Below are 71,841 nucleotides of genomic sequence, written 5' to 3'. Positions count from 1 at the left end.
GGGTGCTTTGCCATGCAAGCATGAGGACCTGAGTTCAAATCCTAAGCACCCACATAAAAGCCATGTGTGCTGGGGTGCTCCTGGCACCGAGGGAGTGGTCATGGGAGATCCCTGGATCTCACTGGCCAAGTTGTCAAGCCAGGTCAGTGAGCTCCAGGTCCCATTGGATACTTCATGTGAAAGCCATGACTGGTGACTGAGGAAGGTACCAGCCCTGACCTCTGGCTTCCAACATGTGTGCACACACGGACATGTACCAGGCATGTACCGTGCCACATTTTTTTATTTTTTATTTTTTGCCAGTGTTCTTTAATCATAGAGTCTAGCAACTGAAGACACATCATTCCCACAGACCACTATAGCAGCAGCCACTAGCCTGGCCCTAGAGCCTTTCTCTTCAGGGGTTTTCAGGAAGAGGTGGCTTGCCTACCCCCCGGGTGCTCACTGCAGGGCCAGGTCACAGCAGGGTGAGTCAGCTTGTGAAATGGTATTCCTCATAATAGGATGGGCTAGACACTTTCCCCTCTCCTGGTCTATGCACTGCTGTGCACATTCAGGCTTACACACACCACAGCACTGTGTGGAGCTCAGGACAACGTTCAGGAACTGTCTCCTTCAGCTGTAGGTTCCAGGGATCAAACTCAGGCCATCAGGCTTACATGACAAGCACTTTTTAATCCACCCAGCTGTCACAGATTAACCACGTGGGTTCTTGGATGAAGACACGGGGAACATATGTATCCAATCCATGTATGTCGAAGAACCCGGGAACAGACACTACTTGTGCCCAGCAGACACAGGTGCTCAGGGCTCCTCGCAGGCTCGTGCAATCCTGCTTTGGGTTCAGCTTCACTCTCAGGTTCACCTGTAGAGCACCGGGCCACACAAAGATCTAACCTTCCATTTCGGCCACCTTCCTGGGGTAGTGAGGCCTTTTCGTACTGGGACTCTTCCGGCTGGGCCGTGAGGTGCCAGGTTAGAGTGACAGCTGTGTGATGTTCTTTCCTAGTATCCAGAGCAGGAGACTGTGAATCTCTTCATCCCAACCCAGGCTGTGGGTGCTATCATCGGGAAAAAGGGGGCGCACATCAAGCAGCTGGCTCGTTTTGCTGGTGCCTCTATCAAGGTAAGATTATTGCTACCAGCTGCCTGCCCCATGGCCGCCCTCCTGTCAGTGCCAGACAATTCTTACTGTAACACTAATGAAAATTACACACTGCAACAGGTCTGACACAGAGAGGTTTATTCGAGACAGAGCTGTGGGAGAGCATAGGAAAAGAGAAAGGGGGGATGAGTGGAACACCCCAGGAGAGAGAGGGTAGGGCAGGGGGGGGTTATGGCCCACACACCTGACCTAGGACACGGGATGGCATAGGGCACAAGTGATGACGTAGGACATTGTCAGGACCTAAAGGCCCGAGTCATCTGAGTCATGGTTCCAATGTTACAAATATCACACATTGTGCAACAGGTGTGGTACAGGAAGTTTATCGGGGGAATGGCAAGACAGAGACAGTGTGGGAGAGAGGCAGGTAGAGGGACAGACAGAGGGACAGGCAGAGAATGCAAGAGAAGTGGAAGAGAGAGAGAAGGGAGTGGTCTTTTCTCCAGGCCCCAGCAGCAACAGGTGATGACATCAGAGGTTGCTAAGCAACCTAGAGGCAGGCCAGCTAGCTGATGGCATCTCCCGTTAAGAGGCCAGGACTGAGCCGAAGTCTGGCAGAGGGAAGTCCCCTTGGTTTGTAACATTGATGTATGCAGTTAGCCCGCGTTCTTCCTCCCTCAGCGGTCAGGGATTGTTTGCCTCAACCCCGGCTGTTAGCTCTGACTCAGCAGAAGTACTTCTGAAATGCTTTCCATTGTTATGGAAAAGAATTTGCTACCATGAGGCAACCCAGAATTATGAAACCAAGGCTCATGACTTGGAGAGAGAGAGAATGCTTACACTTTCTCCCTAAGAGCTGGAGTCTCTCCCACAGCAAGTGTGACCGGGGAAAACACACACACACACACACACACACAAAAGCATTCTAAGTTGAGCAGAATAAGGACTGCGGTGCTGCTGGGAAAGAAGTGTGTCTTGCCAAACTCTCAGGTTGTCTGTCCGTGCAGTTACAGGCTCTCATTCAGACTGGGGGAGCCTACAGTGGGGCTGCGATGAGGGCATGGGGTCCCCTGTGCCCGATGGCTTGGCATAGGTAATACCCTGGCCTGGGTACTGGAAAAAGCAAGGATGAGCACAGTCAGAGGGCAGCCAGGAGATCTTTTTTAGTGCCCAGTGCTATAGTCTGAGATGCTAAAACAAAGCAACACACACACACACACACAGACACACACACACACACACACACAGTGAGACAATTTGGACCAAAGGGCTCTGAAGGCTTCTTTACTGGAGAAGGTGAGACTCCGAGAGGACAGGGACTCACTGAGGCACCTGAGTGGTCCGCCTGGCTCCTAGGTGTAAACTCCATTGACCTCCAGGACCCTGAGCATCTACTGTGGCTGACCACGGTGATAATTTCCCCATTTGCTAATGCTTTGAGAAATGGAGCCCAGGAGATCCGACTGGCTTATCCACAGCCATGAACTACCCAGTGTGACAGGCAAGATTTTCCCCGGCTGTCCTGTGTCTGCTCCATTGCTTCCCCCTTCCATACTGACTGATCTTCAGAACTGTCCCCAGTTAGCACCTTTAGGGAAAGGAAGAGGGAGGGAGGGAAGGTCCCAGGTGTGATCGGGCCCTTAGGCCCCACTCCACAGCGATCTCAGACAGGGCTTCCTGCCGCCTGTCTCAGGGCCAGGCTGTGTGCAGCCTGCCTCAGTCTCCATCCCCAGGACAATGTGTGGCTACTGCCCACAGTGGCGGGGCCCTCGGCACCTTACTGGCCACCTGTGTCTCCCATTTAGCCTGGTGCCACAGAGTAAGGAATGAAGGCCTTAGAGTTCTTGAAAGGTCTGGATTGCTCCTTCAGAGCAATGAAGTCACAACATGCTGTGGGTGGGTAGCCACAGGAAGTGGGACACAGCACTGGACCCTCAAGTCCCAGGGTAGACCCTGTCTTCGAGCCTAGGTGGGGTGAGGGCACGCCTGAGCGGAGCTCTCCCTGAAATCTGGAGACAGTATACTCACGAGACAGTAGGAATGCCACCGCCCTGAGCCCTGGGCTTTGCTCTGAGTGACCCTGTAATGAGCTGTGTTTTTTGTTTGTTTGCTTGCTTGCTTGCTTGCTTGGGACATGGCCTCATAAAGCCTAGGCTAACTACAAACTGACCTGTGTAGCCATGATTTGATGAATTTTAATTTTTTTTTTTGAGATGGAGTCCTGTGTGTGTGTCTGTGTGTGTCTGTGTGTGTGTGTGTGTGTGTGTGTGTCTGTGTGTTGTCAAGCTGACCTCTAACATCTATCCGCAATGAGTCTCCTGTCTTGGCCTCCTCAGTAGATGGGGCTACTTTCATGAACTACCAGGTCCAATTCAATTTGTTGTCAATTACTCCTTTCCCTTTTACCACTTCCCCCTCCTTTTCCTTCCCCACTTCGTCCTCCTCTTCCTTTTATTCCTCCTCTTTCTCCTCTTGTAAAGATTTCCTAAGTCAGAATGTGCTGGGAAGAAAATGTGATAAGAACCATATCTTAGTCAGTGTTCTACCAATGTGTTAGTCCCTAACCATTCCAATGTATGAACCTAGAGGGGACATTTTTAATTCAAACCACCACATTCTGTTTCCCGGCCCCCGTAGGCTTCTAGCCATATCATAGTGCAAAAGTACATTCGCTCCAACTTCAAAACTTTCCACTGTCTGTCACAGTCTCAACACTGTTTAAAATTCCAAAGTCTCTTCTGAGACTCACGCAATCTCTTAGCTCTAACCCCTATAAAATAAAAAAGCCGATCACACACTCCCAACATGCAGTGTCATGGGACATACGCTACCATTCCAAAAGTGAGGGAAGGAAGCATAGTGAGGAAATACTGGACCAAAGCAAGACCTAAAACCAGCTGGGCAAACTCCAACCTCTGCATCTCCATGTCTGATGTCAAAGCGCTCTTCAGATCTCCAACTCCTTTCAGCTTTGCTGACTGGAACACACTTCTTTCTCTCTATCTAGGGCTGGCTCTACTCCCTGTTAGCAGCTCTCCCCAGCCAGGATCCCGTGACTCTGGGACATCCAGCATCGTGAGGTCTTCAAGGCAATCCAGGCTTCACTTCAGAGCTTTACAGGGGCACGCCCGACACCCCCCTGGCCTCTGTGGCTTTCTGTAGCTACAGCGGGAGCATCCACAACCTTTTTCTAGACTCTAAAGCCAGAACTGTGTGGTGGAAGCTGGTTCTCAGGCCCACTGGGACTAGAACTTGGCCCCCCAAATACATCAGCAGCTTTCTGTTGTTGCGGGTTTCCTTCGCCGCACAAGCCTTTCTTTACTTCCCTTCACAAGTCGGAAGCCTTGCTGGATGGAGTCTTCTTCTGAGGTCACCACCACCTTCCTTTCTCTAAACTTTTATCTTCTTGAGCACAGGACTTAGCTCCATTACAATTCCCAGTATTCCTTTTCTCCTCTATTTTTCTTTTGCAGGCTTACTCCTTTTCAGTGTAGATCTACGTGAGAGTGGTCACTAATGACCACACGACAAGAGTCAATACTAGGCTGTCTTGAAATCTCTGCCAATACCATTAATCCAAAACTCTTCTAATTTAGCCTCAGACTGATTTTTTTACAAGGCATAAAACAGCCACCAGTTTTGCCAAAATATCACAGGAGGTCTCTGGGCCATTTACTAATGTTCTTCCCCTCTGAAATTTCTTGACATGGGCTCCCACAGTTCAAGTCTTCCTAGCACTGTCTTCCTGCTCCTATTGGTAATGGTCCCTTACATTCTGCTTAAAGCATTCAACTGCTTTCCTAATCCAAAGTTCTAAAGTCCACAGTCTACCAACAAGCAGCATGATCAGGCCTATCACAGCGATACCCCACTCTTAGTGCCAAGTTCTTAGTGTTCTGTCGCTGTGAAGAGACACCACGACCACAGCAACTCATAAAAGAAAGCATTCGGTTGGGGCTGGCTTACAGTTACAGATGGCTTTCCATCACGGCAGAAAACATGTCAGCACAGCCAGACATGGTGCTGGAGCTTAGAGTTCTACATCTGGATCTATTGGCAGCCGGAAGGGAGAGACACTTGGCCTGACCTAGCTCCTGAAATCCCAAAGCCTACTCCTACTGGCACACTTCCTCCAAGGCCACACCCCCTAATCCTTTCAAACAGTGCCGCTCCCGAAAGCATTCAAGTAGATGAACCTATGGGAGCCATTCTCATTCAAACCACCACACCTCTAACCAAACTATTGGTGAGGTCCTTGTTTTATTCTTACGGGATTAGAGGCTAGCTGGCTCCCATGCTCCTCAGGTGAGGAAGGGTTTGCAGGGCCATGAGGAACCAAGGCAGCCCTCACCATTTACGGATGGATATACCTGCCCTGCGTCCCTTGTCAACTCAGAGCTGGTCATGTGTGAATGAGAGTTAGAGCCAGGCTGACCTTTCCTGCAGCTAGATGGGGGTTGGCAGAGCCTGGGGGACCCGGCTGGGAGAGGAGGCAAGTTGCTGCAAGGGTGCTCACTGCCGGGAGCGGCAGTCAATACTGACCTGTACTGACCTGCTCTGGGTAGCCAGAGGCCCATATTTGATACTGAGGATTAAGGTCGTGACTTCCCAAGACCCAGGGCACAGGCAGCGCATTGTCAGACAAAGCGTGGGGCTCGAAGGCAGAAGCCCTGTCACCAATTGGTATCAGCAGAGCGGTTCGGTGTCAGCATGTTCCTCTTTCCTTGAACCGCAGATAGCTCCAGCAGAAGGTCCGGATGTCAGTGAAAGGATGGTCACCATCACCGGGCCACCTGAAGCCCAGTTCAAGGTCAGTGCCAAGGACTGTGTTAGCCCTGCAGGCTCTGGGTGCAGGACAGCCAGCTCAGGATGGTGAGCTTCTCTGGCAGCCTAGTGTCCATGGGCCTCAGACTCTGCCTGTTTCCCCATTCCTCCTCTGTGCTCTGCCTTCCCTCCATGGAAAGATGGGCTGCCTGTTGGGGCCCAGTCAGGGCGGTAGTGCCTCCAGCATGTCTCTGATTGGGTGGCCGTCTTAGGGCCCCCCCAGCCGTGGGGATTAGCATGGGTGCGGAAGAGGAGCCTTATGTAGTGGCAGTTCTGACAGCCTGTGAAGGAATTCTAGCAGCATTGGGGAGAGTTCTTTTGTGAGAAGCATTACCTTGTTCCTGATGTCTTTCCTTTGGGAAAATTAAAACCTTGAATTTCAGGAAGTCAGAAATGTGTATTAATTTATAAAAGTGTAGCCCTTAATAATGAAAACCTTGGAATGCTGCATAGGGAACTGCTCAAAAGCCTTCAGCTTGAAAATGGACAAACAAAATGTGGTATATCCACACAAGAGAATATTATTTTGCCATGAAAGAGAATGAAGTGCATGCTACAAAAGGGCTGACCCTAGAGACATGGGGCATGTAGGCCATGGTTCCATGTACATGACGTGTGGAGTAGCAAGCCATAGAGAAAGAAGGTAAACTGCTGGTTGCTGAGAAATGGGAGTAGGAGGGGGTGGGAACCAGCCATTGAACAGTGTGGTGTAGCTGGAGATGAAGAGGCAGCCCCAGGGCCTCCCCCATAGAGGGCAGCGAGCTCTTGGCCACGGAGCCACACTCCTAGCCCTCTTCCAACTTTGTTTTTAAGTTTGATACAGGGTCTCACTAGATTGCTCAGGTTGGCTTTGGCCTTGCAACTCTTTTCCTCAGCCTCCCAAGAAACTGGGATTGGGATGGATCCAGAACATTACAGATAGTGGTGATGGTTCTTCCACACCCACCAACTGCCAAAAGCGCATGCTCAAATGATGACTTTATTAGCATTGCAAGGCCGTGAGTTTGATTCCCAGCACCAAAAAAGAAAAGCAGTTGTAGCAGGTTCAGACTCCGGAAATCCTCTCGCTACCCGCTTAATCTCCTTCCATAATGAGAGAACTGAGCGTACAGCGGAGAGGAAGCTAAGAACCTCTTAAGCAAACTCAACCAAACAAACGTTTATAGGCACTGGGAGTATGAAAATAAGAATGCAGTCTTGGTGGCCTGCCAGTTGTCCTCAACCTGGACACACAGGTTCCCTGGAGGAGACAGTCAAACCATGAGGTTCCGCAGCCCGGGGACAGCTTGCGGGGTGAGGTGGCTCAGTGTCTGGGCAGCCCCTGGCTCTGCAGTAAACGGGCCACGTGTGTGAAGACAACACACCCCATCACTGAGAATCCTAGTCCCCTGCGGCACTAACAGAGCCGTGTAGTCATCGGTCATCTCGTTCTCAGGCTCAGGGACGGATCTTTGGGAAACTGAAAGAAGAAAACTTCTTCAGCCCTAAGGAAGAGGTGAAGCTGGAGGCCCACATCCGGGTTCCCTCGTCGACAGCTGGCCGGGTGATCGGCAAAGGCGGGAAAACCGTAAGTCCTTCCGACTCCCTGCCCTGCCCTCATTTCCCTCCAGTCCTCACTAGCTCTTTTTGCTTACTCACAACACATGTGAGGGCCTTAGGCTGACAGGCTCGGGGGCCCTCCTGACATGTGCTCAGTGGATGAGGTGAGGATTCCAAGGACAGAAAGGCCATCAGCGCTGCTCTAGCCTGAGGGCCCAGTCCATGGCATCAAGCCCAGAATAGAAACCACCTTGTTCCCTAGTGCTGTGCCACCTGGCCCTGGCTCATGTTCCCTCTCTCCCTCCCTCCCTCCTTCCCTTCCTCTCTCCCTCCTCCATCCCTCTCTCTCTCTCTCTCTCTCTCTCTCTCTCTCTCTCTCTCACACACACACACACACACACACACACACGTAGTAGGTAGCACCCAGAGTATCTGCTGACCATTTGACACCACTCTATCTGGTTTCCAAGTTCAGAGGCTGCAACTCTGTCCTGTGCTCTCTCTTGATGGCAGTCTCTAGGGGTCCTCTCTCCCCTCCCTACTGTACATCCCATTCTCTGGCCATCTGCTATGGGGGAGTTGGCTCAGCAAGAGGATGAAAAAATAATTTTTTAAAGTAATTTGTGTCTTCAGTCTGACGGCATCAGTAACATCTATCACGTGAATTCCAGGGCTGGGGGCATAATTCAGTGATAGGACATGCACTTACCAAGTTTGGGACCCCGGGTTCAACTTTTAGCTCCCCAAAGAAAAGCATATTAATCCTTGACATGCATAGGTTGTCTGGGGGACTCGGTGCGTGACGGTGAAGTGACGTTGTTGGGTGACAGGACTTGGGGCTGGGCACTCGGGTTCTAGATGCAGAGTCACATGCAGAATGATACAGTTAGCCGGACTGCAGGTTAGCCCTTGCATCTGTAGGTACCATCCTAGTCCAGGGTGTGCACAGCGGGTGCTAGGCGGAGCTGAACGCTGGAGCGGAAGCCTGAGCCTCTACCGGAAGCGGCCACCGAATTCTCTGTATCCCCGCTGTGGTCCCCTCAACCTGCCTGTGAGCTGAGTGTCATGCCAAGGAGCAGGGACAGGCACAAGCTCGCTCTGAGTTTGTAACCCCAGCCCTTGGGAAGTGGAGGGTGGATGTTGTCCTCTGTACACCAAGTTCAAGGCCAACCTTGTCTCGGAAGGGAGAAGAGAGAGAAAGAAGATGGTAGTTTATGCTGAGTCAGACAAGAGAGGCCTTAACTCATGCCGGAGGCCAGGAAGTAGGTGCGGCTTCTAAGCTGGGGGTCCTCAGGCGTGTCTGTAGAATTAGAGCATTCAGCCTGTGAGGTAGCTCCATGGAGTAGGGGCTGTACTCTGCCCCTCGGCCTCTGGAGTCCTTATCCTGGCTGCCCCCAGCCCCTCCCTTCACAGCTTTGGAATTAGTTTTGGAATGGGGGGAGGAGGACTCGCCTCACTCACTGCCTCCTCTGCCTCCCCAGGTAAACGAGCTGCAGAACTTGACCAGTGCGGAAGTTATCGTGCCTCGTGACCAGACGCCGGATGAAAATGAGGAAGTGATCGTCAGGATTATTGGGCATTTCTTTGCGAGCCAGGTACTACTGCCTCCTGCCCAGCTCTAGTTCAGATACTGTGTTTGTGTCCAGTGGCCGTGTGCTTGAGGCCCCCCACCCCCGCCCCATCACACACACAGGGGAGCTCCTCCCCGGCCCCCTACCTCAGGGCCAGGAAACAGTGCGAGGCCCCTGGCGTGCTCAGCTTGGGAGCTCAGCATCTCGTGCCCTCCCCGCCTTCCTCTGAGGAGCCGCAGGTCCTGGAGGCTCCCGGGAAGCAGCCAGGTGGAAGGGTTGTTAGGAAGGGCTCGTTTTCTCTTGCTCTCTGCCCTGTCTTGCCTTTGAGGCCAGCACTGCAGTGACTGGGAGGCCCAGTTGTCTTGATGCCTTTGCCGAGGCGGAGAGCAGCTGTGACCCTCGTGTGCGCGGGGGGGGGGGGGGGAGCAGTCTGTGTTCTCTAACTGTGTAGCTAACTCACCCAGCTGCTCTGCCGAGACCGACCCCCTGCGATTGTCGCCTGGGTTGTTGTAGAGTTCAGCCTGTGGAGAGCTGGGGCTTAAGCCTAGAGCTCTGAGTGGTCAGGCCATGTCAGGGTGCTAGTTCCCCTCCCCACAGCCCCCCTTTCCGGATGTTTCTAGTGCTCTGAAGAGGCAACTGGGGCCTCAACAGGGCTCAGGTGTGAGTGGCAGGGCCTTCGGCCACTGTCCCCATCACCGACCCCATCGCCGACCCCTACTGCCTCCTGGCCAGTCCTGCTCACTGCTGCTAGTTCCTCCCCTTGGCACCCCTCTATCTCCCCACCCCCATCCCAGCTGAGGGAGCGGTGGAGAGGAATTATGCCCCTGACTGCCAGGCCTGGGGAAGGTGACATGAATGGGTCTGAGCTTTCAACCTCTCCTCTCCCAAGTCCCAGACCCTGTGTTTCTCCACTGGGCCTCAGAGCTGGGATTGTCTCTTCCCTGCACCCTCCCCTCCCTTCTCTCTGCTACAGACCGCACAACGCAAGATCAGGGAAATTGTACAGCAGGTGAAGCAGCAGGAGCAGAAATACCCTCAGGGAGGCGCCCCGCAGCGCAGCAAGTGAGGTTCCCAAAGGCGCCCTCGAACACCAGATGAATGTAGCCCTCCCGACAACGGGCCAAGGAGACCAAACAGCCAGCAGATTGGGAGCAAACCAAAGACCATCCTGAGGAGCGAGAAGTCTGCAGAGCAGCCAGGGTCTGCAGACCCCCACACATCCTGGGACCCAGGAGGGCACGGGGAAGGCCGGGTTCCCCAGAAACCCCCCTCGGCCTGGTGCCCCGGCTTCCCCTGGCTTCTGCAGGCGTTACAGCCATCCACTGCCCATCCACTCAGACCTCTCCTCAGCTCCCGAGACGCTATCCCTTTCAGTTGAACTAACATAGGCGAACGTGCTCGAAGCAAAGCAAACTTCACAGCCTTTTCTTTGTTGTGGAAAGTTGTTCTGTACATGTCTGTACATACTAGAAGGGGAAAAGATGCTCAGAAGTGTGGCCTGTGGGTTACACAGGGCGCCTGCAGCGTTAATATATTTTAGAAATAATATATCAAATAACTCAACTAACTACAATTTTTACTCGATTATTAATTTTGTTTTCTTTTTGAAGAGAAAGCAGGCTTTTCTAGACTTCAAAGAATAAAGTCTTGGGTGAGGTCCACTGGTATAGGAAAGGAACTTTGAGCCACCCACACAGAATTCACTTGGAGAGAAATCCAGTCAAGGACACTTAATGGCAGTTGTGGGTCTCCTGTGTCTGTCAACAGAAGGGATACCGTCCCTGAGGAGGGGCCCAGGCCCTCGTCACCTCCCTATCCCATTCATTTCTCTGCTTCACAGGTTTGAAACTGGGTTTTTTTTTTTTTTTTTTTTTTTTTTTGCATACTGCTATATATTTCTGTCTCTCTCTGTTTATCTTCTCTGCCTCCCTCCCTCCTCCTTACCCATCATCCTTTTGAAATCCTTCATCCCTTTCTGTTTCCCCATATCTATGCACTCCCCCCACCAGGCAAAGCAGTGCTCTGAGTATCATATCACACAAGGATCAAATGCGAAACACACAAACCAGCCTCAGCTTACACTTGGCTACTCAAGCGAACAAGAGTAGATGGTACTTGTCCTAGCATTTGGAAGAGGAAAGCAGGAACTCACCAAATGAGCCAGCCAACCAAACAAGGAAAAATTCCATAAAGAAAGAATGTACTTTGTCTTTTTACATTTTGGTACATAAGCCATCAACATTTAGTGAAACTATTTCTTTCTTTAAAAATTTAAAGTGCAAGCAAATAGCAATTTATACAAGGTTGTTGGCCCAGGGCGTTAAATTTAGATTTTTTTTTTTTTTAAATGAGAAAAACACACAAATAAAGCTACCTCAGGTGTTTTTTACCTCAGCACCTTGCTCTTGTGTTTCCCTTAGAGATTTTGTAAAACTGATAGTTGGAGCATTTTTTATTTTTTTAATAAAAACGAGTTGAAAAAAAAAAAGATCAACTGCCAGCCTGGAGCAGGCGGCCCAAGTGTGTGCAGCACCTGTTCTCGCTCGTCTTCCGCTAGCCGAGAGCCTACGTGGCCTTCTTGTGGACAAACCTAAAAATGTTTTATTTTTGAAAAATGGCAAAAACAGAGAGAGAATATTGGAGCCGTCCTGAATTTCAATAAGGTACGCGCCGTGAGGGCTTTTGCGCTGAAGGATGACCACGTCCTGGTTATGTGAAGAAGCCATGACAGCACCAGACTGCAATGCCGGTTTCCTGTACTGCAAACAGTGTTCTGTGACGAAAAAAAAAAAAAAGGAAAAAAAATATATCCAAGCTAACAAGAGCCTCGGGTCTCGTGTCTTACTTCCTGAGCATCCTTGTCTCCGAGTGTCAGCCGAAGGTGTGGGGGAGGGAGAAGCTGGCAGCTGGGCGGTCAGGACAGCAGCTCTGGGTCCACAGGGCTCTTGGGGAGAGGCACAGCCCTTCCGTGTGCGGCAGCTGCCGGGGATTCAGATGCAGACTGCCTGCCCCCCCAAGCTGCCCAGGGAACCTGCCAGCAAGGCAACTCTTCCTTCCTCTCTAGCTCAGCGGTTCCTTGCTTCCCGATGCTGTGACCCTTTAATACAGCTCCTCATGTTGCCTTGACCACAAGCATAAAATTATTTTGTTGCTACTTTGTAACTGTAGTTTGGCTAGTGTTAGGAAACGTAATTCAGATATCTGTATTTTCCGGTGGTCTTGGGTGACCCACAGATTGAGGAACCTCTGAGTTTGCCATATTCCTTTAAATATTCTTTACATAGCAAATACAAATGAAAGCTTAAAAATATGTGAAACAACCTTGAACCATCAAGTTCTATGCTGAGCGGAGCTGAAATAAACCTTCAGTGCTGGCAGTGTATCTCAGTGGCAGGTGCTAGCAACACCCAGAGAAAAGGAACAGCAAGAAGAGAGGACCTTCCTTCCGGTGGCAGCTGTGTGCCTTGCTGGGACCACTGTTGGGGGACAGACAGTTGCCATCTCTAGGAGGGGCTCGCCACCTCCCCCCATTGGAAGGAATGCAGAGGTGGAGGTTTAAGATGAGGTCCTTCCTGCTGTGTGATACTGGCTGAGCTGGTGCTGGATATGCTAGAATTTCACAACAGTTATGGCTCGGCCTCCCAAATCCTGGGATTATAGGTTTCCACCACTGCATGGTAGGGAAAAGTGTTAAAGAACAACAGTTGACACCAGGAAGCTAATACCTCAGTGTTGGGCTGCCTAGGGTCAGATTGGTCCTCAGAGACAGTGCAAGGCCCCTGGCATGCCAGTATTGTAGCCTTCAGCATACATCACACATATATATACCAGTATCGTAATATAGCCATTCAAAAATAGAGATTTATCCAGACCTATAATCCCAGACCCTCAGAAACTGGGGCTGAAGGATGACGTGTTCAAGAAAGACCTGCCTGCCAAAGCCTGCTGGCAGAGTTGAACAGTTCTTGAGTAGGGAGTGAGGGTTGAAAGAAAAAAAAAAAAAAAAAAAACCCAACACACTACACATGGGATCTGTTCGAGAGGGCTGCCAGTAGAAACTGTTACACAGGTTTATTCCATAATTCTTTTTTATAGTCAGAGCACAGCACCTCAGTACAATGAAGGGGTTCATGGAGAAGTCAAACTTGTTTACCCTGACCACTTGTCTGTGTGACCCTCACACAAACTAAAGGACCTGTGAGAAGAAATCAGGACACCGATAGGGATTCCAGGTTTAAGGCAGGAAGGTGATAGCAAAACAATAATGACAATGCATCTCAGCACCACTCTCCTATGTAAAATACATGCAAGGCAGCCAAACACTTGGGAACTTTTTCTTCATAGAACAGTTCAAGCTAATGAGCACAGCAGTAATGATAGAAAATCTACATTTTGTAACTATTAATAAAATAGCCCCCAGACAAAAACGAAACTATAAGGATTTATAAAACAACAAGAGTTCAGACCAACACAGCCTGCATCACTGATCACAATTAGCGCCACCAACTGGTACAAGTTGGCATTGCAAGCTCATTCGGCAGTGAAGTCTGCTCAAGGGGCTCCTTGCCTAATAAACCAAACCCGCTTGCTAGTCAGCATTTCCCCAACTACCTGAGAATATCAACTTCAAAGCCAACCTAAGTCTTGGGTTCCTGGTTGGGTAGCAAGGGATGTGTGATAATGAATGGAGCAAGTGCCCCAAATAGTTTAGATTCTAACATATTCTTTAAACAATCGGGGGTGGGGAGATATGAAACTAAATTGAATATTAGAAATTTTTTAATGTTTTTTTATTTTATTTTTTATTTTTGGAGAACTTACTCTGTAGACCAGGCTGGCCTTGAGTTCATAGAGAGCCACCTGCCTCTGCTTCTCCGGTGCTGGGATTAGAGGCAGGTGTCACCCGCCTGGCTAGCAACTTAGATTTTAGTGATATCTTTTTGTTCTAAGAGGAGAAGCCAGATATTGTGTAAAATGTTAGATGCAATCATATTCCAATTATAACCACACATTAGACTGAGAAGCAATTATGACATTGACATGAAGATATGGTCAGGATCAGTTGTCAAGATGCTATGTAGGGCTGGAGAGATGGCTCAGTGATTAAGAGCATTGTCTGCTCTTCCAGAGGTCCTGAGTTCAATTCCCAGCCACCACATGATGGCTCACAACCATCTATAATGGGGTCTGCTGCCCTCTTCTGGCCTGCAGGTGTACATGCAGATAGAGCACTCAGACATAAAATAAATCAGTAAAATCTTTTTTTTAAAAAAGTTACTATGTAAAAATAAAAAAGTATAATAAAATACTATGTATAAATAAAAAAGTATAAAAGGTATTATATAAGCACAACATGACATATTTGTTCATTTAAAAATACACACACACAAACATGAATACAGTGGAAGGAGGCCAGAATATGTGCCAAACAATGTTACAAGCTAACTCTGAGTAGTTAATTTGTAGAATTTTTTTCCTTTAAAAGTTTTGTTTGTTTGTTTGTTTGTTGTTTAGTCGGGCATGGTGGTGCATGCCTTTAATCCTAGCCACTCAGGAGTGGCTCAAACCATCTATAATGAGATCTGGTGCCCTCTTCTGGCATGCAGACAGATATTCAGGGAAAACACTGTATACATAATTAATTAATTAATCTTTAAAAACAGAAAAAATATTTTTGAGATTATAATTTAATTACTTTTCTCCCTTTGATTTCCTCCCCTTCAAATCCTTCCATATACTCCTCCCTGCACTTTTTCAAATCCACATTCTTTTTTTAATACTAATTGTAATTTGCTTGCATATATGTGTACAATACACACACATATGTATTTCTAAATACAACCTGTTCATTCCATATAAGTCTACCTGTATGGATGTTTTCAGGGATGACACAGGCACTTAACCAGTTGGTGCGCTCTCCTCTGGAGAGGCGACCTCCATGTCCAGCCTTTCTCAGTCGCCTATAGTTCTTGTGTAGGCTTGAAGCCTTGTGGGTTATCTGGTTGGCACGGTTCATTGGTGTCATCCTTCTTCAGCTCATGTCCGGGCAGCCCTGTTGGTGATAGCCTATCAATGCAGCTTTTGACGTTACTAGGAGACAAATCTCAAAGCCATCTCCCTGACCCTCTGGCTCTTACAATCTTCCCACCCCCACTTCCACAATGTTCCCGGAGTCTTAGGTGCAGGAGGGTTTTATGGATGTATCCTTTGAGACTTAGCTTCAAAACTCTGCATTTGATTGCTGTGGTGTTTTTGTTTGTTTGTTTGTTTGTAATGGTCTCTATGTGTTGTGAAGAGAGGTTTCCTTGATGAAGATGAAGAACACACTTGTCTGGCTATAAGGACAAATGATGATCGATTTTTGATGCTGGTTCAGTAAATTAGTGTTTGGAGGTTCTCATCCAATAACCATGACTTCACTAGCACTGACTAGTTAGCCAGGTTTCCAGTGCCAGGCGTGGTCTCCCTCTTGTTGGGCGAGTCCAATTGGAGAGCTACTGGTTACCACCAAGGCATGTGTGCCACACTGTTCCTGCAGAGTTATCGTGCCACGCTCATCACAGATGTACGTCAGAGTTGCTGTACATCTGTGCCGCAGCTGGGGAGGACTGATTGTCTTTCTCCTTTGGAAGCTTGCATGTTGCTTTCTGATACCATGAAAGCTAGTCCTCAGGAAAGGGCCTTTTCAGGTCTTTTCCCAGCCCCTGGGTCTCTGGGCCCTGTTTCTGAGGTGCGGTTGGTTATCTTCAACGACAGGGACTTCTTCCACCCCTGGGGAGTAACTGGTGGCAATAGGTTTTGAAAGTCTCTTAGCCAGCCTGGACAACAAAAGAGGCCTTCTCCTGAACTGGTGTTGGGGGTTTTGTTAGGTGGTCTTTGGCTCTTGGAGGGAACACAATTAGTTCAGATTAGAAACAGTCATTAAAATATATATATTTGTACACAGAATTTCTTGTATTATGATTTGTTTGGTTTAGGCTTTCTGTTTTGTTTTTGTTCTCTGGTTTGTCGTCATGAATATGATTCCTTGTAGCCTAGTCAGATGCCCTTATTGTTTTTTGTTTGTTTGTTTGTTTGTCTTGAGATGGTTGTTTTTGGGTTTTTTGAGACAGAATTTTTCTGTGTCACTGTAGCTGTCTTGCAACTTGCTCTTGTAGACCAGGCTGCCTCCTGAGTGCTAGGAGGCACCACCCAGCTCCTGCCTTCTTCTGTCCCTGCCCAGTCCCCGAAGAGCCTGTCCTGTCCCATTTCCCTTATCAGATCACTTGTACCCTATTCCCCTTTACCCTCCTCCCACCTCATGTACTCACCTCCCTCCCCCTACCTAAGGAGCTCCCCCATCAGGTCACGTGCTTCCTGTCACTCCCCTTCACCACTGTCCATCTCCTTCTGTATTTGCCTGCTTCCCCCTCCCTTAGGATCCCACTCCCCCCATTTTCCTGACCAAATCACTGGGACCATGTTAATCCCCTCTCTCCCTACCTTGGCACTCATTCTGCCTTTCTTTCCCATAGACTACGGACACACATCTGAAGATTTAAGGCTACAAACCTCCAATGAGAGAGACAACATGGTGTTTGGCATTCTGGGTCTGGGTTTCCTCGCTCAGTATGATCTTTTCTACTTCCATGTAGTTACCTGCAAGGTTCATTATTTCACTCATCTTTACAGCTGATTAATTCAGTAGCCTAGCGTATATGCACATTTTCATTATCCAGTCATCTGTTGTAGGAAGTTTCCAAACAGTAAAAAACAGAAGCCTTTTAGCGTCTGAAGTCCCCTTTGTCAATTGTTGGCCTTAATTCTTGTACAAATGGAGTCCTGTTCGGGAAGTCCTTTCCTACACATATATTATGTAGGTGTATATTTTCTGTTTTTGTTTGTTTGCTTGCTTGTTTGTTTTTAGCAGTTTGACTATTTCATGCTAAGGTCTTTGATCCATTTGAAGTTAGCTTTTGTGCAAGGTGAAGAAGGATAAGGCTCTAATTTCATTCTTCTGCATGTGGACATTCAGTTTCCCTATTGGGGTCCAGGAATAGCCACATACTGACCATTAGGGCACCAAACTCAGATCAATGAAAGTATATTGAATATCTCACAAAGACTGACTGGTCAGGGACACAGTATGGATTCAGGAGTCAAGACTATCACTCCAACTCATTCTCAGAGCGAGCTTTTAAAGGAAAAAAACCACAACCAAGCAGGATCAATTCTATTCCAGGCACATTGTGCCTAGGTAGCTAGATAAAGCATTTCAGCTTATCTTTAAGCTGATTGGCTGGAATATAGGGCAGGGGAACTTGGGGACCTTCCAGTTCTTTCTCTTGGAGGCCTTGGGGACTTCCTAGCTCCCTACCATTCCCATGAGAAAGGAACATAGCAGAGTAGTGTGTTTTAACTCAAACAGAACACATATTTATCACCTCTTTTATTCTACTCTAAGCAGCAGGTATTGGATTTCACACTAGGGAAGACAAAAATGGCTGTTCCTATGTTGAGCAGTAAGGCCTGGGCATATCTCAGTGTTGGTGGGTCCCAACAGCCCCAGCACTATTTGTTGAAGATGTTTTCTTGTTTCCAGGTTGTTGTCTGAGTCTGAGACTGATATTAAAAGGCTGATGTTACTTGTGCTCATGTTTGGTTCTTCAGTTTTGCTCAATCAGTCTACACATCTGTTTTTATGCTGAGACCATAGTTTTTTGTTGTTATTACTTTGTCTCTGTAATGTATCTTATGATGTGGAATTGTAATCTCTCCAGCATTGTTCTTTTTGCTCAGGATTGTTTTGGCTATCTAATGTCTTTTGTGGATCCATACGAGGATAGTTTGTTTTCTGTTTCTGTGAAGAATGGGATTTTGACTGGGATTACATTGAACCTGTAAAAAAGCTTTTGGCTAATGGTCACTTTCAAAATGTTGATTGTACTAACCCATGAATATGGGGTGTCGGTCCATTTTCTAGTGTCTCCATCTTTCTTCAGAGGAATAAAGTTTTTGTGTTAAGGTCCTTCCCTTCCTTACTTGCTTAGGTTTACTTCTAGATACTGTATTTTCTTTGAGGCTATTGTGAACAAATGTGTCCATAATCACCTTCTCTGAATGTTTGTTGTTGTTATAGAAAATGCCAATAGGAAAGTGATTTATGCAAGTTGATTCTGTATCCTGCCACAGTGCTGCATTTGTTTGTTTCCAGTTTTTGTTTTTTTTTTTTTTTTTTTTAGAAATTTTGGGATCTCTGATGTACAGTATCATCATCTGCAAATAGGTGTGGTTTGACTTCTTTCCCTATTTATATCCATTTAATTTCTTTCTCTTACTCCAGCTGGTGCTTTGAGCACAATGTTGACAAAGAGTGAGGATATCCCTTTTTCCTGACTTTGGTGAGATTGCTTCAAGCTTTTCTTCACTTAGGGTGATGTTGGCTGCAGGTAACTTGTATATAGCTCTTATTATATTGAGGTGTGTTCTCTCTAGCCTTATATTCTCTAGTACTTTTATGATGTTGAATTTTATTAAAGTGTTTTTCTGCATCTACTGAGATGACCATGTGATTTTTGTCTTTAAGTTCATTTATGTGGTTTATTGCATTTATCAACTTGTGTATGTTGAGCCCTGCTTTTCAGGGATAATTCCAACTTGGAGGATAATCTTTCTGTATTCTGTTTACAGGTTTATTGAGTATTTTTGAGTCTTTGTTCATAAGGGATATTGGCCTATAGTTTTTTTTTTTTTTTTTTTTTTTTTTTTTTTTTTTTTTTTTTTTTTTTGGTTGTTTTTACCTGGCTTAGGTATCAGAGTGATACTGGCTTCATAGAGTTTGGAGCACTTTTTTTTTTTTTTTTTAATTGAATGGTTTAAGAAGGATCTTTTTTGAATGTGTAGAATTCTGCTGTGTCTCTAGTCCTGGACTTTTTTTTTTTTTTTTCCATTTAAGCTTATTATTTCAACCTCCTAGTTTGTTTTGAGTTTGTGTATTTGAGATTTAAATGATATAAAGTTTTATTGCATTGTGGTCAGATAAGATACAATGAATTGTTTCAGTCTTTTAAAATTTGTAATGATTTGTGTGCCAGGATGTGGCCCATTTTTAGAAAGTCTTCCATGTGGTGCTAAGTAAAATATGTCTTCTTCAGTGTCTGGATAGAACATTCTCTAGATATCTGTTAAGTCCATTTGATGTATGATGTCAATCCAGATGTTTTTGTTTGTTTGTTTTCCAGATGGCCTATTGGAGAAAATGGGCTTCTAAGATCATCTGTGAATGGGTTAATGTGGGAAGTCTGGCATGGAGTTGGCAGGCAATGGGAAGGGTCCTGTGGGTGGATGTAAGTAGGGCATGTCTTGGTAGAAGTCTAGAGGTTGACCAGAAGAGTAGAAGGTGGTGGGACTGGCTGTGGGACCCTGGCTAGATCTGGCAGGTGTTTGCTAGGGTGACTCCCTGGAAGAAGATGTGTGAAGTCTGGGTATGGAGTGGCCAGAATTTGTATTTCTTTACCTTCTATCACATTTTAGTTTTTTTTTTTTTTTTTTTACCATCAGTCCATATTACTAATACTAAAGGAAATTATAAAAGGTGTCAGGTACTTAGGAATCACGCTTTATGCCATATGTATTATGTATATTGTGTTTGACTGTACCTGATGTACACATTATGTCTGTGTCTGTGCTGTGTCCATTTGGGGCAGGGGTGGTAGAGCTTTTCTCTATATACTTAAAAGCACATGCTCCCAAGACTCTGTGTTGTTTGGGCAGTTTCCTGTTTTCTGTACAACAGTACCACAGGAGTCTTGGGGACAAGGACTCATGATCTACATTTGAAACATGCTAGGCTAAGACATTACTTAGCTAGGTATAGTTGTGTATGGCTATAATCCCAGCACTCAGGAGGCTGAGGCAGGATTGCTGGAGGCTTGAGGACAGTCTGGACTTTACAGTGAGTTCCAGGCCAGCTTGGGTTATAGAGTGCTCCCTGTCTTTAAAAAACCTTTCATTTTGCTTTCAGTTCATTAAGAGCAGTGTTTTCAACTACGGCTGGGAGTTTAGTTCAGTAATAGCACAGTTACCCAGACACCAAAGACCCTGGATTAGAACCCCAGCTCTGTGAAATGAAAAAGGAAATTAAGAACATGAAATTTAGAGCTGGGCATACTGGTGCATGCCTTTAATCCCAGGACTGCTGAAACAGGTGAGCAGCCCTCTGCTGAGTCAAGGCTAGTCTATTTACATATTATAGAACAGGGGCCCACCTCAATTATTTTTATTTGGATTTTCAAGATAGGGTTTCTCTGTGTAGACTTGGCTGTCCTGGACTTGCTTTGTAGAACAAGCTGACCTCGAACTCAAAGAGATCCATCTGCTTCTGCCTCCGAAAGTGCTGGGATCACAGGGACGCACCACCACACCTGGCTTTTATTTTTAATCTCATGTGTGTGTGGGTTTGTGCACGTGAGGGCAGGTGCCCAAGGAGGCCAGAGGAGAGAAGACTGGATGCCCTCGGGCTAGAAGCAAGTGCGCTTAACCACTGAGCCATCTCTCCAGCTGGCTGCACCCCTGTGTTTGTCCAGAGTCCAGAAGAGGGTGTTAGGTTTCCTGTGAGCTGCCCAGTGTAGATGCTGGAATTCAAATGTACAGTCCTCTACAAAGACAGCAAGTGCCCTTAACTGCTGAGCTCTCTCCAGCCTGAAAAAGTAAATGTTTATTTCACAAAATAATGTGTACATATGTGCTCTGTATTGGTCATAGGATAAAATATATATTAATGAGTTTTGATAAAAAAAAATCTGAAAGCCACTTAATTTGAGATAAATTTATTGGTAAGTAGATAAAATTAGTATCTTTCCAACACATCCAAAATCATCTTTGTGTATATTAAATAATTAACAGTAAATCCTTGTAAGCCAGCTATATCTCCAATTTACAAACGAGTTCTAAAAACTTATTTAATAGGGAGCTTTTCTCAAACATTAGTTCACAAAGCCTTTAAATAATGTGGGTTGACTACAGGACTTTATATTGTGCATGTATTGGGCTCACTGTACCCCGGAAGACTCCCCATGTCCACACAAGGTCCCACATCGCATACGTCCTCTTGCTGTAGGTGAACACCCTGCATCCCATTGGAAGCCCCCAAGCTGGACTCCCCACGTTGTGCTCAGGACTTCGGAGAAGGAGCAGGGGCTCCCACAGCCGTAATCAGCTCAGGTAGAATATGGAATATGCAGGCTTTCTCCCCACCCCAACGCTAACAGAGGTAAAGGACAAGCACAGAGCACTCGGCTACAGAAAGGGCAGTCATCAGCAGCACGTGTTTCTTTAAGACACTCATTTTCAGAGAGACTGCGAGCTAAACAGAACAAAGCAACATTTTTTTTTTTTTTTCAGGCCCCAACATTGAAATTTCACAAAAAAATTCCTGGTTTTAATTTTGCTGGCTCATTAGTTCCACCAGCAGCTAAGGTTGAATGTAATAGTTCTGTTACCCACACACTTGTTTGTACCGAGAGACCTGTCAGGGTCTCAGCTTGGACTCAGGAACTTGGGTAAAGCAGTGCACTGTAGCTTAACATTCTGTACTCGCCTATTTCTCTCTGCTCTGTAAAAATTCACTGTGTATCTCTGTGAGTGTGGTGTTTTCACGCGCGTGCAGGCGAGCAGGCCAGAAGAGCCGGTCAGCCATCCTCCATCACTCTTCCTGTCCTCCCGCCTCTGTCCTCTGGTATTACAGCTTGTTACATAGGTGCTGGGCTGAGGCTGAAAGGGAAGCACCTCTCCACTTCCTGTTGAGGGTTAGCATACCTTCCAAGAGCACACCCGGTGGAAAGCTCAGGAACGCCCCTCAAATATCACATCAAGCACAGCATCACTCACCTGGGCCAAGAACAAACCACCATCCAAGCAGGACTCCTACAGAAACAAACCTTACCCAAGGCCCTGAATTCCTTTTCAATTTTATCTACTTATTAGCGTGCATCTGTTGGTGTGCGCAAGTGTGGAGGTCTGAGGATAATTTGGGGCAGTCAGTTTTCTCCTTCCACTGTGCACATCGGGGATCAAACTCTGGTCAGGTAGCCGTCTCAGTAGGCCCCGGGTCATAAGATCTCAGGTAGACTTCTAGCACCCAGTTTCCAGTACTGCAGTCAGAGTCAACTTTTGGGCCTCTTGGTTTTCGCAGCTGCCTGATCCCGCAGGACTGGCACAGTTTGCCTTGAGGAGGAAGCACGAACAGTAGAACAACCCTGGACCTTTGGACCAGTCTCTAGTCTGGCTACACCACCTGGTCTCACTGCGTGGACTCAGCCACTTCAGCCCACATCAGCGGCCCAGCCTCCATACCAAGGCCACTCAAGTCTCAGAGGAAACAGGGCGGAAGAGGTTTCCACAGCTACAACCTCTGCCCAGGTGCCCAGGCTCCCAAGAGCAGATGTGCACATCTGTGTCTAACATGTGTGCAGCGTGTCTAACTATCTCTCCTTTCTGTACCAGAACAAGTTTGGAAGGTTGCAGCAGAGAAGAGGAAAAATATCGGCATATACTTCTGGGTTCTGCCAGACAGTCTTTTATTACATCATAAAAGCAACACTAGGCACTAGATCTTGTAAAATATGCTCTGACCAACTTTCTGAAATTAAAAATGCATATCCACATCTGTAAGATTTTTAATGAACAAAAAGTTAAATACAAACTTTCATATGCAAAATAGATGACTGTAAAACGGGCAACCCAGAGTAAGCACTAAATCTCTCTCCAGAGGCTCAGTGGGAGTGGAGCAGGGCATGCTAATGAGCCTAGAACTTAATTTCAGCTTTATATATATATTTAATATATATAAAAACTCTGAGGAAAAATAAGCTTAAATTGAGGAGTATCTTCTGCTATAGACAGCTCAGGCCAGCCCTTTACCATTGTGAGGTTTGTACTCAACCAGACCTAGGAGGAAACATTTATGGTCACAGTTACTTTGAATCCAGTTTCTTGAGGAAACCAGGTCACTTCAGTTCTGGAAAAACAAAGTCTCTAAGATGAGCACGTGCTGTTCTGAGGATGCACAGAGCGAGCTCCTTTGCCGCACTTCCACGAACCGCGCCTGTGTCGCAGCATCAGTCTCTAAATGGCAGCCAGCTCCCTACACCCAGCATCGTTATTCTTCTGGCATTCTCAAGCCTCAAATAAGAGAACCTCGATTTCGTGTGGCAGTTCCTGCTCCAGCATTAGGGAAGCTAGTGAACACCTCCTTCCTCCCTGCCGATGTCCCTCTGCAGCAGGGAGCGGCAGGCTTGACTAACATTCTTTTCAGAAATAAATAGTTCAAACAAATTATTTATAGTTAATTATAAAAGAGCAGTGAGAAAAGGGCACTGCCCAAGGTTTGCAAATGAGTGAATGAATACACGTGAACAAATATACAGAGAAAACAATTCATAGAACAAGTCCTGCATTTCCCACATTCATATGGAAATAACTCTTCAAAACAAAACAAAACAAAAACCACATTAATTAGCATTTGTTCTTGTATGGGGTGAACAGTCCAGGGCTCTGAGCAGGCACAGCCTTACGAACAGGGTTACAAGAAGGCCCTCTACACCTCAAGTCAGGGCCACTGTGGAGAGACCTTCCTGCACTCTTAATGGCTCAGTACCTGTGAGCAAACAGAAATGATCCAGGGGCTTTTTAACCCACAATGCATGAGGTATATGGAAACATCCGTGAAAGAATTACCAGCAGCTAGAGGGACCAGGTGGGCACTGTCACAGCAACTGCTGATGAAGGATTTCCCACACCATCTTCTTCCGGAAGACAGGCATCTGGTGCTGAAAAGAATAAAAAACAGTGTTACACATTTCTGTGTGCAGCATGACAGCCTTAGGTGTCATCATGTAAATAAAATAAGATGGATATGCCCTCTACATCAGCTTGACTGTTTTATCATGTGAAGCATGATGGGATTTATTGTTAGCCAAGGGGGTATTCCTGAATCCTGATCTTTCTGCTTACACGTCCATCCAGTCTTGTGATCACAGGAATGTGCCAGCGAATCTGACAAAGGTTGTTTTTATTTCGTTTGCTAATAAACAGCTTAGCTGGCTGCAGCTGCAGCTTCTCCTTCCTCAGCCTCCCCAGCTCTGGGATCACAAGTGCCACACGCCCAGTCTACATGCGTAACTAGTGAGTGATTGCTCTACATGTGCATAACTTACATGTTAAGGAAAACAAAGCTGGATAAAGAATCATATACCACAGGACAATGATGAAAGAGCAAAACATGCACCAAAACAAAAATGTCTAAGCAGTGGCACAATAGGAAAACTTTCCTACATTCGAAATGAAAAACAATTTGCTTTTATATTTCAAAAGTGACCTTAGGGCATGAAGATATGGCTTAGAGGTAGAAGTTTTGTCTAGTATTTATGAGGTTCTAGTTTCAATTTAAATGACCTTTATTTAAAAAGTGAAAAAAAAAATGAGATCTATAATCTTATTTCTGTTCTACCACAATCAATTTTGTTCCCCAAGCTGCTTATCCTCATGAAATTTCACGCCACTCACAGAAAAATCAACTCCTTGTTATTTATTTTTAGCTGGCCATGGTGATACACACCTATAATCCCAACACCTTAGAAAGCACCTAAGGAAGATCATGAATTTGAGGCTAATCTGGGCTTCACAATATCCCTGTATCAACAAAACAAGAAAAAGTAACAAATAAAAGAAAATCAGAAAATAGTGTAAGGAAGGGAGAGAGACACAGCCAGGTGGTGGCAGTGTGTGCCTTTAATCCCAGCACTTGGGAGGCAGAGGCAGGTAAATTTCTAAGTTTGAGGACAACCAGGGCTGCACAGAGAAACCCTGTCTTGAAAAATCAAAAACCAAACCAGACTGAAGTTCCCCTCTTTGGCCTATTCAGGGTGCACTGTTCTAAACAGGTGGATCTGTCTCTGTATTATAAACTACTGAGTTTGTGGAAGATGTGTGTGGCAAAAATTTTAATAAAAAAAAATCATACAATTCTTTCTTTTTTAGATGAGGTCTCACTCTTTACCACTGGCTGGTTGGCACTCACTATGTAAGCCAGATTGACCTGAAACTCAGAAAGAACCTCCAGTCTCTGTTGCCCTAGTGCTGAGATTAGAGGCTGCACTACCAGGTTATTTTAAATAGTTCCAGACGTCCAAGGGCTCACTAGTCTGCCTACTGTACAGTGTTGCACACTTGTAATCACAACAATCAGAAGGTAGAGGCAGGAGGATGACAAGTACCAGGTTACCGTTGCTACATAGTGATTTCCAGGCCAGCCTGTGTAATAGGAGACCCTGTCTCTTAAAAAGAAAAAAAAAATCAAATCATATAAAACCCAGTAAAACTACATTTATTCCTAGCAAAACTGCTGAGATTGATCAATAGTGAGTGTTTTCTTTGAGACTGGAAAGACATGACTTCAGCAGGGGAGCCCAGTTTTATTTCATATTCCTCCAAAGCACAGCAGACTGGCAGACAGCAGCTATCAGATAGAGGTCTGTGGATGGGTTAACTATCAAACAGAAATGTAAAAGTTTTCCGTATAGTTGAGTTCCCTTCTCAATTATAACATCTTGCAGAAAGGAAAGCACTGTTCATTCCTGCTTCCATCTTAGATTCAGGGTTGAAATCCTCATAAGGCCCAGCTTCCCCTTACTATCACTTATTCTCACATGCCTTTCTCTAGCTAAAGTTGACAGTAATATACATGAACCAACCAAAAATGGTGTTCAAGGACAAGCAAATTATCCCCCTAGTCATCCTAGACCAGGAGAAGCCTAAAAATTCATGCTACGACAGAGCATATGTGCCACTGCTTCTGGCAAGAATGGGGTCTTTCCCAAGGTTCTTAGCAATAGTTCTATCACAAGAACCTGAAGTGTGCCAGGCAATGCCAAAGTATAGTAACAAGTAAGCACATGAGAAAAAAGAGCCTGGACTCACCTGAGTAAATGTGATAGGTTTGTCCCTAGAAATATAATCTGCATATTTACAAGTAAACATTCCACAATCACTCCCATTCAACTGCTGAGGAATCTCCTAAACAAAACAAGACAGAAAGGTGGAGGAGGTAAAATATCATTACATATACATTCCTTCATCTCTTTCTAAATATCACACTGGAAAAACAGTCTGATAAATTCCATAAATCTGGTTGGTGTTGCACAAACACATGCACACACACAATTACTCTTACTCTTTGTGGTATAAAAACCCCATTCATGATGCAGTGTATAAGACCTTACAGAAACATTTCATAGAAGAAAAGTAAAGCAAGTGAGAGCTCCACTAAAAAGCAACACAAAACCCACCACACACGGGAAAAGAAGGAACCACATTTGATTTATTGTAAGAATACTAGTATCTCTTCATGTGAGACTCCTCACAGCAGGAGCAGGGCTGTCTCTGACTCTGTTTCCTGCCTTTGGGACCCTTTCTCCCTACTGGGCTGCCTGGTCTAGTCTCAACAGGAGAAGATGCACTGAGTCTTACTCCAAGTTGATATGCCAAGGCTGACTGTTATCCATGGGAGGCCTCCTCTTTTCTGAGGAGAAAGTGAGGAGGAATGGGGATGGGGAAAGGAGGGAAAGACTGGGAGGAGAAAAGGGAGGGGAAACTGTGGTCAGGGCGCAAAATAAATAAATAAATAAATAAATAAACAAATAAACAAATAAATAAATTAATTAATTAATTAAAAAAGACAATTTCAGAAGTAAAACTTTAAAAAGGGATAAGAAGGGACCAATCAGATATTCTTGAATCACAGGATTCTACTTTAATACTGCACAGGTTACATACTCTTAACAATCAGGACAACTGCCGGCTACTAAGGATCCCTTCAGTTTCAAGTGCGACGAGAAAACCATCTCAGAGGTTTTAAGCAACTGAGATAATGTCTTGAGTGGTAAGTCCTGTCCCTGAGGCAGAAAAACTAGGAGCCAGCAGCTCTAAGAACATCATAAGATAAACCCACATGGAACAAGCTGTGTGCCCAAGCCTTACCACCTTGGCCAGCCCTTGCACTCTTTGGCTATTAGACATAAGGAGAGCTTACTCCACTGCTGAGTCACACAGGATGACAACAGCTTTCCTCTGCTTCCCAAATGCAGTTACAACTAGAAGAAGAAAGGTGGGTACAGCCCACCACATATACGTATGCTGGGGCATGCAGTGTTCCCAAGGGTGATTCAGTTAAATCAAGACAAGTACAGATTCTAATCTACAAACCCAAGGCACCTGCTTCCTCCAGTGCATCTTCTGCCTCAGAACTCCTTTCCTGAAAGACTCTGTCCCTGTCCTCTCCATGGGAAACTTCAGGGCTTTACTTTCCAATTATTCAACAGTAACAAAAGTGTTTCTGGATGGAGAGAGCTGAGCTGTCATATTAAAGTTAGGTCTAAAACCAAGACACCTGCATAATTTAGACGCCGAATATTCAAACACTAGAATGAGATTCCAATCAGGTGAGGTACAATACATAGTAACTAGCACACATGGCTTTGATGCTCCATGACTGAAGACCTAAATAAACAAAGCCCCAGCTCAACTGTGGAGAAAAATGTTGAGCTCTTGTTAGCGCCAATCAGGAAAAGTGGCTTACTCAGAATGGTTACTGGCTTTGTTCCCCCAGTCCTATGAGAAATATGATAGGGTCTTTGTACAGATCTGACTTGATGTGACTGCAGCCATCTTGAACATTGACCTGAACTGAACCTGTGTTAAACCTCGTCAGTTTCCCCTACAGTTTCCAAGCATACTATGACAGGTAAAGCCACCAGAGTGGTACGGACTGAAGCTGTAGGATCAGACTCTGACCCTGAATACACAGAATGTGCCTTTAGTCTCTGATGTTAGCTTGAGAAAAACTAGATAATTATGAGTTAGATGAGGTCGCCTGTACTGTGTGTGACGCAACCTTCGGAGCAATCACAGGTCCAAAGGCTATGGGACCCCCTGCCACCTTGTGCCATGCTTCTATCCACATGGACCATAAGCTGCAATCTGTAGTCAAGGGTCTACCTGCCTTTGACCTCACAGCACCTTGGGGCCCATTTTCAGACCTGAGACAGGATTCCCAAAATAGTTTATACTTGAAGCAAGATAAAAGACAAGAAGCAACTATTTGGTTATGGCTATAGGTTCAGAAACAGGCCAGTTAAGAAATATAAGCCTTATATTTTTTGAACCCTAAATTCAATCTTTCATGTGACACACACACCCCACAAACAAGTAGACTTCTGGAAAATGTGTGATTGTAGAATGAGTAAAGAAAGAAAAGGAAGGTGTCCAGCTCTGAGCGTAACTTACATGTGGCTTCATGCTGTAGTGGGTCCACTCTAAGAGATTGAGATCTGTATTTCTTTTGGTCTTACTTTCATCCTGTAAATACTGACTAAAGAAAACAACAACAAAGAATAAATATATGAATGAGAGCCCGAGAGACCACCCACTGTGAGTAAAAAGGACTTTGTGATATTTAGCAGAGATGCCATTCTCAAATCTGGATTATCTGCTTTTTAGAAATATAACAACAAATTATTTTAACAACTGAGCCATCTCTCCACCCCAGGAGCTATAGTAATTTTAACCTCAATTTTAGTTTTAATCTCAAAGTCATCAAATTCAACCAGCTGGACTTCCTAAATTAAATACAGAATGAAAACTGTGCAAGACCAGGGTGTACGTTCTCAACTGCACAAACATTGACCCAACAAGGCTAAAATTGGCTTTCAGGAAGTAAATATTTTAGTGTCTGGATGTTTTCTAGCCTTCTAAAGTTCAATCCTACAAAAAAAGTCTGTTCTTTGTCTATCTGTACAAAAGTCCAGACTGACCTCCAATCCAAGAGGCTCCTGTCTCAGCCTCCCAAGCTGGGAGCAACAGCATGAGCCACCATGCCTGGCCACAGTCTTAACCCTTAGTGTTACTTGTTCTTATAATGGAGAATTAAAGTTTTCTCCTAATGGACAGTAATAATAAAGGAAACAAAGTGGTAACAAAGGAAAGTGGACTCTGCAGCTGGAGGGATGGCTCAGGGGTTCAGAGTACTTGCTCTTGCAGAGGACCCAGGTTTGGTTCCCAGGCCCCACTTTAGTTTCAGGGACTCTGCCATCCTTTCTGGCCTCAGTGGGCACAGGTATATACAGACATGCTAGCAAAATACTCATACACATAAAATAAAACTAAATAGTGGGAAAAAGAGGGGAGGAATTAGCTATATCCATGAGAAGAAAAAGAAAAGAGTATGAATATATTAAAAGTATTAACAAGCAGCAGAGAAAAAGTATACTGTGTGATTTTACTGGAAAATCTCTATGCAGGGGATAATATATGTATATACACACGTGTCTACACTTTAAACTTTACATAACAAATGCTATACGGATTATAAACAATTTAGTATCTGCTATTAAGCATTTCTTCTCTATACTTTTTTTGTCTAGGTATAAATAAAAAGGATCTATATTAAAATATTGAAGAAAAACAACACTGAGCTCTCGACAACCACTTTTTTATTAGTTCTTTGAGAATTCTGTACATGTATTTTGATCATATTGACTTCCCTCCCCCAACTCCTACCCTTTTCTACCCTCCCAAACTTTGTGTCCTCTTTTATTAAAATAAACAAAACCATCATGTCCAATTTGCTGCCCATAAACTTTTGGATATTTGGGCTTTCTTCTGGAACTTAGTCAAGCTATGGAGAGGTGGGGGAGGGCACAACAGCCTTAAGAAAAGTGAGTATTTCAATAACTGTTCTTTGTAAAAAGAATGTAGCATGTCTGTTCATCCTTACTAAAAAGCAGGCGCTGCGTTTGCTGCAGTTGTCAAAGGTTTAAGAAAGATTTACTGCCTTAGTTAGGGTTATCAATGATGTGATAAAACACCATGACCAAACACACGGGGAAGAGTTTATTTGGCTTACACTTCCACATTGTAGTCCATCCCTGAAGGAAGCCAGGACAGGAACCTGGAGTCAGGAGCTGGTGCAGAGGCCATGGAGGAGTGTTGCTTACTGACGTTTTCCTCATGGCTTGCTCAGTCTGCTTTCTTACAGAACCCAGGACCACCAGCCCAGAGATAGGACTACCCCCAGTGGGCTGGACTCTTCCCCATCCATCACTAAGAAAATGCCCTATAGGCTTCCTACAGCCTGATCTTATGAAGGTGTTTTCTTAACTATGGTTTCTTCCTCTCGGATGACTTTAGCTTGTGTAAGCTGGCATAAAACTATCCAGCATACTGCCATTATTGATGTGCTTTAAGTACAGAACCATCAGCACAATGAAGAAGTGGCTATGCTTTAAAGGGGGGTTCTCTAGCAATTACTAATGGAGTCTCTTCCAATATTTTACTTTCTGTGGTTTCAATTATCTCAGTCCAAAAATGGAAATTCTAGGAATAAGCATTTCTTAATTTTTAAACTGCACACTGTCCTAAGTAGCATGAAGAGAATCCGGTCCATTTGCTTTATGCAGAACATTCACAATATACACCCCTAAGCTTCTAACCTGTGGGTCACAACATGATATGGGGACATCTGACTAACAGTGGTGAACACAAAACTATGGCAACAGCAGAAGACTTCTGAATATTCAATAACCAGATCAAATGCATGATGACATGGTTTGAACTAATGAAGTATTTGGGCAGCCTGTTGCATCAGCAGCACTGGGGCTTCACTGCAGCCTCACTTCTCCATACACAGCATGTGTCCTGTGTACCACGTGTGCCATACACCGCCAAGCATGCTGACTGTACACCTCACCTCAGACTCGAGACTACTGTACATTATGAACTACAGTGTTTTATGTTGTTGTTGTTGTTTTTTAATGTACACAGCTTTCTGCTCCACAGAAACAAATTAGTCTAATTATAGAGAACAGACTTTTACTATTTTCCTACCATCATTCCTCAGCATAAAAGTATCAAATGAGTATAGCTCTGAACTGTATCATGTTGGGATGTCTGACTTGAAAAATTGTTGTTTGGGGTCATCAAGATGGCTCAGCTGGTAAAGGTGCTTGCTGGCAACCCTGCCCACTTGAGTTCAATTCCCAGGACCCACTTGTTATTAAAAAATGTTTGAGTGTATGCTATTTTATGTGCCTGTGTACACAGGGACACACAGAATTTCTCAGGTGAAAAAGGAATTTGGGAATATTTAAGAAGCCCTGCTCTACCCCACCTATCTATATTTAGTTGCTGTCATGATTGTCAGACCTACTATCATAACAGCAAAATCCTTGTGTCCAAATAACAATTGTTTTACTTAATAATGGCCCTCAAAAGGCAAAAATAACAATGAAAAGGTTCCAGAAACACACAGGAAAACAGATTAACTTTCATACTATGAGATAACACACAGTCCACACAGTTTGCTTCTGCAATGCCTGTGGCTGCAGACGCTCACCTGGAATAGACACCTGACAATGGGGACTAAGCTGGGTGTGGTGGTGCACACCTTTAGTCCCAGCACTTGGGAGGCAGAGACAGTAGGATCTCTGTGAGTTTAAGGCCAGCCTGGTCTACAGAGTGAGTTCTAGGACAGCCAGGGCTACACAGAGAAACACTATCTTGGAAAAACAAAAACAAAAAACAAAACAACTTTGTCAGGCAGGGTGGCAAGCACCTGTAATCTCATTAGCACTCTGGGAGGCAGAGGCAAGCATATTTCTGTGAGTTCAAGGCCAGCCTGGTCTACAAGTGAGTCCAGGAAAGCTAAGGCTCCACAAAGAAACCCTGTCTTGAAAAGCCAAAAGGAACAAAACAAAACAAAGCAACCCAAGTTCTTTGAAAAGAGCCCCACTATAGAAAACACAGAGATACAAGTTGCCAACAGGATTAGAGGCCAAGACTCCCCTGGCTAACAGTTTTTCAGAATACCCAGCTCACTAATTACAATCATAATTCTTGAGAATATACCTTACACTGAAAGGCCTGAAGAGTTGTTTTTCATGATCTGGCAAACAGGAACTCTGGCTGAGATCAGCTCCTAGGTTGGTTTTAGACAAGGATAGATAACAAAGTCCTAAAGTGAAGCCCTTCATATCACTCACTACATATTATTTCATAACTACATATGAAGACAGGCACCCAGAGCTTCTTAAGATTAAACACAAGAGACTATACAACAGAACAGATTGAGATTTTCAGACTTTACTTACAGAAGAATCTCACAGATCCTGTGGCCTTTTTGTCCCATAGAATCCAGATATTTAAGACACTTTTTTCTTAGGTCCATCACCTATAATGGGAAAAGGCAAAATCCTTAGACATCTGTTTTTGCTGTTCCATTTTACTGAGACAAGGTCTCACTATGTAGCCCAGGCTGGCCTTGAACTCCAGATCTTTCTCCCCAGCCCCCAATGTACTAAGATCACAGGCATGCACTACCATACTGTGCCAGAAACAACATAAACATTAACAGTAGTAACATTTTATTATTTATTAAAAAACAAAAAACAAAAAAAACAGAAGCATCTTTAAATGTTTAACACATGTAGCAATATGAACAGACTTAGAAACTTTTAGTTCAAGTTATAAATATCCCAGATGGTCTGAGATTAACAGAACACACTCCAATTTCTATACAAAAGCCTGGAAACTCTCACCAGGCGTCAGTAATCTTCCTAGTATGGGCTTTCCCCTACACTTTTCCTGTAAAAGTGAAAGCCCCTGCTCAAAGCATGCCTCATAGCTTCTGAAGTTGAACAATCACACTTAGAAAGGCCTCTGCAGAGCTTGCCTTTCACACACTGCAAGAGTAAAAGCAGCCTTCGTTGTTGAGGAAAATCATCTACAGTAGGGGCACAATTAGCAATACAGGCCTTTCTTTAACATGTTTAAGGTTCAGGCATTGATCCCCAGGACAAGAAAGGGGGAGAGAAAGGAAAGAAGGGACAGAGAAAAGAGGGAAGGGAGAAGGAGGAGGAGAAGGTCAAGGAGAGGCAGGGAGGTGAGGGAGGGAGAAGAGAGGAGGAGAGAGGAAGAGAAGGAGGAATCTATTTCCAAACTCCAACATTAACCCTTTCAACTCACCACCAGGCTCCAATGTACCTTCCGATGAATAGGTACCAAAACAAGTTCTTGTTCAAAGAGATTTACCCCTTTGGTCCATCTTTTCACTGCTTGGTAGCCCCCAGACTTTAACTTAGGATAGAAGAATGTACTGAATGCATGAAGTGCTGGATAGCCCTGCTTTTTACTCCTTTCCATTAAAAGATTCATATAAAAATTAATGACCTGTAAAATAACAAAAGATTAAAATTTGAACATGGCAAATACATTACAAAATTAAATCCTACTTGAATCAGAAAGTGAGAGTCTTAGGGAAGAGAAAGTCCATACAACAAGTCAGAAAACTGCTCTGTACAAATAGGCAAAGAAGGATGACAGGCTAGACACTGAGCTCCTTGCCTAGGACATGCAATTCCCAGTACTAGACCATCTCCCTAAAGAAAACCCAGCAAGTCATGTGATTATAATTTTGAGGCACATGGATAACATTTTTATGCAATAATAAAAAGGCATATGCAACTGTTATGCAGAAAAATGAATTGTTAGTTATAGCATTACATCCAAAATACACCTCAAGTTGAACATACTTCCCAAAAAGAGAAATGCCAGAATATTTATGGAAATTTTGAACAATAATTTCTTCAAATGTTTTCATATATAAAACATTTTCAAAAGTTTTATAAGAAGCATATTTACAGTTATATCTATAAATGACAGTATTTTCATGTAACTAGTTATGACATAGGGAGACAGCATATGGGAGAAAATTCAAGGACAGAGAAGTTGGTTAAAGGGCCACCTGAAAAAGTACCAGGAACTAGGTCAGCTTTTGCTGGTTTTGAATTGATTCAAATAATCAAATAGCTTTTTATATTATCATTTTCTAGGCTTGAACACACATGTCAATGAAAACTTCTTTAAGCTCTACGTGTATATATGCAGGTATATGCACGTGTGTGCAGGTTCCTATGGAGGCCAGAGGCATAAGATCCTCTGGAGCTGGAGTTACAGGCTGTTAAGTCAAAGGATGCAGGTGCTGGGAACCAAGCAAAGATCCTCTTAAGTACTGCATCATCTCTTTTGTCCTTCCTCTAAAATACTTCTACAGCAATCTAATATTCGGTATGACAGCAGTAGGCACTGACCCGCTCGTGAGCACTGTACCCTCGTGGATGAGACTAGCTCTAAAGAATCTAAAGAGAGGGCGCGGCAGTCCCCTTCCCTTCCTGTGTGAAGGCTCAGTACCACTCCCTGTCATTTTATCACCAGGAGACAGGGAAGATGTGGGCACTGAGCTCAGGGACAGGGTTTCACTGTGTAGCCCTGGCTGGCCTGGAACTCACTATGTAGACCATGCTGGCTTTGAACAAGAGATCTGCCTGCCTCTGCCTCCTGAGTTCTTCTGGTATTAAAGCATATCCCACCACACAAATCCACCCAAATAAAATTTTACTGATATGTTTTTGCTTTAAAAATTACTAGCCAAGTGCTGCACCTTGCACAAAGTCTTAGGTCCAATTTCTGACATGGAGAAACAACAGAACAAACCCACAAAGAACAGCTGGGGTGGTAGGATATAACCTAGGTCTATAGGTCTATAACCCCTTATGCAGAAGAATGAGGTGAGGCAGGTGGATCACAACAGGGTTCAAGGCCTGTCTGAGCTATGTAAGATACGCCAGCATAGACAACTTAGTGGAAACTTGTCTCACAATAAAACGCTAAAAGGAAAAAGGGGGGGGGGGAAGAGGGTGGAGGACATAAAGCACTTGCTTGTGTAAATGGGAGCTCTTTCCCTGGCACTGAAAAAATGGCAGCAAAACAGACACTGAAGTTGCTTTACCAAGCCCTTATCCTGGGTGGAAGTCTCTTTGATTAGGGCAGTAGATGACTAAGCAGACTGCCAGTCAAGCAGGGAAAGAAGGCACTGACCTCATCATTGAGCCAGTGATAGTTCTTTAGGGTCTGGATATCTCCTCGAGTAATTCGCAATTTGAAAGCACTGCTTAGGATCTCATCTGGTGGCCCGTGGCCAAGGGCATTACTGATTTCCTTTTCCATGTCCTGTAATAGAAGTTCAGAGGATGCTGCTTTAGCACAGAATCACTAACAAGTATCAAAAGCCTCAAACTGAAAAAAAAAAAAAAAAAAAAGCCATCCCAACAACACCAGTGACCTTTGAAAAAAACCACTATTCAAGATCTACAAAACTGCAGTGTAAAACCATACAAATTTACAACTATAAAAACAGTCTTAATAAGTTGGACAGTGGTGGTGTACACCTTTAATCCCAGCACTCAGGGAAGCAGAGGCAGGTAGATCGCTGTGAGTTTAAGGCCAACCTGGTCTACCATGGTCCAGAATAGCCAGGGCTACACAGGTTCCTCACCCTGATTCTTCCTCCCTGTTATCCTGGTAATGCTTACACTGTACATGAAGCTCTTATATCTTCACTGCCATGATAACATAGCCCAACACAAAGTGTCTTAGAGTAGTTTATTTTCGCTCACATTTCTAGGTGTGAGCTCATATATTCCAGCGAGGCATAACACATCCACTCTTCTGGCTCCCTCACATCAACTGGCTTAGCGAAGACAAACTCCACATATTTACCTCCATGGCAAACAAAAGTAGGTAATCCCTAGCTCTAATTCTTTTCTTTTTAGGTCCTGTCAAGATGAACATTAAAGCTAAACAAAGAAATCAAGCCCTAAAGTAACAAAATTGTATGCAAAGAGAAAAAACAATAAAGGAAATAATTTCGATTGGGTTCATGAGATAAATATATATTTAGCTGCATAAATAATCATTCAAGTAATTCAAGGAGATAGCCATTATTAAGACTGGTTTAGTTTTTCTGAGACAGGGTTTCTCTGTGTAGCCCTGGCCATCCTGGAACTCACTCTGTGGAAAAAGCTGGCCTCAAATTCACAGCAATCCACCTGCCTCTGCACCCTGAGTGCTGGGATTAAAGATGTGCACCACCATGTCCATCTAATACGTTCATTCTTGATAACATATTTTAAAACTAAAACATTTGAGGAGTAGAAAAACACCTAGATCCAGTTTCAGAAAGAGAAACAAAACAAACAACCCCCTCCCAAACAAATTATATTTTTAAGTCGCCAAGCCACCTTCACACAGACCATGAGGAATCAATACAGCTAGCACAAGCAGGCCTCAAGTCCAGCTTTGTTCTTTAAGTTCATATACTTGTTCCTTATTTGGAGAAAACTCCTCAAAACAAAGCATGCCTTAAACTTAACGCTATAGAAACTGTGGCTAGTGTAAACTAGCCATCTTAACCCTGATCTGCACAAGGAACTATACCTCTGTAAGTTCAAAGACATCGTCAGTCCTTCTGTCCTTTTCTTTGCCTGCAAAGTTTTTTTCCTTTGCCTCAAGTACTGATACTCTCCTCCGCAGTAAGCCATTGCTTCCACTTCCCAGGCGAAGCCGGGCAGACACTTCCTCTGACAGGTCAGGCTCCAACTGGTGTCCTCTTGTCTGACCAAAAAAGTTTCAACATTGACATGCTTGATCTTGTACATATAACACACACTACATAGAGAGTATAAAGTGCTGTACAAGTTATAGAAGGTTAAAGCTAGTTGTTTTCTAGTTTTAACTGTTGTGGATTTTTGTTTTGGGAAGTGCACAAATATACTTGATGGTGAAAGTGTAAAAGCCAATGTGAAGCTCCACAGCTTCTGTTCCAAGTGGCTTCTCTACTGCACAGGTCACAGAGATGCACAGACTTTGGGTCTGGTCAGTTTTGGTATGTGATACTTCTTATAATAAGATTTATTTAAAAAACAAAACAAAACAAAACAAAACAAAACAAAACCCTCTGGCATTAACTTGAAGAGAGAGAGAGCATGAATACAAGAATTAGCAACTCTCCTGATGCTAAAACAGACTCAGCCTGTCTGCCTGCCCTGGCAAGGGTGAGAATAAGATTCAGAGCTAAACAAAGGCCCATGGGGTGTATCAGTTACAAACAGAAACAGTCAGCACTCCTCTGGAAAATAGAAAGGAAAGCATTTTCAGTTCCTATCCCATTCTAAAATGTAATTAAAACATGTTTGTAAAGTTTAGAAAGATACAAGGTATGGCCTGCAGAGCACCATACAGAGGAATCTATGTCTGTCCTTATTCAAAGTCACCCTGTGTTAACGCTACGTTTATTTATTTATTCCCTTTTCTGTGTTGGGGTTGGAACCTAAGATCTTTAACATGCCAGATGAACAATCTACCACTTAACTACAGTGTAGCCCTCTATTTCGTTTATATTATAAAAAAAACAATGCACTATAAAAATGCACTAAACAGGAAGGTTATCACCAAAGGCCAATAATTAAATCATGCAAACATAATGAAAACCTTCACAAAACTCCAAGGACTGGAGATTAGGAATGTAGCTCGGTGGTAGAGCACTTGCCCTGCATATACAAAGTGTACACCTTAGAAAAAAGAGTTAGGAAAGTATTTAGAAATAGTATTTAGAAAAGTATTTAGAACTTTGGAGTAGAGCTACAGGAGTCTCAGGATACCAGTGAGCATTCTTCATTCTGCCAAGTAGTTACCATCTGCTCCCAGCAGAAGGTCAATTAATTAATCAGGAGGAAGGCAGGCGGACCTCTGTAAGTTCCAGGCCAGCCAAGGCTACACAATGAGACCCTGGAATGAGAAAGAAGAGGGACAGAGAGACAGAGACAGAGAGAGAGAGAGAAAGAGAGAGAGAGAGAGAGAGAGAAAGGGGGAGAGAGAAAGGGGGATAAGAGAAGGAGAGTTCTGCCAGATACTAAATGTTTAGCTAAATACTTTGTTATTAAAAACTTGAGTATGTCCACAGAGATGACTGAAACACTGATTCTAATACTTACATTGAAAGTAGACCAGGTGCTGGTGGCATACACCTTTAATCCCTATGCTTGGGAGGCGGATCTCTATGAGTTCGAGACCAGCCTGGTCTACAGAGCTAGTTCTAGGACAACCAGGGATACAAAAAGAAACCATATCTCAAAAAACAAAAAACAAAAGAGCAAAGCACAGAACAAATACCATCTTCCTTATTTCTCATGGGCATCAAATGTCAAGTCCAATGACAAAGCAAATATTAAAATTTACCAAGCAAGGGCTTCTACTTACACCTTCCTTTTCAAATCGGAGTCCCACCACCTTCTCTGTATCAGCTCTTCCCTTTAAATACCTAAGGAAGAAACCATTACAGATTTACAGAGTTCTGTTGTTTAACATGTACATATTAGTTCCAGAGGTAAGGCTTATATAACTGGGGATAGTGGTGCGTATCTGTAATCCCAGAACCCAGAAATCCCAGAAAGCTGAGGCAGGAATATGAGTTGCTCAAGGCTACATAATAAGTTCAAGGCAAGGCTGTACACCCTGTCTCAACTTTTTTTTTTTTTTATTTTAAAATTAGGATGTATTAATCTCTAAAGAAAAGTGGCCACGAGAGTGCTGGCCCTGTCCCAGCTCTGCTTCCTGGCCTGCCATAAATAAACGTGCCATTCTAATGCTCTCCTCAGCGTGCTGGACTGACCTCTCTAACTCTTTCTCCCTGAAGATGTTTGTGTCAGGCATTTTAACAGCAATGAAAGGAAACATGTAAGATGGAGGCCAGAGAAGTGGGGCTGCTGCTGTGACTAAACCTCTCTGTGGCTCTCACAGTGCTGGAAGTGTCTAAGAATACAGACAAGGGGAGACATAGCGTAGCGAGGTGCTCTCTGTAGGCAGAGCTCACTGGGAGATTCTGACAGGCGCTGAGAAGACAGAATGCCAAGAGCAATGCAGACACTAGGCTGTGCTCACTAGGTTCAGACAGGACAGGGTACCATCAGGTGAACAGTGATTCTAGTTTCTCTGCAACCTGAAACATTATCTGAGGGTGATTTTAAAGAAGATGGGATGCAGGGAGAGGTGGTGCATGCCTGCAATGCCAGCTCAGTGGGCAGAGGCAGGAGCATCATGAATTTGAGATCAGCCTTGCTTACATAGTAAGACCCTGTCTCAAGAGATTGGAAAAGGGGCCTGAGATGGATGAGTAAAGTGCTGAGTTTGATCCCAGGACCCATGTTAAAGCCAGGAGCAATAGCACATGCTCATAATCCCAGAGATGGCTGGCCAGACAGTTCAGCCAAATCAACTCCAGGTCCAGTGGGAGACCAATCTTGAATGAATGAATGAATAGATGAATGAATGAGGAAAATGAAAATGACTAAGGAAGACATATAATATCTCTACCTCTAACCTTTATATGCTTGTGCGCACACACATACACACCCTCTCTGCCCATTCCCTTAAAAAAAAAAAAAAAAAAAAAAAAAAACAAAACAAAACAAAACTGGGGACGCAGTTGCAAACTAATTAAAAGTAACAAAGGAACTTTAAAGGCAGCTTGGTAGGCAGGATGTGGCATGACTATTGCTGGAAGCTTTTAGCCAAGCTTACAGGAAGACTTGGAAGTAAAATGCAGAGAAAAAGGATCTGAAAACAGCATACTGAGAGCAATGGGCAGGAACGATGCAATTGTTAAAAATGTTAGTACTGCTAAAGTGCTGCTAAGGCTCACCCCAACCATCCCTGCAAAAGAAAGCACTCAGGTACTCTTCCCTAAAATAAGAAACTAGCCCTTTAGAGCAAGAAACTGATTTTTGTTTTCAGAACAGGTTTTTGTCTTGTTTTGTTTTTATTTATTTATTTTTTTGTAATCTTGAACTTATTTATTTAGGGGGCAGCAAATGTTCTGTGACACACAAGTGTAAATCTGAGGGCAACCTCAGGAGGTTTGGAAATCAGACTCATGTCTTCAGACTTGGTGGCAAGTGCCTGAGCCATCTTGCCAGCCCTGTAAACTCATTTTAAAGACAGAACAAAGGTTACCCTCTTTGCAGAAAGCTGCCTAAAGTCATCCACCTAAATACTCAGAGGCCATAGTAACTGTGGTCCAAAAGAGCTCAGCTTTCATCAAGTTGGTAAGAAACCTGGGTATTGTCCATGTGGTACTATTTCTGCAGGCATACAAAATGTAGGAGGTATAGGGTCATGGAGGTGGTCACCTGATTTCCAAGGGCCTGGAGACTAGGCAGTGTGTAAAAGGGTCAACTTCCCTGGGTGGGTCAGGGGTCTGAGAGGGTAGGAGTAAAGCCTAGTGTCAATGCAGACGATAGTGTGTTGGAGGAAAGCCATGTATAATGCATAAACTCAGTAGCTCCAATGGCAAGGCCAGGGAAAGGGCTGGCCAACTCACAACCTGCCACCACATAGCTTAAGATTTTGGATATGGAACTACGGGATCTAATGCTTTCTCTGCTGAGTTGTGTAGTCTTGCTTTGGTCTCACTGCTCTTTTCCACATCCCCATTATTTACTTTGTATGGATGTATGGGAATGGACTATTTATTTTGTGACACAGTATAAATAGAACTGCACCATTTGCATTTTTATAGGCGCTCATAGCTAAAAGGTGCTTGAAGTCTCTGACAAGTCTTTTTGAAGAGCATTTGCTATTCTTGTAGAGTTCCCAGCATCCACGCAGTGACTCATAACCTTCTATAATTCTAGTTCTAGGGGATACGAAGCCTTCTCTGGTTTCGATGGACAACAAGCACCTAAGTACCTAACTTACATACATGTAGGCAAACATAACATAAAATTAATAAATCTTTTTAAAACCACTATGCCATCTCTCCAGCTACTCTAATAAAATTTTGAACTTGGCCTTTTGAATACTGCAGCTGGTAAGGCTACGGGGAATCAGATGGCCTGGATGCATTTTGAACTATCAATTGCAAACACAAACTTTTTTTTTTTTAGGTGAGGTGGGGTGCCGGGGCAGTAGTAGAATATCAGCTTATCTGCTGCTGGTCAAGCGATGGGCAGTTTGGTTTTTTACCCTGAATGAGTCGAGAAGCATCTGGGGCATTAGTGAGGAACACCGCTGTTGCATCTTTGAGGGTATTCCCAGATAGGCTTTAACCGAACAAGATTTTCACTAACTGGGGACAGCACTATCTATGCCACAGGCTAGGGTCCCAGGTAGAATAAAAAGAAAGGAGAAATGAGTACAAGGATGCATTTCTCTCTGCTTCCAAATCTATAAAAATATGAGGGATCCCAGTTATTTGCTTCCCACTATGAACTCCGTCATGTTTTCACCACCATCATGAACTATGCTCCAAAACCATAAGCTAAATAAATCCTCTTTCCTCAGGTTGTTTCTCATGAGGCATTTGGTCCAGCAATTAGAGAAGCAACCAACACAGAAAATGTTATCAGGAGCACCTGGGTAAACCTAGGTGTGTGGGCCTTTGGAACTGGCTTGTGAGAAGAATGTGAAAGAATTTGGAACTGTGGGCTAGAAAAGCCCTAAAATGCTCCTGAATTTTGGGGGTGCTTAGAAGACCAAAATAACAAGAGTAATGCATATGTGAAGGCCTTGATTATGAGGGCTCACAGGGTAACAAGAAATCTATAAGGAGCGAAGCCAGGGACCACTTGTGTAATATCCTGACAAAGACTTTAGCTTTTACCTATCGAAGTCTTAAAACTTGAGAGAGGTTGAATTCAAAAGTAATGCACTAAGTTGTTTGATATAGAAATTTCGGAGAGACACTAGCCTTGATTGTGGCAAGGCTACTACTATTCCCTTAGGTCTGTAATGGGAGAAAATAAAGTTATGAGAAATGTTCTGTTTGGCAAGGTAAGAAACATGAGTCATTTTTTAAAATTACTGATAAGGTAGGTGTGGAGAAAACAATTGTTATTGTTAAGAAATTAGTGCAATAAAAGAGAAATGTGACATTCTGCCTGAGACACTGGGGCCAAAGGTGCTATTATAGTTCTTCTGTTTCTATGACAAAACACTGATAAAAAGCAGCATGAGATAGAAAGGGTTTATTTGGCTTAGTCAGTGTCCATCTTTTTAGGGAAGTCAAGGCAGGAACTTAAACAGTTAGTCACATCTCATAGTCAATGAAGAGAAAGAATAAACACTCCCTGAACTTGTCAGCTAACTTTCTCCTCCCTTATACTGTTAAGGACCCCTGGCTAGGGAATTGTGCCACCCACAATAGACTTGGTAGCATTACTGAAAATCAAGACAATCTCCCACAGACATATCATGTCAATGTGATCTAGACAATTCCTTATTAAGACTCGTTTCTTGAGAGATTCTAGGTTATGCCAAGTTGAAACTAACCAGCCCAGGCTTTAGATCTAGTAAGAATGTAAATTTATTTGGACTAAGAATACCTGAACTAGAATGTTGCCAGAACCAATACTGTTTATGAAAGTATTTGCCCAGGTTCAGCCAGCCCACAAAGGCACAGTGGCCATCGCAGCTGCAGTAGAAGTCAGATTACACAAACTAGAAGAACTAGATAGTGCTAGTAGTTTTGCAGGCATGCAAAACACAAGACCTATGGGGTTATGGAGACTTGTGCCAATGTTCCAGAAAGCAATAGAGCCAGGTAATGTATGTCAAGGTTAGTTCCCAGCAAGGAGGCCCTGAGAGGCCACTGCATGAGGCTGTAAATGGAGACATCAGACTATTGGAGATGGCAGGATCGTGTGGTGTCTGGATGAAAGCTGCAGGCACAGAGTGGAGGAAGAGACAGGACACAGGTCCTGTGAGCATAAGTGGAAGGGCAGGACTATTCTTGGAGACCAGATAATATAACCAAGAGATCCAGGACTGAACATGGTGCTGCAGGATTTGATGTCTGCTCCAATGGTTTGTTTTATTAGTCCCACCTTTCCTGGGAACACCTACAATCCTCCCTTTCTGAGTAGGAATCTTCACTCTGTGTCACTGTAAACAGATAATATGTAACTTTTCTGTTGACTTTATAGGGCTCTCAGAAAAATCTCTGGCCTTGCATGTAAAACTGCACATGTGTGTGAAGGCCAAAGGATAAGTATGGCTGTCATTTTTCAGGAGATGCTCACTTTGGTTTTGGAGATAGGATCTTTCTCATTGGCTTAGCATTTCCCAAGTAGTCTAGTTTTAGCTAGCCACTGAATCCCAGGGAGCCACCAGTCTCTTCTTCCTCAGCCCTGGGATTATAAGTATGTACCACTGTTTCTGACTCAGGTTGCCAACTGAGCCATCTTCCCCACCCTGAAACTTTAGACTTTTGAACACTTTTGAGACTGTTAAGAATCATGGGGCTCTTTGAAGCTGGCCTGAATACATCTTGAGTTATAAGAGGCCCCTCAGCTTATGGGGACCAGGGTGAGAATGCTATGGCTTACAGTAACGTGTCTGGGTGTCATGTTGACAAGTGGTGAACTCGTGGATGGTTAATCATGACTGAATTTCGAACCACCTAGTAGACTGGATGTCCCTACAAGAGCTTGTCAGGAGGAAATGAACTGAGGAACAAGGCCCGTGAATACAAGAGGCACCATTCCACAGACTGGTAGCTGGGAGGAAGGAGGCTGCTTACAAGCCAGCATTCCCTTTCTTTGCTTCCTGATTTACATTAACTCTGTCAAAAGAAATCCTCCCTCCATTTAGTGGCTTCTGTAGGAATTGCGTACAATTGCGTACAAATCCTACAGAATTGTAGGAATTCTTCCAACAGACAGTAAATCCTTCTTAATTTATTTGAGAAGCTAAGTCCAATAAGCCTTTTAAAAAAGTTGTAAACATCAACAAACTTTAAAAAATTTCCTGTACAATTTGTTTAGATATTAATATACCCATTTCTTTCTACTCTTATGAAGTATATAAGATTCACAGCACGTGAACATTTCACTAACTGTTGTAAATTATGCACAATTTTTATCCCATTGGGAGTTCTCTGAAGATAAAGTTTATGCCTTCCTGAAACCTACCCTGACACATAATTTATAAATAATAAACACTTAGGTTTTTAAAAAATGGCTTTGAGTTTACATAGTCTTCTAAACCAATGGTCATCTTTCTGAAAAGGACCTAAGAATAAATATTTCAGGTTTTGTAGCTTCATTCACAACTTCTTTACCTCAGTGGTTTAGTTTAACAAAAACAGATGGGCCAGATTTGGACCAAGGGCAAGTCTACTGTAAGATAACAACCATCCAAAATCCTAAGGAAAGCTGAACTACTTTGCTGTTCCTATGTTGGAGACAGTGGCCACTGGAGATACCACCCAACCCCCAAAGGCTAAGAGATGAGGGGCAGCTTGGAAATGTCTGACTAAAGAACTATTTACCTACTCCTCAGTGCTGACTATCTACCAGACCGAGGGGATTCACAATCCCTCACAGTTATTTGTAAATGTGACTTGTGAGAAAACGTATTCTGAACGAATCTTAGAATGAAATGAGCCATGTACCTCTTTTCACTTCTCATCGAACAGAGAGGTCCCCTTGTTTCAACAGCTCTATCTGTGGGATGAAAAGAAAAGACCCTTTATTAACCAATCACAAGCTGGAATTTCATCTGACAGCTTCAAAGTTCCAGGTCATTTGTTTGCACTGACACTAATGTGAACTCCAAAGCCACTAGCTACCTCACGTACAAGCACCTAAAATACATGGAACTTTCTCTTCCTTAAATATAATCTTGAGCACAAACTGACAGCAGTTCATTCTGTAAGCTAAAATCATTCAGTGAACAGTTATTGGAGAAATATAAAAAAGTTAATATTAAGTAAATTAATTAGTCTCACAAAATATACTACTATACAGGCATTTCACAAATCAACTTAATCTTAAAGCAATTTTCTTTTTTAAAATAAAACTTCAGGTACTAGGTAAGTGCTAGCCAAAATCTTAAAGCCTAACAATATTTTATGGCCTGGTATACCATAGTTCAGTAACATACTTGCACAAGAACTAACGCCAATGTCTTAAGATAAAGCTAAATCTGGAACTCACACTGTTTTGGAACAAAATGAGTTGTTCTGACTCCATGATTCTGCTCCTCCATCCAGCCTTTGGTCTTTAATGTGTCCATTTGACTTCTCTGAGAACTTAGAAAGACAAAAGTGAGGAAGATCAGGCACAAAAGGAAAGACCTTAGAGTGGAGAAAGCATTAACTGACCCACAACACCTGAATAACAACAAAAACCTACAATATGTAATAACCCAAGTTAAAATTGTCAATAATAATTTGTTCTTTCTGTATTCAAAAAGCTGGATAGTTCTGTGACTGAACTTGATAGTTCCATACTTTATGGGACCCTGTGTATTTACAATTACTTGTTAGAATTATGAGGTGAACTGAAATTCTGAACGTGTTCATTCTTGCCCCACTCCTCCAGATAAATGTAAGACTAGACATGACTTCCTTTTCTACTCTCATCTATCTCATCAAATCACTAGAATTTAATTAACAAGCAATGTCATAAGCAAAGTTCTTATGACTAGTCGACTTGAATCTTGTTTCTGAGTAGAGGATGCTAAACGGTTAACCAGCAGATACCTCAGGGATTATGTGTCAAGTGTGTGTGTGTGTTAGAAGGAAATACAAAGCACTGTGAGGGAGTAAAGAAAGAAAAGAGGGAGGAGATGAAAAGATGAGCAGAAGAAAGGAGCTAGGACAAAGGCAGAGAGACATACTGTGGGAAATATTTGTGTTGAGGAGGCTGGGAAGTGATTCCCTTTTTTTTCATGTAAGTTGCATGTGATATCAAATGAATACAATCCCAGAAAGTGGAAGGCTGAGAGGCAGGAGAATAATAAATTCCAAGCAGTGTGTGTTAGACAGTGAGATCCTGTCTTGAAACAAAACAACCACAAAGAAACAAAACAAACAAACAAAAACCAACAAAAAACTATCGAGGCAGTGATGGCACATGACTTTAAGCTTATCATCAGGAGGCAAAGGCAGAGGAAGAGGCAGGTGGATGAGAGCTCGAAGCCAGCCTGGTCAATAGAGTGAGTTCCAGGACAGCCGAGGCTACACAGAGAAACCCTGTCCTAAAAAACCACACACACAAAGAGAGGGAAAGAGAGAGACAGAGAGAGAGAGAGAGAGAGAGAGAGAGAGAGAAGAAGAATTCATGTGGGCAAAGGACTCTACAGCTAACAGAAAATTCCATTTTGTAAGCCACTGTACTACCATGTCACACAAACTACACAGCAAGTTCTCTTCACACCAACACCTCTCCAAAAACATTAAAAACAACAGATACAATGCTAAAGAAAAACACTAACAAAGCATTTTCTTATCAGCTCCTCTTACCTATGATGTGAAGCTACGGGACAGAGAGTATTTCCATGACTACTTTCTTTAAGTCGCTCCAGTAACTTTCGGTATTTTTCTCTTTCATCCTTTTGGACACCCTGAATAAGAAAGCATGCGTGGTTAGTAGTAGCATATGACATTTAAACTCAGATCTAACCAGACACTGGCTGATGAGGTACAGCCCACAGATGCACTTTTTGAAGTTGCTTTAATTAAGTACCAACCTCATGAAATTTTTTGAAAAGCCTAAACCCTGACTTCTTTTACAAAAACAAAACAAAAAAATGAGTCAACAAACTGGAGCTATCCCCTTTATGTAAGCCATTTGCCTTCTACCCTCCTTCACTCATTTACATTATACTCTGTATTATTTTTCTCAATTAAAAACATGTGCTCCATGAACTCCGTGGCTAGCTCTTTGATCATCTCCCCCAATGGAGGGACAGCCTTATCAGGCCACAGAGGAAGACAATGCAGCCACTCCTGATGAGACCTGATAGGCTAGGGTCAAAGGGAAGGGGAGGAGGATCTCCCCATCAGTGGATTTGGGGAGGGGCATGGGACAAGAAGAGGGAGGGTGGGAGGGATTGGGAGGGGAGGAGGAAGGGAGCTACAGCTGGGATACAAAGTGAATAAACTATAATTAATAAACAACAAAACAAAACAAAAAACATGTGCTTGCTAAGACTGCCTACCCATTGTCCTAGAGCCTTATCTGCTCAGTCTCATCTCAGGTCTCCGGAAACACTCAAGTTTCTCTACTTAAACACCAGGGGGCCTTTGGCCCATATTCCCTTGGCCTGTCTGCTGACTTATAAGTTATTTATGTAAAACTCCTGAAGGCAGGGGACAAAAATATTTAGGATTCAAATCCTAAATTACTAAAAGCTAGTGCAGCATCTGGGACTTGAGCAAGTATTTCTTTGATGAATCAAACAGCTCACAAAACTCTTTACTGAATTAAAATAGCTGATGATATTGGGGAATGGCAGAGACAGAAATAATCCTCAACAATCCCATAATAAATGAAGATCTCAAGAGAGAAATGAAGTACTGTTTCCTCCTCACACTAAGCGTTCTGAAAGGGGGAGGAAAATGATGGTTATTAAAGTTTATAAATTATGTAGGCATGATGGTGCATGTACTTAATTCTAGCACTCAGAAGGGGAAACAAATTTCTCTGAGTGCAAGGACAGTATGGTCTACATACTGAGTTCTAGGACAGCTAGGGCTATGTAGAGAGACCCTGTCTTCAAAACATAAAATGAAATAGTAATTTCTTCCTAGAAGGATTCTTTGTTTTAAGTGGACCTAACAGCTGAACCTGACTCAGTTATACATGTCTAGAGTAGCTTTGGATACTGAGCTACTGAGCACAGCCACAGCAGTCACTAAGAGTCAAAGGAGGCGGGGGAGGACCACGAAGGGAAGGGGTGCTGGGACACTTCAGAGTCACGGTACCCCTTTGGTACCTTTTGAATTTTAGGCCACAGCACACATTTTTACTCAAAAGAGTCATTAAAAACATTTCTTTAAGATATTAGGCTAAGAGAGCTGGGTGCAGTGGTACATGCCTATAATCCCAACACTTGGAGGCAAAGACAGGCGTGTGCCTGCGTGCGTGGGTATCAGGCTAAAAGGGCTTACCTCCTCCACAGTGCAATGGGGACGCCTCACACCCTTGCCACCCTCTTCAGAAATCATCTCTGTTACACCTTGCTCCTGAGGTTTCCATGTTAAGGAACTCTCTGGGTTGCTTTTGCTATGGCGACGGCCACTTGGTCTTCTATTATAGCCTTCTGATTTCAATGTAAAACTGGAGAATAAAAGAAAAAAAAGACCACATCATGAATTGGGATTTAAGTTCCTACGTCAGCCAATTATTTTGTTGCTCTAGTTTAAGACTGCTAGTTTCTAAACAATCATCATTTGCAAAGTTAGATATCCCAGCCTTCCACTTGGAAATGTCTGTTCTGGTCACTAGAGCTGTGAAATGAAAGCCCTCCTCCTCATAGGCAGGTTTCCAACCCCAGGCACAGATTTAGCTCCCCGACTGAACATACCTCTCTCCCTAATAGTATACTTTTTCTTTACTCACTGGACACCATGGAAACATTGGCTAAATGCTAGCAAATTCTATGCTGGGACAATGTAGCATGCCTATAGTCCCAAGTACTCAGATTTCTGTAGAAGGATTATTAATGCAATATAAATCACAAATTTTAGTGGCAGTTTATCTTTAGCCAACTATTTACCCAAGTGATGACACATGGAATCTATTAACTAGCCTAGAGCACACTACTGAGCAATAATTATTCCATCCTAAACCTCTGCCTCTGCCTCCTGAGTGATGGGATTGATTATAGGCCTTTGACATTGTGTCCAGCTTTATATTTGCATTTTTAACCATCTCCTAGCTCTGGTTCGTTTCTCCTGATGCACCTCTTCTTGGTCCTCTCCTCACGGCTAAACCCCCTACTTCCTCTCTCTCTCCTTTCCTCGCTGGACCCAAATGTCCTACCCTCTTCTATTACTCAGCATTAGCTAGCTGGTGTTTTATTAGCAGAACAGGGAACAAATGGTGGCATGTTTACACAAACTTGAGATAGGAGATACTTAGAATAAACATTACAATGTCATGTAGCTTGAAACCAGGTAGCAGGGTAGAAAAATCAGCATTTGAATGAACAAGGGCAAACTGTTCACAGTCCAAAGAAACATTATGCCAACAGATTTCACACTGCCTCTTGCTGCTGCACACCTCTGGTATGCTTTCATCCTTTGGTTTTGTAGACTGCATTGAATTTCAGAATAAACTATACTTTCACAGGTAAGTTTAGATACTCAGTTTCTGCAAGAACTATTACACTGAATGATGTCCATCTCAGTGCAATATACTTGGAGGCTATGATGTCATTTTGTGCCATCACTGACAATTATCTTTTTATTAAGGTAGTATCAGGCAGATTTCTCTGTAACAAGTTACTTTCCTCCCTTTATAATTAGTATGAAATTAGGGGAGATGTTATGTTAACATAAATATTCTTGGCCTTATAAAACCCCTACTTTAGCGCAACCAAGCCTTATCCATACAGTCATTGCTGTGATGGCCACAACATGGAAATCAATCTTCTCATACTTTCTGCACTCACACACAACACTTTGCTATATAGAGCTCTTCCTTTCCACAATATACATCCATCCATTGAAATTTGCATTCTGAGCTTTACTCACTTTGGAGTTTAAATTGCCCCCTATTCGGCCACAAAATACCTTCAAGTTTTTTCCCACGTCAGGCTGGTATTTCACCAGTTTTTGGACTCTCTTTAATGCTCTGATACAAGACACTCGTGTCAGTTTGTGTTTTCCCTTTTAGCTCTACAGTTTATCTTTCATCCAAATTCAGAGGCACCCAGTTTCTAGTTAGTTGGTCTGCCTCTCCCCACCCTGACCTCCCCTTTTCCTTTGTGGCAGGGTCTCCCTCTATAGCCCTGGCTGGGCTGGGACTGGCTATGTAGACCAGGTTGTCCTCAAACTTGACATTGCCTACCTCTGCCTCCCCAGTACGGGAATTAAAGGTATGTGCTACCACAGCTGGCTTTCATTTTAAAATGTTTTAAAGATTTATATTTTATGTTTAAGTGTTTTGTCTGTATGTATGGCTGTACACTGCGTGCATGCAGTACCCGTGGAGGCCAGAGGAGGGCATCAGAACCTTACAACACATGGGAGTGTTGGGAAGTGAACATGGCTGGGTCCTCTACAAGAGTAACAAGCACTCTCCACCCATGAATCAACTCTTCCAGCCACCCAGCCTTCATTTTTAATTATAAGTAGTTAGGCATGGATCCCTAGGTTTGTGTCTGTATGTGTTCACATTTGCACGCATGTACTTGTATGTGAGAGCAAGAGACCAACACTGGGCACCTACTTCAGCTGTTGTACACCTGATTTTTTTGAGGAAGGGCCTCACTGAACCTGGAAGTTCATCAATTCAGCTACACTGGTTGACAATGAGCTTAGGCATTTGCCTGTTCTCCCATTGCCAGCGCTTGGGGTTACAGATGCGTGTAGCTGTGGGATAGCTTTTTTTTTTCTTTATTAATTGCACTTTATTCACTTTGTACCCCCCCTGTGGTTCTCTCCCTCCTCCCGTCCCAATCCCTCCCTTCCTCCACCCTCTGCATGCATGCCCCTCCCCAAGTCCACTGATAGGGGAGGACTTCTTTTCCTTCCTTCTGATCCTAGTCAATTAGGTCTCATCAGGAGTGGCTGCGTTGTCTTCTGTGGCCTGGTAACGGTGCTTCCCCCTCAGGGGGAGGTAATTAAAGAGCAGGCCAATCCGTTTACATCAGAAACAGTCCCTGTTCGAATTACAATGGATAGCTTTTATATGAGTGCTAAGAATCCAAATTTAGTCTATACAGCCAGCACTTTATTGATTTAACTATCTCTCTAGGCCCAGAATTTTTAATAAAGAAAGATTGAGTCTTATCTTGAAAGATAAGACTAAAATAAGCCAAGGCAGTGGGCAGGCTCAAGTAAAGCACTGGGTGTTGGAGGGTGACAAAGAAAGCAGGGTCAAAGAAACTTAAAAATAATAAATAGCTTTTGAGATATGAACTGTACATTTATAAAAGGAACAAGATACTTAGAGAAAAATTCATGCAGAGTGGAGAGGACTCTTAGAATTTAAAAAACATGAGAGAACTTTAAAAAAAAAAAAGAGGCTATAAGAGAAAACTTGAGAGCTCAAAGCCAATTTGGATTAACACAGTAAGTGCAGGACAGCCTAAGTTACATAATAAATTCCAGTCTGGTGTGGACAATGTGGTTGAGAACCTATCTAAAACAAACAAACCCCACAAACAATAACAACAAAAATCAATAAACTTTGTTGGGGGGTTGTTTATTTTTTGAATCAGGGTCTCTTTATGTAGCAACCCTGGCTATCTTGGAATTAACTATGTAAACCAGGTTGGCCTTGAACTCAAGAGATCTGCCTGCCCTGCCTCCCAGTGCGGGATTAAAGATCTCCATCACCACACCTGACAAAACATGATTTTAAAAGGAACAAGACAAAAGAAGAGACTATGAAGTTAGATATCAAAGCAACAGGAATTCTAGAAAGTGTAAGTAAACAAAGAGGACACCTGACAAGATAGCTCAGTAGGTATAGATGCTGATGCCATATTCGATGAACTGAATTAGATCCCTGGAGCCTACATGATACAAAGAGAGAACCTTATAAACTGTCCTTAAATTTACACAGACACACACACACTAAATGTATTAAAAAAAAATAAATAAATAAAACAAGAGGGCAGGGCTCCAGGGTGCAATAGTGCATGCCTATAATCCTAGTACTCTGAGAGGTAGAGTAAGTGGATCTCTGAGTTCGAGGTCAGCCTGGTCTACGAAGTGAGTACAGTACACAGAGAAACACTGCCTAATAAACAAAAACAAAACAAAAAAAAGAGGAAAGAAATTATTGGAAAATAATTTTTACAGACATGTATGTTCAGTGCATAAAATTTATCCATATTTATATTTAAATTTTCAGTACTTTTCTATATTCATATACACATACAGTCTAAAAAAAGTGAGCACCAATTCTATTAAAAAATGGTTTTCATGGAGGCTGGTGAGATTGCTCAGTGAGTAAAAACACTTGTGCCCACAAAATATCTAATAACTATCTATAATTCCAGGGGTTCTAATATCCTCTTCTGGACTCCATGGGCAAAATATCCATACACATGAAGTAAACACAGACACTGTGTTTTCATTTTCATTTATTCTAGGCTGATTTTCATTTCCTTTTTGATTTCTCCCTTAACCTAATTGTTACTCAGTAGTATGCTGTGCAGTTTCCATGAGTCTGGGTACTTACTGCTGTTTCTACTATTGTTAATATCTAGCTTTTTTTTCTTTGTGGTCAGAGAGGATGCAGAATGTTATTTCAATTTTCCTACATTTATACTGAGACTTGTTTTGTATCCTAATATGTGGCCAGTTTTGGAGAAAATTCAATAGCTGCTGAGAAGAAAGTGTATTCCCTAACTGGATGCCACAACACCTAATAAAATCCCCAGTACCGGGCTGGAGAGATGGCTCAGTGGTTAAGGGCACTGCCTGCCCTTCCAAAGGACCCAGGTTCAATTCCCAGTAGCCACATGGCAGCTCACAGCTGTCTGTAACTCCATTTCCAAGGGATTGGACACTTTCACACTAATGCACATAAAATTAAAAAAATTAAAAAAAAACAATCCCCAGTACCAGGAATGGGCTACCTCTCGAGCTGTTGACTAACAGAATCCTATAGACCAACCCCCTAAACATTATAGGCTATTGCTAATGCTCTTGGTTACCCTCCAGAACTTGACAGTAAGACCCTATTCCTGAAAACATCACATACGTGAGTCACATAACAGAGAAATCTAGTTGATACTCAACTGAAAACTTAAACCATATTGTCTAGCTTTCACAGTGCTAGAAGGAACTGTGTACACCACCAGAGAAAGAAGTTATCATCAAACTCCTCCAGCTATGAACCCAGCAAGCTACAATAGTGGCACAAATTTTATGGGAGTAACCAACCAATTCAGATTGGATTTAAGCCCGCTCCATGAAATGGAGCCCATATCTGACACCGTCAGTAAGACCAAGACCATGTGACTAGATAGGTCATTGAGCTCTAGGAGAAAAATCTACTACTATTATTTTGCTAGATGGACACAGCAATAAAAATGTCTCTTAATGACACATAGACCAGTGCATCTCTTAATCCTTATCAGACAAACGTCTTGTGGTGACGGCTATTAACACAGAAACCCACATCAGGCCAGTGTATAGAGAATAAGCGACTTTAGAATGATCAGCCCTAAATGGATTGTCTGTATCATACCTCTCCCCTCAAGCCTCAAAAGCTGTGTAAGCTAAAGCCAGACCAAATCCTAGCATGGCAGTGGGTACAAACCCTATCCCTAGCTGAGAAGCTGTTGGCATTGACTGCTTCTAGAAGAGGGAAAGTCAGTTTTCTTTGATGGAGTAACATCAGGTATATCTATTATATTCCGGGGCAGGTCCCAAACTCAGGAGTAGCTAGCAACACAAACTGGACTTGATAGGGAGAAATGCATGAAGTAGGTAGGAGAGGATCTGGAAGGAGTTGAGCTTTTCACATAAAATACGTTGTGTGAAAATATAAAAAAAAAAAAAAAAAAAACAAATAAAAATGTTATTGAAAAAAAATAATATAACAGGGCTGTACAGATGGCTCAGTGATGAAGAGCACTGGCTGCTTTTCCAGAGGACTAGGGGTGGCTTCTGCCTCCTCAGGAACCAGCTATGAAAGTGGTACACAGACACCCATTTATATGAAATACTCATACACACAGAATTATTAAAAATAAAAAATCTTAAAATGGTTTTCAAAACCAAATCATACTATGGACACACAATATAGTTGGAAAAGAAACATTCAAGTCTAACCAGTCATATGATATTCAGCTATTACCCTCAGAGCGCCTGTTAATACTATGTAACAAAACAAAGTGAAAATGCCTAACAATAGTCAGTTCTACTTACAGAAAAGTAGAATTCAACACTTACTCAAAAGAAGGCAGGACTCTACGTGGCTGATCTCGGGTCACTGTCACTCTTATCTTTGGATAGTCACTTATTCCATTAGGCGATTTATTACCTTTAAGAACATATTTGCAATGAAAGGGAAAAAATACCATTGTGAACAGCCTGCATTAGGACAGAACATTTATTTACATGATAGAACTAAATCTCTTTTCAAAAGCATAGTAATCCAACATGAATGTTACAAAAAAAATTAAAGGAAAGCAAAGGCAGGGCTAGGAAAGTGGTGCTGTGATGTGATATTACCTAACATGGATGAGACTCTAACTCCCACAAAACCACAGCAGTAATCAAGTAACTGATATTAAAGCAGTATGTGTATTTCAAACTCAATTTATATAAACTTCAAAAAGACTTCAGAAAAAAAAAACTATCACCATTTTCAAGTCCTTTGAAATTAATTTTCTTTTTTGGTTTTTCAAAACATGGTTTCTCAGTTTAGCCTTGACTGTCCTGAACTCATTTTGTAGAGCAGGCTGGCCTCGAACTCAGAGATCCACCTGCCTCTGCCTTCCCAAGTGCTGACATTACAGGCGTGTGCCACCACGCTTGGCTCTGGAACTAATTTTCAATCACAGAGATCACAGAGTATAATGGTTTAAGTTGATGTGTCTGGTTATTAAATTGACACGGTGTAGCCTTGTGATGGCCAATCTTCACTGCCAACTTGACTAATGAGACTGGTGAGCTAAGTCTTGGGTATCTGTGAGGTTTCTACAGAAGACTAAATGAGGGACAAAGACCATCCTGAATGTGGACTGCAGACCTAGAAATAAGAGGAGGAAGGGAGAAAACCAACGAATAACAATATTCTCCCTTCCTTTTGCTTCCCAGTCTGCAATGAAGTAAACAGTCCTCTGTCACAGAGTCCCACTGCTGTGATATTCCTCACAAGAAACCACAGTGTAAACCCTGTGAAACCACGAGCTAAAACAAACCTCTCTCCCCAGTTTGTCCTCTCAGTTATTTTGGTCACTGCAATACCAAGGAATTAATACACTGGGGTCCATGTTTCCTCACCTTTGCAATTCTGCTACAAGAAGTACCTTAATGAAAAATGCTGAGGAGTATAACTGTAAAGCATAATTTCTTAGCTTCTGCTTTTGACTTCTGAACCTCAAGCTCTCTAACGCCGACTTTCAGTAGCCTCCTCTTCCTCCTCTCAAACTACAAGTCTACCTCCATATCAGACACTAAAACCATTTCTCAGAACCCTGGCTTCTTCTGAGCTTCCCACAATAGCACTTCATGTAGCACATATACTACAATCCCACTGCAAGCTCTAACGGCAATAGAGAGTCTATACAGCTGTAGGAATTAGGAACTTAAGGTTGCTCAACAGATATATGATGAACTCAGAGCAAGGACAAGGTCTTCTTTTACTCCTAGCCATTTAGCCTCAATGCATGGCACACAGAAAACTCTTAGGAATATCTTTTTGAGATTTATTTTTATTATTTTTAAATTATGTGTAAGTATATATATGTTTCTCTGTGTGGGTATGTGCATATGACTATAGGTACCCATGGAGTCCAGCAGAAGGTATCACATCCCCTGGAACTGCAGTTACAGGCAGTTGTGAGCTGCCTGATGTGAGTGCTGGGATCCAAACACAGGTCTCTGCAAGAGCAGTAAACACTCTTAAATACCTAGCCCTCTCTCCAGCCCTTTCCTGCTTCTTAATCAATGAGCCTTGATCTGAAGTCACATTAAGAACAATGCTAACATAAATAGAAACCACAGGATTCAAGAATTCTAAACAGACAAGAATTGTACAGGAGAGCTCCAGGCTGAACATCCTGGAGTAAAATCCTTAGTGCGGATGCTGAGGTTTCCAGTTTCAGATTTCAGAGTTCAGCTCAGAGATGCCCAACTGGTGGGGTTCATGCAAATATCCCCCAAATCTGAAAAACTCTAAAACCAAACACATTTCTAGTACCAGAAATTTAAGATAAAACTCACACTTGTTTTTATGGACAGTAAAGAGATTAGGCCTTTATTCTCATCCTAATCCAAATGGGTGTTTTTCTTAAATATTCTTAAAACTTTGGGGACACAGCTACAAGTACAAGAACAGTGAGCAAGAATACTTTGACACCTCACCCAATTTCAGCATGCTGCTGCAGGGTCCAAAACCTGTCAATTCACAAGATGAAGAGCTCGAAAACACCTGAAATAAAGCAATCACTTCTGTAGCACCCAGATTTGCAATTTGAAACTATTTTTTACTATAAAAGCTCACTCTATTCATGATTATTTTCTTTTTTGTTTTTTTGAGACAGGGTTTTGAGTCTTGGCTGTCCTGGACTCATTTTGTAGATCAGGCTGGCCTTGAATTCACAAAGATCCACCTGGCTGCCTCCCTGAGCGCTGGGATTACAGGCATGTGCCACTGTGCCCAGATATGACTGTTTTCAAGCTAGCACATAGAAATAACACCATTAAGATTAAAAAGTTGACAAAACAATGTTAAAAGGATAATTACAGATTTCCCACAAATACTTAAATAAGTAAGAAATTTCCTTCTTTAAGACAGACTCACCGTACAGATCAGGCCGACCTCACACTCACTCCGCTTTGTTCTTTTGTTTTTAAGGCAGTGTTTGACTCTGTAACCCAGGCACTGGAACTTACTTGGTAGGCAGGCTAGTCTCAAAAATTATGATTCTTCTGCCTCACCCTCCTAAGGATTATAGGCGTTAGCCACTACACCTGACTTTTCCTTCTTTTGTTTTTTGAGCAAGTGTCTCACTACGTTGTCACAAATGGTCTTGAATTTCTAAGGTCATCGAACTTGATTATCCTGCAGCACCCTTCTGAGCACTAGGATTACAAGTGTGTGCAACCAAGCTAAGTGAGCTAATACTTTTTCAAAGTCATTGCTTTCAACTCTTCTCTTTTTTTCTCTCTCTCTGTGTTTATGTGTATGTGTATGTGTTTATATGTATGTGGGTCAGAGGACAACTTGCAGGAATCAGTTCTTTCTACAATTTGGGTCCTAGGGACTAAATTCAGTTCATCAGGCTTAACAGCAAGTATCTTTTTTTTCACTGAGCCATCTTGCTGGCCCCCTAATATTCTTTATAAATATTTTTTAAATATTTAAACTTTTAATCTTTAATTTCATGACCTTCAGATCAAAGCTAATAAATTCATGATCATTTATGGATATAAGTCAATTTATATATATTTCCACAAAAGACTATGAAAGTACTTTTTAATTTAATTATTTTTATTTTACTAAAATTCAAATTTTAAAAACTAAGTACAAAATCACAGTGTGTAGGGCTGGAAGCATAACATAGTAGTAGACTCATGCTTAAGATACACAAGACCTATGCCAGGCATGCCTTTAATTTCAGCACTTGGTAGGTAGAGGCAGGTGGATCTCCATGAGTTCAAGGCCAGCCTAGTCTACATAATGAGTTCCAGGACAGCCAGGGCTATTTAAAGAGACCCTGTCTCAAAAACAAACAAGTAAACAAACTTAAAAAAAAAAAAAAGACATACAAGGCCCCATCTCCCATAACTCCCTCCCTCCCCCACCCCCCCAAAAAAGAAAAAGAAAAACAGACCAGTATGGAAGCCCAGTCCAACTTACCTCTCCAGAAGGGGACACATTTCGTGTTCCATTACAAGCAGAAGACACCATGGGTTTTGTGGTCAGCTGGAATGGGAATCCAAATAAACTGGCAGCATTGTAGAGACTGTTTTTCACTTGGTGAATGAAGCAATCTAGAAAGTATCAACAAACTATAAACACAGAACACTAAATTTTCAGAAAAACACTATATTTTGAAAAGAACCTATCTTAGTTCTCAACAGTCTTACTTTTGATAAAAATTTATGTATAAAAATATCTTTGAGCCATTGAGATCCTAGTAACAGTGCAGGCTATGCAAGCTCAGAAACCTGAGTGAGTCCCAGAACCTGTGTAAAGATGAAGAGAACTGAATCCAAAGTTGTCCTCTGACCCCCACTGGCATGGCTCAGCACAAATCCATTCACACATGTACATCATGCACACACGAATAATAAGACATTTCCCAACTGAGTTAGAGGAATTCTAGCGCATGAATTTTGTTTTAATCAACTACTGGAACTGCTACAAAAACATTAAACTATTACTTTAGTAAACCATGAACTGATTCACCAAGAAATTATCTGAAATAGCAGCTTTTGAGGAGTAAGCTCTGAAGACTACATAAAATGAAGTGTAACAACGGCACATATGAACACATATTGATGGGTCTGGAAACCTATAGAGAACACCAACATCTACTTACTACTATGCCCTTCCTTCCAAGGCAGGTAACAACAGTGATTGCCTTAAACCAGCTACAAAGTCCCTGATAAATCCTGAGTGAAGTATAGAACACAGAGCTCTTGAGCATCTGTGACAAGGAAAAGCTATCCCTCTACTGAATCAGATGCACTGGCCAATCTCAAGCTCATTTCTTCCTGGTACCAAAGATTACAAAACAGAGAAGTAAACAATGGGGGGGGGGGGGTTATTTCGGTGCTCCTCCACTTCCTTCTTTTTTATAATACAACCTTCTAGCTTTCTTCACATTTATGTTGCCTACAGTTTCCTTTGTATTCACTAATTAAAGAAATTGTAAAGAACTAGTTTCTGTTTCAAAAAGAAAAATAGCAACAGCGTTCCAATATAGATAAAATAAGAAATAGTCTCTAGAAGAGGGAAAGGCTCAGATAATTAAGAAAATGTGGTTAAGATAAGGCAGGATCCAATTTGGAAGTAATTTATTTGTTTGCTGAGTACGATGTGCACATTTGTAATTCCTGTCCTGTTCTAATTATGCTTACTATTACTGTGTGAAAACACCATGACCAAAGCAACCTAGGGAGGAAAGGGTTTATATGGCTTACATTCCATCATCGCTGTTCACACTGAAGGAAGTCAGGGCAGGAACTCAAATGAGGCAGGAACCTGGAGGCAGGAGCTGATACACAGGCCATGGAGGAGTGCTGTTTACTGGCTTGCTCCCTGTGGCATACTTAGCTTTATTATAGAACTTAGGACAACCAGTCCAATGGGATCACAATGGGCTGCGCCCTCCCAAATCAATCACTAAAAAAATCCTACAGGCTTGCAGCCAGATCTTATGGAAGCATTCTCTCAATTGAGGTTCCTTCCTCTCCAATGTCTTTAGCTCAAGCCATGCTGACATAAAAGGTGGCACACGCCTATGATCCCAGTACTCATGGAGGCAGAGACAGGCAGATCTTTGAGTTTGAGGCCAGCCTGGTCTACAAAGCAAGTCCAGGACATCCAAGGATACACAGAGAAACCCTGTCTCAAAAACCAAACCAAACCAACAGCCAGCATGCATCTCAACTTCAAAAGGTGAATCCAAAGTTGGAGACAACCTGGGCAACACAGTGAACTTAAAAGACAGCCTGTACTACATATGGAGACTCTGTCTCAAAAAAGTACTAACAAACATTCGCAAACTGTTTATTATTTTAGGAATTGAGAGATAATTCCAGGATATTCCTATAATAATGCTGAAGGATGTTTCTACTCTTGTGCTTTTTAAGTGAGTAAAAAAGAGCATTAATGATTGGTGTTTACTCCACAGGCCTAAGAAGACAAGAAGTACCTCTTAATAACATAATAGTAGCTACTAAAGTATTGGAATGTTTTATTTTCCTATAACTTTTGAAAAAATACAGGTATGTCCTAATACTGTGTTAAATTATTTCATGTACTCCCTTTTAAAGGAAGGTCATCCTGTCTCTTTTTTAGAAGAAGCTAAGACTAGGCTGTGTGTGTGTGTGTGACAGGTTTTTAATCCCAGCACTCAGGAGGCAAAGGAAGGCAGATCTCTGGGTTCCAGGCCAGACTGGTCTACAGAGTAAGCAAACAATCCAAAAACAGGGCAGGGGGAGGGCGCAGGGTTAAGACTAACCTGTAATTCCAAAGTCTCTGGCTTTCACCTATAAATCATGGGTCTGCTACACACACAAATAAATTAAATTAAAAAATTTAAAAACAAGCTGGGTGGTGGTGGCATGCACCTTTAATCTCAAGCACTTGGGAGGCAGAGGCAGGTGGATCTTTGTGAGTTCAAGGCCAGCCTGGTCTACAGGCCAAAGCTACACAGAAATTCCCTCTCAACCCCCCTCCCATAAGAAATAAATAAAAACTTTGAATTCTCTGAGTTAAACTAACCACATTTCAAGTACTCCACAGACAGATCTACTGGCCAGCACACTGTGGACGACACACAGGCATTTGCTTTACCCGGCTTCATCTTCAGCTTAGATTCCTCTCTGCTGTTTGCATTAAGAAAATCAATTTTGATATTCAACAAAATTGGTGGCGTGGGGTGATCCTTAGCACAGAAGTAGATGAGTGCCATACACAGCCTGCTCAGGGACTTTCCTAACACTATCAGAGTTCTGTTTTGTTTTGTGGTACTGGAGACTGACCTTTGGGCATTGAGTACATTAGACAATCAATGGGCTATATTCCCACCCTCTTTACTTTGCAACAAGGTCTCATTGGATCATTTAAGCAGGCTTTGATCCACCTGCCTCAAGATCCTTGGTAGCTAAGATCACAGGCCTGTGTTAACCAGGCCCTGGGCACCACCAGTTGTTTTGTTTTGGTTATGGTGCCTTATGTATTTTACTGCGTTCAAGTAAAGATAATATTTATTTATATTTATTTTTTAAAATAGCTCACTTTTTTCTTAGATAGTTAAAAGTATGATTGTAGAGAAGCCTACTATTTATTTTTTTCCTTTAAAGACATACTCAATAGGTATTTATTGGATTGAAATGAAGTATCAACAAGTCCCACAGTGATACTTGGGACAGATACACAGTCTGTCCCATCACATCTGGAACAGACCCAAATTCATGGTCATTGTTGAACATAGGATATTCTACAGTATTCTCCTGTGCCTTGCCCTTTAATCTACTTTTATTCTCATCTACCAGTCAGATGCAAGAAAGTAGGTCTGTGATAAGTTCACCCAGCCAGATAAATCTGATTAGTCAATTTGACTGGTTTCTTCCTCAACATAAAAGAAAAATTACCTTTTATTACAGAAAACTTAAGTACGTTCCACACACTCCACACGTCCAGCAGTCACCTCTAGGTAAGACAATGGTGTCAGGAAGGAGGCAACTTTTCATGTCTGCACTTTTTACCTTTTGAATTTTGTCCCATGCATATAGTTTCTCTACTAAAAGAAATGCATTTTAAAAATGTGGTACCTAATCTTGGTCTTTTAGCTGGGATTTCATCGGTGTCCACTGTGGTAGAAAACAGAGTGCTGTAAAGAAAGGAAAACAAGTATATATGTATATAGGTAATACACACATTTCTATAAACACTTACCCAGAGCTGGAGATGTGACTCAGTTGCACAGCATGTTTAGCATGGAAAAGTCACTGGGTCAACCCCTAGCACCAAAACAAAAACTTCATACAACATGCCATCTTCCAATCTACTAGTCGTGAGATGAAATGTGTAAAACAGAATGCTATTTCTAAATCTTAAGAAAGACCCAACACTCCCTACCACAGAATGGTGTAATCTGGTCAAATTAAACCAACACATCGTTTGTTTTTGAAACAATGACCCCAAAGACAGTATTTTATTGTTTTTTTAGTTTTTCAAAATGGGGTTTCTCTGTGCATACTTGGCAGTCCTGGTCTCACTTTGTAGACCAAGCTGGCCTTGAACTCACAGAGATCTGTCTGTCTCTGCCTCCTCAGTGCTGGGATTACAGTTTTTTGTTTGTTTTGTTTTGAATTCAAGTGACAATGTAAGCAGCCTTAAGTGATAAGGTATTTGCTGGGGGTTGGGGGAGAACGCTTAACTGACCCCCACAATCCCTATCCCAGTGCTGGGAATTGAAAGCAGGACAGGCATGATGTCTACCGCTAAGACATACCCTAAAATGAGTTGTTTTATAAGATGTGAGTCCCCAAGTGCAGTAAAAAGCAGGGGTTAGGCAGCTAGGATTCAAGGCTGGCCTGGGCACACACACAAAGGGGAGAGGGACTGGACAGTGAATGACTCTGAGGGACTATGAATGAGAGTAAGTGTGAGGAGATTAAAAGTTCCCATTCAATAAATAGGCAGTCTGATTGTGCACTAGACTTGGCATAAAACACTGGGAGAGAAAAAACAAACAAACAAAACACTGTCTTTACGTAGTATATAGTAAGAGTTGCTTTGGGGACTTTGTAATTATCGTAAATGATTCTAATCTGCAACCCACGGAGCTGAAGATGCTGTATATCTCCGGAATATGTGCTATGGCTTAGCTAACAATCAATTTCATCAGTGACCTACATTCCTAAAATCAGCTGTGCATCATTTTGTTCTTCTTCCCCTAAAGAAATCTTGCGTCCACTTCTCTTAACTCGAAAACGCAAATTGTCATAAAAATAAGTGAGGCAGACGTAGCAAAGGAAAGGAAAGGTAAAGAGAGGGAGGGAGGCAGGGAAGATACTTTTGGGGAGTACAGAACTTGCACAGTATTTTGTTTTCTAGATGAATCTTTAAAGGGGAGCAGGTGCTAAGTAGTAACATTTGTTATTTCCCTCTGATTTTAACCGAGTCTTAGGAGAGTGCGGTACCTACTTTCTTTCTGCCTCTTACGCGGATGCTAAGGAACAGGACCATTCTCTTCCCCTCTAGCCCTACACACACACCCACCCACCCACCCACCCACCCCGACGGCTGCCGTAAAACAAGACCACTGCTGTTCCTCGGTACGAAGTGAACAGTATTGGCAGTCAAACGACTATAGGCAAACTCCTACTGGCTCGTCCCTGCGCTGCCCGCCCGCGATGACACCGGGCGACAGGAGCTGTATCCGGCCAGCGGCACAACGCCGGCCTCCCATTCCCCTTCCGCTCCCACCCCGGGGGCGCGGACTCGCCCCAGGCCTCCGCGGTCCCGGAGCCGCCGGTTCCTACAGGCCGACTGCGCCCAACGCCAGCGCGGGGGAGGGGACCGGCGCGCGGCCGCCTCACCTGCTCGAGCGCCGCCTCTTGAGCAGGGCGCGGGCCCCGGGCGCGGGCCGCTCGCACAGGCGGAGAATGGTGCCGAGAACCTTAGCCAGCCATCTGTACATTCCAGGCCTGAGCAGCAGCGGCGGCCGACACACCCCGAGACGCGAACCCCAGAGCTGTCGCCGCCGCCGCCGCTGCCGCCTTCGCTGCTTCGGCCGTCGCCAGGCTCAGGCGCGGACTGGTGACGCCATCAGCGGGCCCACAGATTTAACGTTCCCCGGGCTGTGGGCGGGCCCGCGCGGCGCCGCTGACGTCACCCTGGTCCGCCCAACGGGAGAGCGGCCTCCGTGGTCTGCGCACGCGCAGCCCGCCCCTTGACGCTCGCAAGCCTAGCAACAGGAAGCCGGACCGGCCGTGCGGGCTCTTGCGTGGATCTGATTGGCAGGCTGGAGGGTGGGGCTTTCTCTTTGGCAGAGCCAGTCAGGAGTCGGTCTCGGGACAAGGCCCACACACCCGGCCCACGTGTACCGCTGCTGGGCTGTGAGAACTAAGGGATCAACCAAACAGTGGGGGCTCTGTAAAAGAATCCCAAGGTGGAAATAGGTCAGGTTAGTCAATGAGTGTTTAGCGTTTTGCTCTTTATTTTGCATCTACACGGGGCTCGTACTTTACACGGCTTGCTGTCACGTTCACGGCAACCGTATGCAATTGGGAGTCTTGGGGGTTTCATAAAAAAAATCAAAGGTATATAGCAATTAAAATCATATGCCTAAGATAATAAGGCTATCCACTAGGGTTATTCTGCACTCTTAAGGCGAAGCGTACTGGGAGAGATATTTTCATGATAATTCTAAATCAGAATACAAGATCATTCGCTGCTGTGATGGATAAGGGTGAAATGGAGCTAAAGGAAAACACGTGCTGGGAGTGGGTAGGGCAGAAGGACTCCTTAGGAAAGCTTCAGAGAAACAAGGACTGAAAGATACCTGCAGCCTTCTGATCAGCTTGTCTCCTCCCCTCAGGTGTCAGGTAGCTATTCTCATTATCCTCTAGGTGAATGTAGAGGTCCCGCCGTCAGTTATCAACCATGAATAAGTCCAGCATTGGTTGGTGGTTGAAAATCGACCCTTCTCTAAACAATTCTGAACACGCAAAGAGTTTTTATACCCTGCACACCGTTCCTTGACTGCCCTTGCCCGTGTTTCAGGTAAGGCCAACCAACCGGGCTTGCTTGAGTCCAACCCACGTGCTTCTGGACTCCTCCTTTCAACACAGTGTCCCAGGTTGCCGCTGCAAGCCCCCAAGTGAGGCCATCAGCACTCTGGCCTGAGAGGTGGCTGGCAATGCCAGTTCTAGGGGTGGACTTGGGCCCTTCAGTTTTCCAAAGTATGGTCAACACCAGGTTGCTACTGAAAGTTTGAAAGTCTTCCCTCTCAAGACTTGATATTTTTAGTCTATGTAATGTATTGATAGAAGGAAACAACCAAAAATTAAAAAACAAAACAAAACAAATTTTATTAGTTGAGAATTTCATACAACGTACATTCTCAATTCAGTTTTTGCTACTCTCTTCCCCTCCCAGGCCTCTCTTGATTCTGCTTCTGGGGGGCATCTTCTTTCCTCCTTACTCTATCTCTGAGCTTGCCCCTGTCTCTAACTGTGGTCCCTCACTAAACTCGTTGACTGCTTACCTGCTTTCTCTACCTCTGACTTTGACTCGGATTTCATTTAAGCTTCCCTGTCTTGATACAAATGGTTAGGCCTTGGTGTCAGTCGAAGAACTTCCCCAAGTAGACTGAGAGACTCTCCAGAGAGATGTTCGGGATCAGTGAAAGAGCCTCTCTCCACATGATGGGCACCCAAAAGGTTGTAGGGAGGCTGCGTGACAAACTGACATGATTTTGTGGTAGAGGTAGTAGGCTCCAGGAACCACGAGACACAGAGACAGGTTCTAATGAGGCAACAAAAGAGAGGCTGAGCAGGCAGCTCCAAGTGGCACTTGTCAGAATAGACAAGGAGAGATGAGTGGTTAGAGCAGATGGAGGAGAAGCAGCTGAAGAAAGGGACCCTAAAATTTAAAGTCTGATGTGGTGGGTGCTAGAAGCCAACAAACAGTGATGTGCACCCAGGAGGGGCAAAAATCAGCAGTTTAAGTTCAGTTTGGAGGAACTGGTCTTTTGTGGGGGGGCTCAGTATCCCTCCCAGGTTTGGGGAAGTATATATAATAAGCATAGAGAAATGACCAAATTTTCTTTCTACCACGAATAGAAAACAAAGTTTTGTTGGGACCCAAACTTCCAAGGCCAAAGTCCTGTTTAGGACAGTGCCACCAGCATTGCCATTGAGGGATAGGGTGGCCAGTTGTAGGTCTCTGTGCTAATCATCATCTATTGTAAATGGAAGCTTCTTTGATGAAGGTTTAAAGATGCATTAATCTGTGTGTATAATTATGTCATGAGGAGTCTGTTTAACAGTAGGTTCACAGTAGGGAAGAGTTATAGTATTAGGTTCTCCACTCTAGGGCCAATGACTTGTCTGGCCTGATAATGGGGTCAGGCCTGGGTTTTATCTTGTGGAGGACTTGACTCTAGTCAGGAACTAGTTGTTAGCTCCCATGATGTCCGCACCACTGTTGCCCCGGCGAGCGTGACCTGTGGGGTTGGTCGTTATTGCAGCTTCCCGGGTGCACAGCCAGGGAGGACTGATGGTACGGGTCTCCTCCAGCGGCATGTGCAGCACCTTCTAGGACTACAAGAGCTGGAGAGGAGGGGTGAAGCTTCTGGGTCTCAAAGCACATGGCATCTTCAGCAGTGGAGTCTTACTCAGGTTCTGGAGGGTAACCAAGACTGTTGGCCTATAATATTTCTGGATCAGCGGAACCTCAGTGGGGCCAATAAACTCCAAAAGAAGTAACCCATTTCTGACACTGGGCTTTTTCATTGTTAGTGCGTGGTCTCTAGTAGGGACAGTGTTGCCCTCTTTATAAAGCGACGCCATTTTAACTCTGAGGGTGGGTGGGTGTGTTTATATTTTAGGAATTATATGTAATGCTGGGTTTCCATATGCTTTTTCAAAAGGACTTTAATGTTATTTATCCTTACATGTACCTTACACGTACCTTCTCTACCTTGCCCTCCACTCCTGCAAACCTAGTTTAACCCTTTGTCTTCTGTTATTCCTTTTAACCCTTTACATACCTATCAATGTGGCATTGGTTTAGGTTTTTTGAGAATTAGGAGTCCAAAAGTCTCCTCTTTGCCCAAAGGCATCTCTCCTTCTCGACATTTTTGCTGAGCTACCAATGCATGGAAACTTTACTTCCATCTCTACCTTCTCTCTATTTACCCTAGTTTTCCGAAGTATTTAACGTATCTAAGACTCCCACAGAAGATAACATGTCTGGACCATCAGTCTGGCTTTGCTGTTGCCAAACTAACAACCTCATCAGTTATTAGGAGTTGCATTTCCAAAGTTAAAGAGCAACTCTCATTGACATAAACCACACACTAGCAAGCTGCTTTTGAATTAAAGCCTATCTCACTTTAGTCTGACAGCATTCTTAGTGTTTTAGTTGGTAGGAGCTAGGGGTCTGTTTGGATATTCTAAAGGACCCACCTAGTGGTCACAAACGTGTTAGGTCACATATAGAAGAGGGAAACAAATAATTATTAAGGGCACTAATTTGTCACTGGACTTGAAACATTATAATCAGTCAGTGAGCCTTGGTAGTGACAGCTTCTTTCCAGGAATCTTGTTCATAAAAACTCACAAATTTGAAATAAGATAACAAACACATGCAATGTTGAAACATTGATTATGCATGTGAAAACTTCAGAGCTTTAAGATTACAGGTCTCATTCAGGATCCCAAGGCGTCATGGACAGAGAATGTCACCTAGTGTGGCTCCCATCCTTAGCTACCTTCAGAAACAAAAACAGACTTTGTTCTTATGTTAGTTCCTGCCTTTAATCTGCCCGCCAGGTGGGACCTTCATTGACCTGTGGTCTATAGACGAGGCATTGGCCGCTGCTCACTACTGGCCAAAGAATGGGGTCACCTTACCCACAACTCTACAACTGCCATGTCCCTTTCTGGCCTGGGAGTTTATCAGAGGCCTAGAGGAGAATCCCAAGGCCACGTGTGGTAACAAGGACATTGAGCCTTCTCCCTTTGGCTTGGCTAACCTGTACCCTTGTCCCACAAGAGGGTCACTGTTGCCTAAGTTTCACCATAGCAGCTGTTCTTGTCTCTAACACATGTACACACATGGACGAGCAAACACACACACACACACACACACACACACACACACGCACTGTATTTTATTTATGGATTTCCATAGGATTTCTCCATGTATTCTTAGTTTTAGCTAGACAACTTTTTACCCTCTTCTCTCCTCAGGCAACCTAATGCAATATAGCTAACCAAAATTACCCATGCGACAGACACCTCTACCAAGGCCAGCTGAGGATCTATCTGGTCCTTGGACGTGAGCTCTCAATTACTGGTCCACTTCCTTGGCTGCCTGCTGACATGATCCCTGCTATGGTGGCCATGGGTTCTAATCCTCTGTAACTGTTTTCTCTTGCTGTAACAAAACACCAAAATCAAGGCAACTCATAGAAGAAAGTTTATTTTGAGCTTATAGTTTCAGAGAGTTAGAGTCCATGATCATGATGGTGGGGATCGTGACAGCTGTCAGGCATGGTGCCGGAGCAGTAGCTGAGAGCTTATATCTTAATTCATAAGCACAGGCAGCAGAGAGAACAGCTGGGAATGGAGTGGGCTTTTGAAATCTCAGAGCCCACTCCCAGTGACCTAAGTCCTCCAACAAGGCCACCCTTCCGAATTCTTTCGAAATAGTTCTACCAACTATGGATGAACTGTTCAAATGCACGAGCCAGTGGGGGCCAGTCTCATTCAAAGCACCACAATCCACTGCCTGGCCCACACAGGCTCCTAGTCCTGTCCCAATAATACTAAATGCATTCAGTCTGACTTCAAAAGCCCCCGTAGTCTATCAGAGTCTCAACAATATTTAAAAGCCCAAAGTCTCTTCTGAAACTCTAGACAATCTCTCATTGTAACCCTCTATAACATCAAAAAGCACATTACTGACTTCCAACATACAATGGCACAGGACAGACATTATTCCAAACAGAGGAAAGAGGTCATAGTGAGGAAATACTGGACCAAACCAACACCAAAACCCAGCAGAGTAAACTCTGAATCCTGTAACTCCATGACTAATGTCAAAGGCCGTTTCTTACTGCTCAGCTCTCTCCTTCCAGCTTTGCTAACTGCAACTCGTTTCTCTTGCTTGGGGTGGTTCCACTGGCTCTCTGCAGCTTTTCTTGGGAGACATACCTCAGCTCTGGAACCTCTACCATCTTGGGTTCTCCAATATAATCCAGGTGTCACTTTCATAGCTTCACACATTGACCTCAGGGCCTCGATGTAGGCACTCCCATGTCACATGTCTGGCCTCAGTGACTCTCAGCTGCACAGGAAGGTTCTACAACCCCTCTACTCTACTCCCACCTGGATGACCCTGCCAAGCTTAGCTTCCTGCCCAGGAAGAAGCCTGGCCTCCGCCTTGAGTTATACTTGCATAGGCTTTTCGTTGTTTCATGAAATTTTCTTTGTTTCAGGAGCAGAGAATTCCTCAGGCCTTTCCTTTTTATAAGTTGAAGGCTTAGCTCAGTGGGGTGTGTTGGTGTCGCCATGACGGCGCCCCTCCCTCTATTCTGTTTCTAATCCATGCTGTTCTTATTCTTTTTATTTCTTCCAGCTCAAGCCTTGCTTGTTTTTCTCCCCCGACTGTACATTTTGTACATTTTTCTCCCCTGACTGTACATTTCTTTTTTCTGCTTGGTCTTTTTCAATGCAAATCTGAAAAAGAGAGATCACTAACAAACAACAGTTTAATATCAGACTGTCTTGAAATCTTGGCGAAACAGAGAAATCTGATATTCTTCAATATAGCTTCAGGCAAATCTCTAGGACATGAGCAAGAAGCAGCCACATTCTTTGCCAAAATATCACAGAAATGTGCTGTAGCCAAGTTGCTAATATTGCTCTCCTCTGAAGCCTCTTATGCTGGGCCTTTAGAGTCCACCTTGCTCTAACCACTATTGCCTTCGAAGCTACTATTAAGAGGCTAATTAAGCCCTGCTTATAAAGTCAACCTTTTCCTAGTCCAAGGCCTTCCACATTCTTTCAAAACCCTGCATGGTCAGGCCTGTCATAGCAGCAGCCCACTTCTTACCTTTTGCTGTTGCTGTTGAGAAAACAGCATGATCAAGACAACTTGTAGAAGAAATGGTTTAGCAGTGGTTGTCAACCTTCTTAATGCTGTGACCATTTAATACAGTTCCTCATGTTGTGGGGACCCCCAACCATATAATGGATTTCCTTGTTACTTCATCATTGTAATTTTGCTACTGTTATGAATCATCATGTAAATATCTCTGTTTTCCGGTGGTCTTAGCCAACCCCTGTGAAAGGGTCATTCAACCCACAAAGAGGTTGTGACCCACAGGTTAAAAACCACTGAGCTGATCTAGGGCTTACAGTTATGGAGGATTAGAGTTCATGACTGTCATGGCAGGGAGCATGTCAGCAGGCAGGAATGGTGCAGGACTCGTAGTTGAGAGCTCATGTCAGAGGAGCAGATAGATCTTCGACTGACCTTGGTAGAGGTGTGTGTTGGGTAGGTAATTTTGGCTAGCTGCATGGTCTTAAACACCCAACAGGAAAGCCAGAGCCTTTTTTTTTTTTTTTTTTTAAAAAGACAAGGTCTCTCTGCATAGCTCAGGCTATGTTAGAACTCACTATGTAAACCAGGCTAGCCCTTAACTCACAGAGATCCACCTATCTCTGGCTCCCAAGTGCTGGGATTGTAAGTGTGTACCACTACACCTAGCAGAGTCTATCTTTTAATAATTCAAGGGACTGCACTCCCAGACATTAGACTTAAATCCATAGGAGATGTTATTTAGACAATTATTTCTGACTAATGGCTTTCTTTCTGATAAGAAAAAGTGTACATCATAACCTTGGTTCAATTCAGTATCACAGAACCTACCCACAGCCAAAAGAAACAGACCCACTGTTGTTTTAACCTGAAGGTTAAGGGATGACTAAATTTCTTTCTCTCTCTACCTAGAAACCAACTGGGAGGTCCATCACTTTTGGATTCTGGTCACTCCAACAGCTGTCAAGTTGTCTGAAAGCAGATCTTGAGCCTTTCATTCTCCGAGTCCAGCCTTGAAGGCCAAAGGGGCTGGCTGGCTGGAAGCTCTTATGAGGTCATCCGGTCATTAGATCTTGCCTTGGATATTTAAAAATCTCCTCTGTTCTCCTAGTTTTCTGCCTAAGGCTTTGTGTTAACTCATTCCTGTTCCTATCCAAATGAAATCTTTGCTGTACTCAAAGGGTTCCTTTCTTACCTTTATTCCTGTCCACCTCTCTATCCAGACACCAAACAAGGTGTTTCTTTCTTCCTTATTCAAGCTTGTTACATAAATGCAACTACTGATGCAGTTTCCAGCCCCCCTAGATAGGCCCCCTGGACAGGTATCCCAACTGCCACACACAGTGACCCCACCACAGTTAGAACCCAGTTTCAGTCACTGCTGCCCTTCTCTAAATGGCAGTTGGTGTTACCATTTCAACGTGGGGAAGGATAAGGACCGGAGATAGGAATTCGACAGGGTGGTTCAAGGATGGGGCCCCATTTAGTGTCCTGAGGCTGAAAACGTGCCATTCTTTCTTGGCTGGAGGCCAGAAATTCCAAGTGTTTGGGGCTCTGATCCCTGGTCTAGTTTCTAAATGATGTCAGGGGTGCCTCTACCCCGGGGGAAGTGTCCCAGCAACCTGGAGACTCAAAGAGCCCCTCACCTTCCTCTAGTCTGCAAACCTTTGACTGCAACAACTTCAAATATAAGAGAGTTAATCTAATTGGGTAAGTTAATCATCTGGCTAAGGGACCACCTCCTCAAGAAGGCAGAGTCACTTTAAGCCGTGCTAAAAGGAAGAAAGAACTAATTATACCTTCAATGAGATCATGTACTTTTCCCTTCCCAGAATTCCCACCCCCTAGCCCGGTCCCTGTGAGCTGCCATGAAGTTCTGTAAATGAACCGTGAGCAGCCGGCTTAACCAAATGCAACCTAGGATTTTCCAACCTGGAAAATATTTCAGTGAGGGGGACAGAACACAGCTAACATGAAAAAAGAGAGGGACTACCCCAGGGGTTAAAGGGTTTTTTGTTTTTTCTTTAATTGTGGTAAACTAGTACTATAAAACTAACTATGATTGACACAGTAAACCACAGCCTTACTGCCTGGCAGGTGTTTGTCACTTGGACTTCTCCCTACTATGCTGAAGCATTCCCTTCTATCTTGATCTCAGAGGCCTTTGAGGGACCAGCCTTCTTTCCGGAACCTATGTTGTCGACAGTTTGATGCCTGCCACGGCCTCAGATGCTAGGTGGGACTATGCAGATCTCTCCCGTCGTTTGCTGATCACCCTCAGCTCGAAGATAACTACTTCCATCACCTCAGAGAGGTCTGCAAGCACAGTGGTGATGGTGTCAATTGGCCTCTCTCTTTCTTGCATGGGCGTGGTTAGCTCCATGATGATTTGACATTGAGCATGCCTGGCTTCAATGGTGCCTTCAATGTTCAGGTTGCTGGCGCTCTCGACGTGAATGCTTCTTCTGGGGTGACATTGTCTTCCCTGAGTCTGCCGCTGCTCATGAGGTCCCCCTCCTCTCGTCTGCTTCTGAGACACTTGATGGCTCGCTTCTTGCCATCAGGATCATTCTCCTCGCCTTCTTCCTCAGAGTCCGTCTATCTGCTGTCTTCTTCCTCTTCAGGCCGATTTCCGGCCCAGTCACTGGAGACCCATTATTTTTCC

At 43.6% G+C, this 71,841-nt stretch overlaps 2 protein-coding genes across 3 annotated transcripts in view; one reads left to right on the top strand and one right to left on the bottom strand.

The window, feature by feature from the left end:
* The window catches only part of Igf2bp2 (insulin like growth factor 2 mRNA binding protein 2), a 112,805-nt gene extending 100,950 nt beyond the window's left edge, over positions 1-11,855 (top strand). For both annotated transcript variants that reach the window (XM_055624888.1, XM_055624889.1), the window contains 5 exons: positions 1,010-1,126; positions 5,841-5,915; positions 7,365-7,496; positions 8,950-9,063; positions 10,013-11,855. In XM_055624888.1, the coding sequence (XP_055480863.1) occupies positions 1,010-1,126; positions 5,841-5,915; positions 7,365-7,496; positions 8,950-9,063; positions 10,013-10,105 (531 nt within the window). In that variant the 3' untranslated portion in view covers positions 10,106-11,855. The remainder of the gene's footprint in view (positions 1-1,009; positions 1,127-5,840; positions 5,916-7,364; positions 7,497-8,949; positions 9,064-10,012) is intronic.
* An 8,975-nt stretch (positions 11,856-20,830) lies between these two features.
* Senp2 (SUMO specific peptidase 2) lies at positions 20,831-63,145 on the bottom strand. Its single transcript, XM_055624886.1, has 17 exons — positions 62,942-63,145; positions 61,169-61,227; positions 57,522-57,655; positions 56,024-56,090; positions 53,885-53,975; positions 47,918-48,086; positions 46,268-46,368; positions 44,958-45,052; positions 44,414-44,465; positions 38,224-38,284; positions 36,403-36,579; positions 35,005-35,136; positions 33,094-33,297; positions 32,220-32,299; positions 28,360-28,444; positions 25,996-26,091; positions 20,831-23,846 (listed from the first exon to the last, which is right to left on the bottom strand). Exons 1-17 carry the CDS (start codon positions 63,040-63,042, stop codon positions 23,784-23,786), a joined length of 1,767 nt encoding a protein of 588 aa, XP_055480861.1. The 5' UTR covers positions 63,043-63,145; the 3' UTR covers positions 20,831-23,783.
* Between the last annotated feature and the right edge of the window lie 8,696 nt (positions 63,146-71,841).

This window comes from Psammomys obesus, unplaced genomic scaffold (assembly GCF_907164565.1).
Source record: "Psammomys obesus unplaced genomic scaffold, mPsaObe1.curated_primary_1811, whole genome shotgun sequence".
Taxonomy (NCBI): Eukaryota; Metazoa; Chordata; class Mammalia; order Rodentia; family Muridae; genus Psammomys; species Psammomys obesus.
This window is presented reverse-complemented; position numbering and strand designations above follow the sequence as displayed.

What these genes read in the sequence shown, in the direction of transcription:
- Senp2 (XM_055624886.1), bottom strand. Translation starts at nt 63,042, where the DNA reads ATGTACAGATGGCTGGCTAAGGTTCTCGGCACCATTCTCCGCCTGTGC. An exon ending in TCGATGAGAAGTGAAAAGAG is followed by an intron (nt 38,285 to 44,413) that starts GTACATGGCTCA and finishes TTTCTTCCTTAG; the next exon opens with GTATTTAAAGGGAAGAGCTG. An exon ending in ACTACAGCATGAAGCCACAT is followed by an intron (nt 26,092 to 28,359) that starts GTAAGTTACGCT and finishes TGTTTTGTTTAG; the next exon opens with GAGATTCCTCAGCAGTTGAA.